The sequence below is a fragment of the Rhipicephalus microplus genome, chromosome X (assembly GCF_043290135.1).
Source record: "Rhipicephalus microplus isolate Deutch F79 chromosome X, USDA_Rmic, whole genome shotgun sequence".
NCBI lineage: Eukaryota > Metazoa > Arthropoda > Arachnida > Ixodida > Ixodidae > Rhipicephalus > Rhipicephalus microplus.
This window is the reverse complement of record NC_134710.1, coordinates 49,815,906-49,887,994: the sequence shown is the minus strand read 5'-3', so window position 1 is coordinate 49,887,994 and position 72,089 is coordinate 49,815,906. Positions and strand designations below refer to the sequence as shown.

At 42.5% G+C, this 72,089-nt stretch overlaps 1 protein-coding gene across 6 annotated transcripts; it reads left to right on the top strand.

Moving 5' to 3' along the window:
- Nucleotides 1–13,152: 13,152 nt before the first annotated feature.
- LOC119176022 (sister chromatid cohesion protein PDS5 homolog B) lies at nucleotides 13,153–68,644 on the top strand. Of its 6 annotated transcripts, none has more exons than XR_012886683.1 (17): nucleotides 13,153–13,316; nucleotides 22,165–22,259; nucleotides 23,161–23,367; nucleotides 25,458–25,544; nucleotides 26,834–26,934; nucleotides 28,109–28,226; nucleotides 30,568–30,648; nucleotides 41,133–41,279; nucleotides 48,414–48,529; nucleotides 50,437–50,528; nucleotides 52,276–52,424; nucleotides 59,410–59,552; nucleotides 59,824–60,050; nucleotides 61,474–61,574; nucleotides 62,708–62,884; nucleotides 67,218–67,365; nucleotides 68,105–68,644. XR_012886683.1 is itself a non-coding variant. In XM_075876532.1 (17 exons), the coding sequence occupies exons 2-16, from the start codon at nucleotides 22,188–22,190 to the stop codon at nucleotides 67,311–67,313; spliced, it is 1,914 nt and encodes a 637-aa protein (XP_075732647.1). In that variant the 5' UTR covers nucleotides 13,324–13,553; nucleotides 22,165–22,187; the 3' UTR covers nucleotides 67,314–67,336; nucleotides 68,105–68,644. The 6 variants fall into 6 exon arrangements, 1 of the variants encoding a protein (XP_075732647.1); XR_012886684.1 differs by lacking the exon at nucleotides 13,153–13,316 and adding an exon at nucleotides 13,324–13,553 and having other exon boundaries at nucleotides 25,461–25,544; XR_012886682.1 differs by lacking the exon at nucleotides 13,153–13,316 and adding an exon at nucleotides 13,324–13,553.
- Nucleotides 68,645–72,089: the final 3,445 nt, after the last annotated feature.

The window sequence follows — 72,089 nt, the reverse complement described above, 5'->3', positions numbered from 1 at the left end:
GTAGTGCGTGTGGAGAGGAGGAGGAAATGACTGACCATTTGATAATGTTCTGTAAAGGCTTTACCCTACAGTCGAAGATAATGGCGCCAAAATTTTCAAAGCATTGGGGTTTAGGGACATTGAAGGCAAAATAGACTTTAAATGGGTGGAAATGACCAAGAGGAGGCTAATTGATTCGTTGCTACAATCGAGGAGCGAGTGAAATTCAATCGTTAAACACACAGCTAGTACTTAACTTTATCACTAGGCGGCGTGAGCCACCACCCGATCTAAAGGGCACAGCCGGATACATCCAATAAAGCCCTGCTTTGAGGGCTTTATCTGCCATCATATACATGGGTGTCTAGAATAACGACACATAAAAATCGTGATAGCACCTCGACACTGCAACATTTTCAGATTTTCATGCGTAGCCTGAGTGACTAGATGTAGCACATATTTCAGCGGCAGTTACTAATTGATACTGCCAGAATAAAGTCACAAAGCGCTTGAAACGAGCTGCTAGTAATGACCCAGGAGCAGACGACTTCTGTCGCATGCACGCGCCTTTCTCTTCTCGCTCACATGTTGTGGGCGCGCGTGCGTGGATGACCTTGGGAGGGAAAGTTACCTACAAGCGGTGGCGAATCTCTTCGCAATATGCAGGCTGTTTCTTTGACTGGTTGATATATTAACGCGACAGCGTTAGAGAGCTCGTGTCGCAGAAATTCCGCCGTTGGCGTCGGCCCCGCTGGTTGTGAGCGAGAAATCGTCCGTGAGCGAACATGTCATCCGAGATTGCAGGCGCGCGGCGGGTTTCGCACCCGCGATTTCGGAGGCCATGGATCGAAAAAAGCTCGTTACAGAGAACGCCGTGGGAGGCTGCTACTTGTCCACGCGTGTGCACGTGATGACACAGAAAAAGCCGCGCATTCGAAGAAAAAAAAGTACTCAAGGTCACGATGCGCGGATGACGTGTTTCTTTGCCCCTGCCACCCCTCCCTGCTTTGCTCTTCCAGCGCTTTCGTCGGGAGGAGACAAGAGAGAATGACATTGCAGGATGCGACAAACCACAAACCTTTGTACCTCCACTCGCACTGGACGGATTCTTAAAAATTTTGCGGCGTTGAATTCATCAGGCAATAAGCTTCTCTATTGAATTCATTCCATGGGTACTTGAAAAAGTGTTTCAGGGCCCCTTTAACAAATTTTTTTTGACAGGTGTCACGACGAAAACGAGCCCATTCGGCGATTTGTAGGCGCATTTGGGACGCCTCAAACTACATCGAAAAAGGTCGGGATAGTGCAACCATACCCGCTAAAAACACGTAGGAACATTCAAACAGCTCTAAAGATAGACAAGTATGTCCGTGTAGTGGAAACCATATCATGACTTTCCAGAGGCGTTGATCAAGCAAACAGCAAGCGCTAGATAATGAGCTGCCATCTGTGAGGCATTGTGGGAGAGAGAGAGAGAGAAGGAATGTAGGAAAGGTAGGGAGGTTAACTAGACTATGCGTCCAGTTTGCTACCCTACACATTGGAAGGGGGAGAGGGGAGTAAAAAAAAGAGAGAAGGATAGACACATGTCACATCACATACACAATGCCGAGTTTCACAGGCGGTCCCTCAATGAAGTTGCTGTCAAGTATCTCAGGAGGGCCCGTGTGGATTTCTGTACTGATGTGCTGCGCGACCAGGCTCCTAATATCGTTGCTTCATCAAATGGCCGGTCATCGAGTCTATTCAAGGCACACTGGAGAGTCCGGCGATCTTCATCAAATTGGGCACAGTGGCACAAGAGATGTTCAATAGTCTCTATACAGTTGCAGCTTTCACACATGCATGAATCTGCCATGCCAATGCGATGGCTGAATGACTTAGTGAACGCTACCCCAGTCCACAGCCGGCACAGCATTGTAGCGTCACGTCGAGAAATCCTGCATGGCAGTTGTTTCTGGAGTAATGACTAATTAAGATTCTTAGGGTGATGATTGGAGTTAAGCGGAGAATTCCAGTGCGCAAGCGTGGCATTATGCGCGATGTGACGAAGCACCGGCAATAGCTGCATTTATGGGACTTTGAATTTCTTATATTTGGATGAGCACTACGTTCCATATGGCAAAATTTCTGATGTTGCAATATGCCTCTCTTTATGTCGGAGAAAAAGGAAACGAGCTTTTATGAAAACTATACAGTTTCTCCTACAGCGCCCTTCATTGATGGAGCTGTCAAAATACCGCCAGGCCAAAAGTTTACCCACAAAAAGTAGTGCAGCCAAAAAAAACTGAATTAATCATGAACGAGGTAAATTAACAGCTGACAAAGAAAGGTAAGGCATCGTTGCAGTACCAACGGGGCATTTGATAATATGTTAGGGCTTCTCGGTATTTTATTGACCAGATAATAGAACAGAAAAAATGATCAAATGGAGAGTTAAGTTTTCCTTTTCGTTCGTTGATCTCCTTGATATGGATTGAAGTCCCGTCAAGGAGATGATCGGCGTCGATGAAGCAGGAGGCAGGTTAGAGGTAATGAAAAGTTGAAGGTATACTACAGCGAAATATTTACAGTCATATGTACATCTTGCCGAAGCACACTCATGATAACACAGACATCAACAGCGTCTTACTCTTCTACTTAACTTTTCTTAAGTTAGAGCCTAGAACACTGTTACTACATACGACGTACTTAGTCTCACTGTTCGACCACCAAGTGGTTACGGCCCAGACAAAAGTTGCATCGTACGGAGTCGTACTGATCTATCAGTTCAGTGATTGCAGCCTCGACTGAAGAGAAACGGATTCCCCCCAGTCTTAAGCATCTTGCGGTAACAAAGAAAAGGGGAGGCGGCCACTGCTGGTCCGCCTCAACATTCTCTCATCCAATCTGTTTCCACTAAGATTAAGTCACTCTCTACTGAGCTGACCTTACTCTCGACAGCAGCGCTTCTACAGTTTAAACAGGCGTATGGTACTCTTTCCCATCATGTCTCTCTCTCTCTCCACCTCCCACGCGCTCAGGAATTCTAACGCTCGGGAGATATCGGCATTGTAGACCCGGTACATTCATGCCCTTTCCCACACCCAGCGAGCCGAGACGAACCTCCAAAGCCGGAAATTGAATGATTGCGCGCGGAACGTGATTGCCCCCGCAGGTAGCAAGCGGCCTTTGACTTTCTCCGCTTACCTTGTGCTCGGGTCGTGCATCGCTGCGAATTTGAGCCGATCACCAGAACAGAGCGTGTCGCCTACTCCCACTGAGCTCGCGCCCGGCAGTGGAGGCAGGACGGGGTCGCTTAATCCCATTGTGCGTTTGCCCCCGGCAGGGGCGACTTGTCTCTAAACCACAAACATTCCAAGCCGGTTGGCAGAGCGGGTTCATTTCACATTGTGTGTTTGTCCCCGGCAGCGGAGGGGACGGACGTAGTTTGCATTCCAGAGGATAAGTGGTGTATAGTTACATGGGCATACCGAGAGAGAGTCGAGAAAGAAGCTTTGTATAACGTAGCTTCCCGTGCTGTCGTCCCATGCTCAAAGGAAGCAATTTGCGACCTTGCCAAGAGAGATCCGAGAAAGAGGCTTTGAATAACGTAGCTTCTGGTGCTGTCCCATCCCCACGATCAACTTATGAGCGGCAAAACACAACATGGAGGATTGGAAGTTTTCCAAGCATCGCTTTCTCCGGATATCCAGGAGCTTCACAAACGAGTTAGGGAACAGGCAAATCCCCCCCCCCCTATAATAAAAAGAGTTTGCACACTTGCTGCATTGTTATTCGTCCAGGGCTTATGGTTGTGTGCGAGTGAAACATTTATTTTCGTTGCAGCTCCTCACTAGTTTCTTCTGCTGTGAGGCAACTGTGTAAACATATGCTGATGCTGATGACCTCAGACGAATGGCGCTCAATCACAGAGGGGGATGGGCCAAGAACCGGGCGGCAGGATACTGAAATGAAACTAAAACGAAATTAAAGCCAATCTGAAAAATAAGTTTACAGATAATACTGCCAATAAACAAAAATGTTTGCTGAGCAAGCGGTCAAACCATCTCTTGTTTCTGACAGGCATCGCTACAAATTATAAACTAAAGATCTGAAAAAAGTTAGGGTTCACTAGCACGGTAATCTTTTAGTTGCATTGATGTAAACACAGTGGAGCATATATTCCTGTGGCAGTGGCCCAGTGAAGTGCCGCCATGTCATAAAAGTAAGATTTACTTGTATTCCTACCTTTAGTAATGGGGCTATTAAAGATCTTTTCTCTGATAAGAGTGATGACGACAGAATAAGAAGAAATGTTCAATTGTTTCAATTTCGTTGCAAAAAATGCACAGCGGTGATGCGTTGAGCCGAGCTTTGTTAAGGTAATAATTTAGTTGTGGAACTGTACAGCGCAATCTGGTATAAGTGACCTCTGACTGGCGAGATACACACCACTGTTTATTCCAGCAATGCCTTAGATGCTCGAAATCTTTATATTTATCCAAATTACCGATTCCCCATTGCAAACAAGCATTTCGGAACCTTAGCACTGTCACGTAAGTCGTATCTGGCAAAACTGCGATGGTGGGCCCACTCAGGGATAGTGCTACTAAAGAGTCCGCCATTTCGTTCAAATATGATCCGCGGCGGCCTGGTACCAATAGCAAATGCAGTTTTTTTACGTTTTTCAGTACTAAATGCCAAACCGTATTCATCAGCTTGGCATTTGCTGCCGCAGAAAGTGCATTACATACTGATAATGAATCTGTAATGACAACTGCTGATGATTCGCTTGCGGACAATTTGTGTAAGGCAAGAGCAATAGTCAATAATTCTGCAATGAATACAGGGGTATAACCTGGGAGTCGAATCGAAAAGGAGTCAAAAGAAGGAGAGAAGATGCCAACCCCAGCCTTTTCTTTTGACACAGATGCATCAGTCACAATGATATCGCTTATCTCTAGGTAAGCTAGATAATCTGCTAACTGGTCATTTAAGTACCTATGTGCCAATTGTTTCGCGTTATGAAAAAATATAATGTGAATTGATATCTATGAGTCGTTTTTTTTACTGCGAAAGCTGTTATGAGAGCAGAACACGGGTCACGCGCGTGGCTTTAGTTGTCCGCCGCCGCCGCCCGTAACCAGTATCGAACAAAGAAAAAAAAAAACTCGGTAAATAAAACACCAATGGCACAATTGGATCCCAACCTGGGTCCAATGCATGCCTACCCAGTATTCTACCACTGAGTCACGCTAGTCTTATAAACTAAAGGTACGCCAATGACACAATAGTATTCGAACCCGGGTCCGCTGCGCGTGCCAGCCCAGTATTCTACCACTGAGGCCCGCCAGTGCTTGAAACTTGTTTCTAAACTGGCCTTAGGTAGGCTTGATGTCGGGAAAAGAATCGCGTTAATATTAGTAATAAAGTATTTTAAGAACATCAAAGGAACAGCCAGGCGTCACACAATGCGAATTCCGTAACGACTGGGTCGACCAATGCTCCAACCCATTAGAAAACTTGTTGCTGATCACTTTATAGCTGTGGGGCATACCCACATCACGCATTTCGAATTGTCGTCAGCCACTGCATGGAAAAAAATGCACAAAATTCAAACAAGTGTACCGCGTATGCTTCTCCAAAGAATGACGAAGTATAGCATAGTGAATGCTGGCCTACTACACAATATTTGATTATTTATGGCGCTGTGGGTACCCATCAGTGTGCTTCAAGGTATGTCTTCTGGAGTGGAGATGCGCCCTGATAAGTCACGCCGGTGGCCGCCATATTCGAAAAGGAAAGGCTCGGAAGCAGACGACCGTGAGTCGGCATGCAGAATACCAGAGAATATATGCGGAAGTTGAAATATTACAGCTAAAGTTAGAAAAGATAGGTAATTAAGTAAACTCACCAGTCATTTTTCTAGAGTTATCAGACGTACCCCAAACGAACCGTTTATAAGAACGATTGCAGTGGCTCTAGTTATGCTTAATATGTATCAACTTCCGTTGGCGACGTGTGTTGTCATGGCAAGCGCAGCCTGCAGAGCCTAGAAACGAGGTAGCTCGATGTTTCATATAACGCCAATCACTCATTCTGATAACTTCGTCTATCGGTGTTTCGGTTTCGTCGGCAAGATAGAACGAATTTCAAAGGTGTCTCATCATGTTTTAGACGCAATCGCTTATTTTCGTGACTACATTCTACTGAAGCGACGTATAGGAGGTAGAAACTAACAGGTTTTTGCAGATGCGCTCGGAAAGCAGGAAAAATAGAATGTGCACTGCCAGGCCATAGTCTAGGATCTGCCCTGTTCTGTCGAAGCAGCATTCTTCGAATTGAATGAACAGAGGTGGTCACCGTCCGATAGCCCTCCAACTATTTTTTTTTTTGTACAGCACGTTCCCAGGCAGAACGCAGCACACTGTCTTTGATAATCACGGCATGGAATTGTTCTCTACGTTTGCGAAATAGCTCAAACCCTTCCTTCCTCTGTGGCTCAAACGAACGCCTCCTTTATTTAGATGCCTGCCGCGTGAGAACTAAAACAGCTGTCACACCCTTTTCCTCCTTCATTTTCGATTTTTGGGACGTTAAACCCCACATATCAATCAATCAATTCATTTTCGATTACTCTCGGTTTTTAGCGTCACCTGTAGCAAACGGTGCAACAACTCGACATTTTGCATAGCCTCTGAAATAGTCATGTATAATTGCGCATCTCGAATAACTCTCCAGTGAAGCGCCCTTAGGGCCTTCTAGCCACCATACTTAGGGACCACAAGTAAAAAAACACTGTGACAATGGATGGATGGATGGATGGATGTGGTTGTACCCTTTACATCAGGCGGCGGCTTACGCCACCTAGCCGTAGTACTTAGTGAACTAACCACTGATTTATCTTTTTTTTTCTTTTAAATAGTGAAGTAGAGGATTCGTACTTTGCAGTGAAGGGTTTAATTTTCACTCGTGCCTTGACTTTAGCCACCAATCAGATAACGTCTTTCTAGTTAAGGCTACCGGCTTAAAGTTTATTTTGCCCTCTTTGTCCCTAAACCCCAGTGCTTTGAAAAACTCTGCGCCATCATCTTAAACTATAGGGTGAAGCCATTTACAGAACACTATCAAGTGCTCGGCCGTTTCCTCTTCCTCTCCACACGCACCGCACACTGTGCCTACCCCTTCGTGTTTGGCCCGATATGTCTTGGTTCGCAATACTCCCGTCCTGGCCTCAAACAGTAGAGAACTACCCCGAGTATTATCATAGATCCTTTCCTTGGCAATTTTCTGTTTAAAAGTTCGATAGATCTCAAGTGCGGACTTCTTAATCATGCCAATTCTGCGTGCCCCGCAGGGGCGCCTGCGCAAGTAGGCGTTTGGTGTGTAGCGACACCACGGACCCGAGCTAACGGGGGAGTTTTGACTCTCTCCCGCGCCTAGCCGTGCGTGGCTTTGCCGTGTCCGGGGAAAAGGGGATCCTGGGGGTTGAGCTGACGCTGGGTGATTGGACCTTCAAGGCCCCCCGGCAGAGGCAACACACCCCTTTGGCCCCGGCTTCACGTAGACGGCACCCCCGGATTGACCCGCCCGGGGGGAATCGGCAGTTGCCTTTTCCTGTCTCCACCTCACATCTTCGTCTTTCCTCTCACTTTAAATCTTTCCTGTCCTCTACCCACTTCCATTGACTTCCGTGTTTCCTGGCGGCAAGGGTTAACCCTGTGTGGCTATCCTACCTTGGATACACCATATTCGGTTATAGTGGTGGCGTACAGCTGGCGTCTGCGGGGCCTGTACTTACAGACCCTGCAGCGTCCTCTTGTAGGACTCCATGGTGGGTGGCTGGCGCCGCTGCCGAAAGTAAGCATTTACATATGGCTTGTTCCTTCCCCCCACTCCCTGATCGCCCTCAGAAAAGAGGGCGCACCGATGAAGTTTTCAAGTTTTTTGGTAACCAGAAAGTATCTTTTCCCCGAATTCGTGTTATTCACGCTGACACACCCGGCAAATCTGTGCGAACACTTTCACCTTTTCTAGTATCAAAGTCTTTGACGGAAATCTTTGGCCCAGGATATAAAGCTTCGAGAATGGCAAGTAGTGACCTCCTGTTGGAGCTCCGCGACCATAAACAATATGAAAAATTGCCTAACCTTGTGAAATTTGGAGACACCAAATTAATAGTAACCCCACACAGAACCATGAACACCACCCGTGGCGTTGTCTCAGATGATGACCTGTTAGGGCTGACGGAGGCTGAACTCCTGGAGGGTTTCAGCGAACAGAATGTCATAAACGTAAAACGAATCAGCATGAGGCGTGATGGCAAAGAAGTCCACACTAAACACCTGATACTTACCTTCAATTCAAGTGTACTGCCCGACTCCGTTGAGGCTGGGTATATCAAGCTTCGAGTTAGGCCATATATACCAAACCCCTTCCGATGTTTTAAATGCCAACGATTCGGCCACAGTTCACAGAAATGCCGAGGCCGCCTAACTTGCGCAAAATGCAGTGCTGAAGAGCACACATCAGATGCCTGTGAAAACTCTCTTCACTGTGCGAACTGTAATGGGGAACATGCCGCATACTCGCGGTCATGCCCGTGCTGGAAAAAGGAAAAGGAAATTGTCACAATTAAGGTAAAACAAAACATGTCATTTAAGGAGGCACGAAGGCAGGTGTCCTGCCTACCAGAAACTAGCTTTGCCGAAGTGGCGCGTCAGGGGGCAGCGCCACGACGGCCCCTGGCGCCCGTCTGGCACACGCGTAGTGAGCCAGCGGTGACGCCATCCGCCCCCTCGGCGGCTGCAGCCAGTGCTGCTCCGCCATCCAAGAAAGACCCACCAACCTCCGGACTGGGGGCCGCAAAGGCCTTGTCTTTAGAGGCGAGGCCCTCAAAACAAATGCAGCGCTCGCAAGAGGCAATGGACACAACACCGAGCATGAGGGTGCAGCCAGCGCCTAAGGATCGGCGCGACTCCGTCGACCGATCCAAAAAAGAAAAATCTCGTGTCATGGCCCCTGGAAAGGGTCCGTGAGCTAACTTTTCATCCTTAAGCCCACAGCACAAAACACATCTAAACTGGATACACAGATCTTACAGTGGAATGTGAGAGGACTTCTCCATAACCTCGATGATATTAGAGAACTTCTTAATAAACATACTCCAAAGGTGCTGTGTGTTCAGGAAACACATCTCAAGTCCACACAAAAAAACTTTCTAAAGCATTATGCCATCTTCCGCAAAGACCGTGACGACGCTGCCGCTTCGTCGGGCGGTGTCGCTATAATAGTTGATAAAGGTGTTGCCTGTAAGCAATTAAACCTCCGAACTTCTCTTGAGGCAGTTGCTGTTCAGGCAGTTGAGGCAGTTGCTGCAGTGCTGTTCGGGAAGCTACTAACAATTACCTCTATTTACATTCCCCCGTGTTATCAACTCTCAAAGACACAATTTCAAAGCTTCATTGATGAACTTCCTCCGCCATATATAGTCGTTGGTGATCTAAATGCACATAATCCTCTATGGGGTGACTCTCGTTTAGATGCGCGATGACGCCTAATAGAACACTTTCTGTTTTCGTCAGGTGCATGTCTACTAAACAAAAAAGAACCAACGTATTATAGCACTACACACAACACATACTCTTCTATAGACCTGAGTATTGTCTCGAGTGCTATAATTCCATATCTGGAGTGGTTCGTTCTCAAGAACCCTTTTGGGAGTGACCACTTCCCGATTTTGTCAAAGTTAACAAAAGAAGATACATGCTCGCCTGACTTTCCTCGCTGGAACACCAAGTCCGCCAACTGGGAACTGTTTCGAGAAATTACATTTTTAGACGGAGATGAGATTGCTGATTTTAATATAGACGATGCTGTAGCATACCTAACAGGTTTTATTATTGACGTTGCAGTGAAATGTATCAAGCAAACCAACGGAATGACCAATAAACGTCGCATCCCATGGTGGAACGACGATTGTCGGAAAGCGCGCAATAGACAAAATAAAGCTTGGAGACTACTCCGAAATTACCCAACGGCTGAAAACCTCAACAATTTCAAACAGGTCAAGTCCCAAGCCAGAAGAACGTGTCGTCTTGCAAAGAAAGAAAGTTGGAATAGGTACATCTCCGGTATAAATTCTTACACTGACGAAACGAAGGTTTGGAATAGGGTAAACAAGTTAATGGGTCGGGAGTCACACCCCCTACCTTTGGTAAGTAGCCGAGGGGAGAGCTTGGAGGAGCAAGCGGACTGCCTAGGCGAACACTTTGAATACGTCTCAAGTGCATCGCACTACACAGAAACGTTCTTAAGATTCAAAGAACGCGAAGAGCGGCAACCCCTTAAATCTAAACGTACATCCAGGGAAGCTTACAACTGTCCATTTTCATTAGCTGAATTTAAGGCATCTCTTGTGTACTGCAACAACTCGGCGCCAGGTGGCGATCGTATAACGTACGAAATGATCAAGTATCTTCACCCAGAAGCACTAAAAACACTCCTAACCCTCTTCAATACCATGTGGGAAGCTGGATATATTCCATTCTCATGGAAAGAAGCGATAGTCATCCCGGTACTTAAACAAGGCAAAGACCCGTCCTTGGCCGCCAGCTACAGGCCAATAGCGTTAACAAGCTGTTTATGCAAACTATATGAGAAAATGTTAAAGCGGCGCTTAACCCACTTCCTAGAAAGTAACAGTATACTAGACCCCCTTCAGTGTGGTTTCAGAGAGGGGAGGTCGACAATAGACCACCTTGTTCGCATAGAGACATACATCAGAGATGCATTTATTCATAGGCAGTTTGTACTTTCGGTATTCTTAGACCTGGAGAAAGCGTACGATACCACATGGCGATTCGGGATCCTACGCGATCTTGCCGCCATGGGCATCCATGGGAACATGCTAAACACAATTAAAAGTTATCTGTCTAACCGAACCTTTCGCGTAAAAGTGGGAAATGCTCTCTCTAGATCATTTACCCAAGAGACTGGTGTTCCGCAAGGGGGCGTGCTTAGTTGCACACTCTTTCTTGTAAAAATGAACTCCCTGCAGTCAGTCATTCCAAGCGCGATGTTTTATTCTGTGTATGTTGATGATGTGCAGATGAGTTTCAAATCATGCAATATGTCTATCTGCAAACGACAAGTGCAGCTTGGAATGAATAAATTTTCTAAATGGGCGGATGAGAATGGTTTTAAAATAAACACCCAGAAAAGTACTTGCGTACTCTTTTCCAACAAACGAGGGGTAATACCACTACCAAACATTATGATCAAGGGAGACCAACTCTCTGTGAGCAGCGAGCATAAATTCCTAGGAACCACTTTAGATTCTAAGCTCACGTTTATTCTCCATATTAAACATGTAAAATTGAAATGTCTGAAAGCGATGAACCTCCTAAAGCTCCTATCACGTACGACATGGGGTAGTGATCGGAAGTGTCTCTTGAACTTGTACAAAAGCCTTGTGTTGTCGCGTCTTGATTACGCCTCTATAATTTATTAATCCGCAACGCCAAGTGCTTTGAAAATCTTAGACCCCATTCAGCATCTGGGTATCCGACTGGCAACCGGTGCTTTCAGGACAAGTCCGATCCAGAGTCTCTATGTAGAGTCCAATCAGTGGTCACTTCACCTGCTGCGATCCTATAGCAGTTTCACTTATTTTATAAAGGTACGCGCAAACATAAAGCATCCTTCTTATCCAGCTATAAACGATATGACCGCTGCCACCCTCTACCATAATCGACCCACAGCGAGAAAGCCGTTCTCTTTGCGTGTGAGAAGCTTAAGTGAGGAAATGGGTGTTCCGCTGCTAGAGCTTTGTCCTATGCCCACAACAAAACATTTACCGCCGTGGCAGTGGCAGCTCATACATTGTGACACTTCCTTTGCCGAGATCACTAAACATCCACCAGAAGCACATATTAAAATGCATTTAACAACTCCAGTCCAACTACTCATGCGTAGAGTTTTATACTGACGCTTCTAAGTCGCATGCAGGGGTGGCTTATGCAGCCGTCGGACCATCCTTCTCGGAATTCGGTGTGTTGCACCCGGAAACAAGTATATTTACGGCTGAGGGTTATGCACTATTGTCGGCTGTGAAACATATACGGAAATCAAACATACAAAAATCAATTATATTCACAGACTCGTTAAGCGTCGTAAATGCATTAAGATCCCATTTCAGATTCAGAAATCCGGTAATAATTGAGCTGTATTCCGTTCTGTGTACAGCATATATGTCCAACCAGCATGTTACTATTTGCTGGGTTCCTGGCCATAGAAGCATCCAGGGCAATGTGTTAGCTGACCAAATGGCCACGTCAATTATATTGCCCACTATTAACCCCACAGCTACTGTCCCTGCAACAGATTTGAAACCCTTCCTACGTAAGAAACTGCGAACCACTGGCAACGCTTGTGGGACACAGAAATAAATAATAAGCTTCACTTGATTAAGCCGCGGTTGGGTTACTGGCCCTCCGCTACAAGAACACGGCGAACTGATGTCCTATTCTGTCGCCTCAGAATAGGACACACTTATGGCACCCATAGCTTTCTGCTGACTGGCGATGAACCTCCTACTTGTGGTAGATGTGGTGAGAGGCTAACCGTCCTCCACGTCCTCCTGGAGTGTCCGGAAGCTGAAAGTGAGAGAAAGAAATATTTTGCTTTAGCATACCGCTATAATCTTCCTTTACATCCGATGATGTTTCTCGGTGAAGAACCGCTTTTTGATGCAAAATCAGTTTTAAGTTTTTTAAAGGATGTAGTATTGAATGTTTTTAGCCCAACAGGTTCATAGCGCATCCTCTGTTCAGAGGATGCCGCTGTGATAGCAGCTTTCAATAAGCCCAGGCCTCCATGCTCTTGTTTTAAGCGCTCTGTCGAGGCATTGGTGCTCCATGCCACGTTTTTATTTCACATACATATCACTTATAAACCATTTTATGTCTCCATAGCACACATCATTTGTGATTGCCGTAATTTTACTATGCATATATTTTTACGCACCTATAGCGACTGTTTTTTAGGCCCATTTACAGCCACGTCACATCTGTTTTATCTACGTTGCACATTGCACAGTTCATTATCATCGCTCTGGCGCTCTTTGGCCACATCTGGCCCTTGCGCCAATAAACTCCACTAATCATCATCATCAATTCTGCGTGGCGCTTGCTTAAAACTGAAGGCAGGAGGATAGGGTGGCTAGAAGGGACCCTAAGGAGGACTCCGCTGGCAACACGAGCCATTTCTCAGGCGTCTATGCTCAAACCGTGACCGAAATATACGTAAAATACCGAAACTGAACCGATACTACACTAAGGCGTGGCCTGCTACACGTATGCTACCACATTTTTTTCTTCCTCCATGCATGCTACATACCTCTACCAACGCTGCCTTTATTTCTATGCCTCTACTCTAAACGAGCCTCTAAAGACAATCTATAGAGGAGGTCGTGCTAAAGACTAGCCAGCTTCGGATGGTTTTAGGACCACATGGAGGAAGGTAGGACCGAGACGTTTTAGTGTCAATTTACGCGTGTCAAGCCTACAGCCGTGCTGGTAAGATTGATCCAGGTAAGGTTTCTAGATAGTCTCGGCGGTGACTGGCAACGCAAAATGAAAACAAATATACCTGTATTTATGCCCGTCTGACCCGAGTCTTCAGCACAGTTGGCGACCGCTTTCGCATGCTCTGCGTAATGACACCGATAAGTTCGCTGCATCAGTAGAACCAGAGCAACCACATCAGAATAGGGCCGCGGACGCCGTACTGGCGTTGCGGCAGAAGCGACGAATAGTTGTTGTTGTTCTCCTATTGTTAGTGGCGCATACCCACTATGGGGGATTGGCCAAGAATCGAGTGGTTTTAAAATTTACTGTTCAGATTTGGAATGATGTAGGTATAACAAAGATTACCGATAGCCTAGAAAAGTGTGGTGCTTAATGTAATGCATACAAATATTTACATAAACGAATTTATTTTTAGAATAGAGCAATAATCTGATTTTATGCGTATATAATTATGTGGACATGTTAGGATAATGAAACTGGTTAATTAGTCAACCTATTAGTTTCATCAATATAGTCCCGGACGGCCGCGCATACTGTCGCATCAGAGAAACCACAAATGGAAGCTCCAAAAGACAAAATGACAGGCAGAGATACGTCCATACCAATACAACGTAAAGGTGTTTCTAATAGGGTTTTTCGTAATGTGTTAAACCGCCTGCAGGTAAAAAAAAATGGTCTATTGTTTCCAGTTCATCACAGAATGCGCACAGTGGCGAAGGTGCCTGAGCAGACCTGCGTTTATAGAAATTTAGATTTGGTACCCGGCAACGCAGCCTTGTGATAGCTACTTCTTGTTTTCGAGTGCAGCAAAAGTCTCTTCGCCAGGGATATAATAAATGGCGATATTCTGTAGAGTTTGTTAGTGTTGAACCTATAAAAACTTGCAGAAGCGTACGTCTGCGGAATCTAGCAGCAGTCACATAAGCGGATGATGGACAGAGCGGTAGAATTGGTTCGCTGATTGACGACTTAGCTAAGAAATCGGCTATTTCATTTAGAAACAAACCTTTATGTCCAGGCATCCAAATTAATCGTACTTTTCTCAAATGCGCAGGTGCTAGTGCACGGAACACCTTTGTTACGTGATTATCAGCACCAACAGAAAGTGCCGCACAGAGAGATAGGGAATCTGTTATTATGACAGCTGATGTAATTGCTGTATATAACTTGCATAAGGCGAGCACTACTGCCAGAAACTCGGCCACAAAAACGGGTATGAAATGGGGTAGTCGAAGAGAATAAATCTAATTTAAAATCGGGCTGAAAATACCAACCCCTGACTTTTCGTCGTATTGCGATGTGTCTGTAGCAATAATAAGTTCGATGTAATACGGCGCAGGTGATCTTGTAGTTGTTGTTGTTGTTCTCCTATCGTTAGTGGCGCATACCCATTGTGGGGGATTGGCCAAATAGTGCTCACAGCAGTGCGAGAGCATGTGTTACGTGCTTTCCTTTCAAAATATGTTAATACATAGTGTTCATGTGATGTCACTTCCGCCGTTGCTGCCCTCTTCCGCCATGCCCGGGTACCTCCCTGGGTACCTACGACAGTCCACGTGCTGCAGCGCGGTTTGTTGGGAGCTCGTCATCTATTGCTGTGTACGATGTTGAAAGGGAAACATTGTGGTTTTTTTGTTATCGTACTTTAACGAGCTCATCGGATCAGGAAGGCCTCGTTTGTTCACTCAATACAAGACCAGAAAATCAAGATGTGCAACACGTATACCAGTCACCGCGTACACCGGCTGCCCGCCACGACCTACGATGGCCCAGTATCCCGCTTTCACTACAAACACTACAAATTGCAAGCCGCAAGAACAAGTGAAAGCCCAAAGTCTCTTGAGCCGCAGTTTTAAGAGTGGATGAGCGAAGTGCAGCAGCTCCCATCGAAAACGAGTCATGCAGAGCTAGGCAAGTTTACAAGAGATATAATATTAATATATTGCTGCGGCTCACGCTACCAAAGTAGCAGTGCCTCCCACCCTCCAAGTATTTTAAACAGTGCTAATGTTAAGCCTCTTTGATTGAAATTTGTGGAAACAGCCGAGGAAAATATTATGCGAGGCCGATAGAGACTTTGCGTGGTGCGTGCCGCGGTAATGCTGGTCATCACTTTTTTTTTCGCGTATGTTTTGACATCTTTTTCACCTTGTATTTTACTTTTTTGTACGCTAATATACAGTGGAGTCCTTGAAAATGATGGAGACTGTGTTAGGGAACTAATTGACCAATTTTTCAAAATCCTGACAACCCACCCCCCCCCCCCCAATTTGAACTGATTGGCTATACTTCAAAGTGAAGTAATATTGTTTCGCATTCATTTTCACAGTTTTTTTTAATGCAATACCTGAATTTATGCGATCGCCATCATGATTTTAACCGCCTCCCTGACACGCTGATTGTGCACGCAGTGGTCACGGAAAAATTTTTATGTGCTGTATCTTGGTAAGCTATCTCTGTTTGCTGGTAAGTGCTTGGCTATGGCACTTACCCGGAATGAAGTTGTACCTGAAGACGCAAACAATCACCAAGTTTTTCCAACTAGTTTTTTTTTTTTTTTTGTTAATCCGCGCCAGCCGAACACGCCGGTACTTTTCGGAAAATCAACATGTGTGTTCTCAATTTTAGGTAATAACTTTCGGCGAAGAAACACCCCCAAGCTCTGCTCCGTCTTCGGGGACTACTAAATCAACTTGCCTCACTAAGAGCCCTCAAACTTGCATCTTGAGGCAAAACTAAACGAGCACAACACGAGGAGACAACACGGCAGTGGAAGGTGATAGAGTCTGTAGGTACCCGGGCATGTCAGTGGCACATTTCGTAAGTGAGGAAGGGGCTCTGCGTGACGCACGTGCACACTATGTGTAATTGTGGTTAGAAGAAGGTGCCTATTTTCTGCAGCCCAGAAGGGAAGTTTTTCACCCTCACTGTCCTTTTAATGCGGTCACTTGCAGTTAATACTTTTTTTCTACTTGTTTCTTTCCTACAACAAACAGTAAATAATTTTGGTGCGTTAGACTTATCCAGAAAGTGTCGGAGTGTACGACTTGGAGGTTTGTTGTTGTTGTTGTTGTTTTGTGGATGAGGTAGGCGGGGAGAGGATTGGGCGTAAGCAGGGAAGTTTTTCACCTTCACTGTCCTTTTAATGCAGTCACCTGCAGTTAATACTTTTTTTCTACTTGTTTCTTTCCTACGACAAACAGTAAATAATTTTGGCGCGTTAGACTTATCCAGAAAGTGTTGGAGTGTACGACTTGGAGGTTTGTTGTTGTTGTTGTTTTGTGGATGAGGTAGGTGGGGAGAGGATTGGGCGTAAGCAGCTGGCGCCAAACTCAGTGGTTGCGCGCAGAGGCCGCGTACGCTCTCGTCACCGTGTTTTACAGCATTGCATAAGCTTAATTTTACGAGAGTTGTTATACAGATATGCAAGTGTCGCACAGTTGACTCAATTTAGGTCGCAATCACGCCCGAGATCTGGATTCTTGGTTGTGATTGCCTTCGTTGAGGAAGTTGCGTAAAGGAGCGAATTGATCATTGTTGGATAGATGTATCCGGCTGTGCCCTTATAGCTGGTGGAGGCTCACGCCACCTAGCCATGAATTTAAATACTATCCTTGTGTGTTTTAAGGATAAATTTAACTCGCGCCTTGATTGTAGCCACCATTCAGTTAATTTCCTGCTGGTTATTTCTACCCGTTTAAAATCTATTTTGCCAGTACTGTCCCTAAAGCCCAATGCTTTGGAAAATTCCACGTCATTATCTTAATCTTAGACTATAAGGTGGAGCCCTTTACAGAACATTATCAAATGTTCAGCCGTTTTCTCCTCCTCTGCACACGCACTACATACCGTGCCTGCGCCTTCTTATTTGGCTCGGTACGTCTTGGTCTGCAATACTCCTATTCCGGCCTCAAACAGCAGAAAACTACCCCGAGAATTATCGTAGACTTTTTCTTTTGCAATTTCCTGCTTGTAGTTCGGTAGGTCTCCAGTTATGATTTTGCAGGCATTCCAATTTTCCACATGTCCCTCTCTGTTTCCTTCACCTTCTTCTTAACCGATGTTTCCTTTTGGCTTGGTATTTTGCTGTTGTCTAAATACTTGCTTGACAATTTTCGAGCTCGTTTCCTTCATTTACTACCAACATTCTTCATGTACAAGTAGCTGAATACTTTCCTAGCCCAACGCTCTTCTCCAATTTCGCTCAATTGCTCCTCAAAATTTATTTTGCTGCTAGCTTCCCTGCACTCAAAAGATGTCCATCTCATGTCACCCTGTACCCCCTGATTTGGTGTATTCCTGTGTGCTCCGAAAGTAAGTCTACCTATGCCACGTTTTTAATTTTCAATCTTGCTTCAACGTCTGATTTCATGCACAAGACCGCATTGCCTAGCATCAAACCCAGGACTATGACATTTTTCCAAATCGCTCTCACAACGCCATACCCATTGTAGTTCCGCAGTGCCCTATTTTTCATTACAGCTGCATTCCTGGTGCCCTTAGTCATTACGTATCTTTCGTGCTCCCTTAGATACTCAGCCCCATTATTTATCCATACGCCCATATATTTGTATTTATCCACTATTTTTAGCGTGACTTCCTGTATCTTATGCTCAACGCCTTTGTTATCATTAAAAAATCATGATTGACGGTTTTTCCCAGCTGAACTTCAAATTTAATCTATCTCCCTCATCACCTCTATGTCCCTTATTAACGAAGATGTCTATCAATCCCTGCAGATTTTCCTTGTCGTTGGCTAATGATACTATATCATCTGTATACATCAATGCTGGTAATGACGGTTCAATGTGTTTTCCTCGCTTGGCAAAAGAGAGGCTAAAGCAGAGTCGACTCCCCTCTAATTTGGCGTCTAGTCCCTGTAGATATAGCATAAATAACAAAGGTGACAAGGGACATCCCTGTCAATGCCCGCGTTGTATCTCTATAGGTTCAGATACCTGTTCTTTCCATATTGAAACTACGTTGTTATATTATAGATATCCTTTAAAAGATTAGTTATTTCATATTCCACATCTAGTGTGTCCAGTATTCTCCGCAAGTCTTCTTTAATCACACTATCATAAGCTCCCTTGATATCTAGAAATGCCAGCCACAAGGGCCTGTGTTCGTTTTCCACTAGTTCAATACACCGCATCATTGAAAACAGATTGTCCTCCAACCTTTTACGTTTACGAAACCCATTTTGTACTTTTCTCAGCACCCCCTCACTCTCCACCCATGTCCGTATTCTTACCTTTACTATCTACATCACCATCCTGTAAACTACTGATGTCACTGTTATATGACGGTGGTTGTTTTGCCCCCAGCTTTGCCCCCTTTTCTTTGTAGATCATGTTCATCTTGCGTAGTTTCCACTCATTGGGAGCTTCACCATCCATTATTGCTTTGCTCGCTGTCTCTCCTAATGTTTGCTTAGAGTTTGGTCCTAGTTTATTTATTAGCATAATAAAGATGCTGTCAGGGCCTGTTGATGTGTTATTAGGAATCCTTTTCTCTGCCCTTTCCCATGCTTGTTGTCCCAGTGCAGCCATTGCGCTAATTGGTCCATCCTCATCTGTTACAGTGCATGCAGTGCTTTGTTGGTGTTCAAATTTTTCTGTCATTATTGTTTTTATATATTCCATTGCCTCATCCTCTTCTAGTCTGACCCTTTGAACTGTAGTTATGAACCTCTGTTCCATGATTATCTTATTAGCCCCGCCACGGTGGTCTAGTGGCTAAGGTACTCGGCTGCTGACCCGCAGGTCGCGGGATCAAATCTCGGCTGTGGCGGCTGCATTTCGGATGGAGGCGGAAATGTTGTAGGCCCGTGTACTCAGATTTGGGTGCACGTTAAAGAACCCCAGGTGGTCAAAATTTCCGGAGCCCTCCACTACGGCGTCTCTCATAATCATATGGTGGTTTTTGGACGTTAAACCGCACAAATGAAAGAAGGAATGAATGATGATTATCTTATTACTCAGAGAATTGACATGGTTCCAAAACTTTGCAGCTGCCTTTCTATCCTTTTTGTTTACTTCCGCCATCCATTGGGCCCCCTTTCTTCTAATCTCTTCTCTGGTCAGATTGGATGCTTCCCTTCTAAAACTCAAAAAGTTACCCCATTTTCTTTTGACATGACCTTCCGGTTCATCCCTCTGTTTAGCATACCTGTGTTCCCTGGAGGCTTCCTGATGTCTTACTATGGCTCCCTTAACTTCCTCATCCCACCAGCTCTTGGGTTTGTGCCTGTTTTCCCCGGTTGATTTGACTCGTACCTTAGCAAGCTCTAACTCAAACAATCGAGTTAGATTTGTGTACATTCACTCTACTTTAGTATCCTCGGTGATTTTTTCTGAATGTTTTTTGTTGCTATTTTTGTTGGCTTTTCTGAATAAACATTACCATGTGGTTGCCTATAATGCCTCCTTTCCATTTTCATTTCTCTTCCAAAACTCGGCTTGATATGTTGGTGTTCACTACCTAAGTTTCTGGACCCATAGTCATCTATGTTCATCACCCTTAGCAGATCATACATCCTATGTGACATCATTGCGTAATCTACCGTCAACTGCAGGCTTCCCACTTCCCATGTTATCTGCCCTTCGCATTTCTCGGTACTTTTGGAAGTAATAATTCATGCTTTTCACACATATCCATCAGCATTCTCCTGTTCGGTCAGTGTATCCATCCATATCTTCTATGTGCACATTCATATCTCCTAATGTAATTACCTCACACACTTCTCCTAGTTCGTCAATGTCATTTCCTATGCACTGCACCGTTTGTTGATTTTTCTCGCTGGCTTTGGCCCCTGTCCACAAGTATACAAAACCCAGAAGCGTCATCTGCCCTGCCATTTTACCTTTTAGCCATAAAGGTTCCCTGCAATCCTGCTTGACCCTTTGCCAGTCTGTACTTTTATGAATACCACCCCCCTTTCTCCTGCCTTCTGTTCTATTACAATATTTCCATTGCATAGTGCGGGTTGCTAGGTGGTTATTCCATGCCCTTAAGATGGGTTTCTACAAACCCATATACTATCAGCTTTTCTTCCCTTAGCTGTTTTTCTATCTCTCCCCACTTCATCCTATTCTTTCCGCACTGCATATTAATATACCCTACATCTATATTGGCTCGGTCCTCGTGCCTACGTCGATTGCTCCTTCGGACTCTACGTGCCTATCATTTGCAGGAAAGTGAGCGCCTCCTGTCGCGTAAACAGGAGAGCTTCACTTGTGCTTTTGGTTGGAAAACATCTTTGCCGACAAACATGTCCAAGGCAGTGTTTAGTGGTTCAAATGCGCTTGTTTTGTTGCTTTAGGGCTAAAAACGCCGCCCATTATTGTTAAGAGGCTAAAAGAGGAAAACATTTCGTTTACATTTGTATACACGGTGTAAAACAAGGATTTATGAGCAACAACCAAGTGAGGGTATACCTGCACTCTGCCACCTCGACCATTCGCCAGGCTCATCAAGCCTGCTCCTTCAGGAAGAACATTATGTTATACTCTTAAAGCTGACGCTTGAAATATCTGATGATGAACCAGGTTCGGTGATGGCAGCTTACGCACTCTCTGCGAGGTGCCGTGTTTGCGTGATAACGGCAGTGTTTGCCATTACTGCAGGTCGCATCGTTAGAACGCACTGCGATTGTGTTATCTGGAGATATTCTAATATATATATATATATATATATATATATATATATATATATATATATATATATATATATATATATATATATATATATATATATATATATATATATAGGTAGAGTGTACTATAGTCGTGTCTAGGACACTCTAATATAAGTGCCTCTAGTTGAAATTGCCAAAGTGTCAAATGAAGATGTAATAATGAATATGCACTTTTGTAATACACTACAGTTGTTTTCTTTACGTAACAGGATTTTCTCCTGCTATACATAAAAGGGCTATAGATGCAGTTGCCACTATTGTGGTTATTGAACTAAATTACTTGTGCTTCTATGAATAATGGTTTGCGCAGATACGTGAGAGTGCATCCTCACGTATTAACAGAAGTATTGTGCCTAGACTTGGTTTCACCCACCATGCGATCTGAGGCTTCGTACAAGGCAGGACAACCCCATAGGTATTGTTTAGGGAAAAAGTAGTTTTGTTGTACTTGCGTGCCTTCACTGGAATAGGAGCGGTGAAAACAGTGAGCGGAAAAAGCAGTCTGAGCATGAGAGTTTTTGGTTCAAAAATAACCTTGCAAAAAGCTGCCCTGCGGATTTTTGCAAATGGTCACTTGGTGTTCCACGAAATTCACAATGAAACAACTAACACTACGTAAATACTTTGACTGCATCAGATGTTTACTATCATGCTCATCATTTCTTTATAAAGTGACTGCTTTTTTTTAAGGGTAAATTAGGTAAATTATCATTCATGTTTCCTGCACAATTTATTTGTTTTTCTTTTCAACATTGTCTTAGTCGTGTATGGCTCCAAAGCTGTATGCAAATGAAAACATTGCCTCATTTCTTTATGACATCAGTAATAGCTGCTTTTATGTTAAATTGGATGTGATGCCTGATAATTTCAGATGGATATTCAGATCATTGATCCCATATCACTTCCTTGTTTCAGGTTAAGGTTGGGCTAGCATAAAGATGATTTTCCCACCTCATGTACAGCCCTTCGACAGCACTTCGGACACGGAATTCATTGAAAGACAGCTGAGGGTTCGTAATGTTATATCTTTATATTTATCCCTAGGGCCTTTGCATAGTGCCTGCATCTGCAAGTACAGACCTCATAATAGGTTTCACTTGCTTATAGTATGAAGTCATATTCCTATCGTAATCACTGTTTTTAAACTGAGTGCACCAGTGTAAAGTGGATTATATCTTGGAAACCTTTCATTGAATGTTAGCTTACAGTGAATACTAAATTATGTAATGAATTGCATGTCGTTCACACCTCTAATGTGTGCATTGCCAAAAACTGTACAAAATGGCTACTCAATCTATTGTACTAATATTTATTGCCATTTATATGTGTTGCACCATCACGTCAGCACTAACTGAAAAGAAAAAAAAAATGTTTTTGCGAACTGTAAACAAGAATGTTGGGAACTGTATGCTGGAATACCAGTGTATTTATCTTTCTTGAATGACTTATTTAGTGATGCATATCTTGAATATCATTCAAAGATTACAATAGAAATGGAAGACACACAAGCATATCTATGTACCTATTCAGCTACAGGACCTAAACTTCCAATTCCTCAATTACCACTTGCCAGCTATGCATAGCCAGCTATGCATCAACTGGATTTATGTATAGCCATTTTCTTACAAATATAGATTTATCACTGCCTCTTCTTGGCTTTGTCACTCTTGCTTGAAGTAAAGAACATTAAGCAAAGGGTAGCAGCCCCACAATGGTATGTGTCACATTCTTGAGATCAAACTTCAATCAAGGGTGATTTTTTTTTAATTTGTATAGTGCAAGCTTTGCTTCTGCAACAGTGCTGTATGTTGCCCAATGATAGTCTTTTGAGGCATTGTCGTGCTTCTTAGCACGCATGCATGTGTTTTTAAAACACTGAATTTATGCCTATGCTTTTGTGTTCTTTTCTAGGCATGCTTGTACCAGTGCAAGCAGCTTAAATGGGATGGCAATGCTTATGGAGAGCATTCCTGGGTCAAGGAACTGGCACAGTTGCTCAGCCACCGTGGTTTTTTATCACACAAGAGCCAGGCAGTGCGACAGTTGACAGCACACTGCCATACCTATTTGATGGTGTTAACAATCAATGATGTGCCATACAGCTGCACCAGTCTCATGGCAAGTTACTGGTGCAATTCTTACTACTAATTATTTGAGACTTTTCATTTTGCCTGCAACTTGGAAATTGCTGTTGTCATGCTGATGTGTTGTTACTGAAGAGACAGAAACATGGAAGTGAAGACTGAAAATCAAACATGCAAATTCTGAGTTCTGGCTAAGATTAAAATGACTTATATTGGTTAGGTTCTGTGGCCCGTGCCTGCTTGTGATGTCACTTGCCATTAGACAGCACTTGTAGGCAGGTGCGTGCATGTATGTGCAATGCCATACAAGAATGCGGATTGCCGATTCAGAACCTGTCTTGACAGCCGAAGAAATGCTACACATAGCCAAAATTGTAGAGGTTTAAACCCCACTTTCATCTCTCCATAGCCATGCAAATGGCCTTCTTCATAACGTCAACTTAATTGAAGTTTCACAGAAGCATTAGTAGCACACAGTAGATTTTATAGAAAATACAGATAGTTCTCGTTAAGTTGATTGACACTGCCCTTAGCCCTCGCAGCAATTCATGGAGTTGTATTGATTCTTACAAACCACGGTTTTATTTGTTTATGTGATTTGCATACACGAATACACAAGGACAGAGAGAAAAGAAAGAGAAAGCAAGCTGGCAACTGCCACCTGAAGGGGCACACTACTCTTTTGGAAGGAGGGCAGAGACACAGGGAAGGAAGATAGGAGGTAGGAAAAAAAAGAGGGAAGTAAAGAAAAAAAAGTCTATAAATTGGTGGCCATAAAAGTCGGTAGAGCGCGATGGGCTTCAGATTGCATCCCATCTCTGTAATTATATCCATGTAAATTCTTTGACCCTAATGTTTCAGAGCTCTCCTGCACTGAGTTTCATCGATGTTGGCTGGCAGCAACCTAACTAATAGAAAAAATGAGGTCAAAAGAGAACGTATGCAGCGTCTGTCGATGTCGTGAGTCACTGGCCTCTAACCTCTCTTTTTTCCTGTGTCATGTGTGCTGGCCCCTTTGTTGGTGCTCGTGTTCATACAGGGCTAGCGTTTGCACTGCGGCTGACTTCGCTTGCCGAAACAGGGCTGCCGGCGTTTCACTTGGTTCACAATACCTGCAATGCGTGGAGTGATTTACGCAGCACACAAGCACTGTCAGTTTCTTTGGCAATATATAACGAATGCTGCATTTCCGCATGTGCAGATAGCCTAAGATTCAAACACAGACAGTTGGTGTTATCCCGACATGAAGGTGAACTTGTGATTCACGTTAGGCAGTACAGTAATCATGGGTAAATTTTTTTTTTCATTTTGTTATTCTTCATCTTGTTTCACTCAGTGAGCTGTTTTACAGATGAACCCCTTTATAAAAGACATGCTCCGGGCAGCAATTTCTGTCTTTCATATGAGAGGTCTCTTATGACCAGATTAACGTGTATGCATTTCCTTATCAACCTGTATTTTGATTGATTGATTGATATGTGGGGTTTAACGTCCCAAAACCACCATATGGTTATGAGAGACGCCGTAATGAAGGGCTTCGGAAAGTTTGACCACCTGGGGTTCTTTAACGTGCACCCAAATCTGAGCACACGGGCCTACAACATTTCCAACTCCATCGGAAACGCAGCCGCCGCAGCCGGGATTCAAACCAGCGACCTGTGGATCAGCAGCCGAGTACCTTAGCCACTAGACCACCGCGGCGGGGCTCTCCTGCTGACTTCGGCACCTGACTTCTGACTTTTGTATTTCTGTATTTTGCTGTTGGCACAATGGTACGCCTACATATACCGATTTGTCTCTTATATTATTGTCCTTTTCAATGGGTTCAACTGTATCTGATCGTATCCCGGCTGTGGCGGCTGCATTTCCGATGGAGGCGGAAATGTTGTAGGTCCGTGTACTCAGATTTGGGTGCACGTTGAAGAATCCCAGGTGGTCAAAATTTCCGGAGCCCTCTACTACGGCGTCTCTAATAATCATATGGTGGTTTTGGGACGTTAAACCCCACAAATCAATCAATCAATCAATCAACTGTATCTGATGACTACAGTGGTGCGACACTGTGCTTTACACAGTTCTTTCCTGCACATTTCTTGTGCTTACTCCAAATTTTTCACATTTCAGCAGGTGTTGCGGTTGCTAGTGGATGAGCTAGCGTTGCTACATGACCACACTAGTCCAGCACATGACGAGCGCCGCAGTATGTTTGAGGCACGTAAATTTTGATGCATTTCATTGTTCTTGCAGACATCTCTAGAAGCATTTGAGTCTCAATGCGTGTTCTATAACAAGTAGTGGACATTTATGAAGAGACGTGAGGTCATACACACTGCACACAAATGCATACTGCAATGAGTGAGCAGGGCTTGTTATGAACGATTTCAGAGGTCATTGCTTCACACTATCTCAAATGAGGAATACCGTAAAGCATCATTAGAAACTGCCAGTACCTTATATTTTTCTTTTATCTGTAGCTATAATGCAGTTTTACCATTCCTAAAGGCATAAGCAATGTGTGAGAGTATAAGTATATCATGTGTTTTTGTGATATGGAGATGTCTAATTTTCATAATAGACCCTTTTCAGAAATACGCCACCTGACGGTGAGCTTTTCGTCAGTTTTGCTTTGCAAAGGAGCGTGGTATAGCTAGTGCCATCATGAGGGCATGGAAAGCGAGTCGTCAAATCCGTGAGCGCTGTAATTTTTGTGTTGGTGGCTAGTTCTTCGTATCATTCGCTGCAATCGCACCGCTTTCCAGCTTGAACGAGCTCCGATAAGTTTTCTGAACTGCTTCCGCTGCACAATGAGCAATATTTTGTACCAACGGGTTGGACGGGCAGTTTGGCTCATTATCACTGGCAATGCATGGATCCCGCCTTCAAGAGACTCTTGTTGGCGTGCCCTCCCGATGCAGTCCGCGTCCTGCGGGAATGCAAAAGGTGTCTGTGTGCGCTGTGAGAAATGTGCATCAGCGTCGCTGGGACACACATCCTGCGTCATCTGCTGTGTTGCCCTCACAATGGCGGCAGAATGTAGTTCGCGTTATCGGTGCTAGGGGCGCCCTTTTTCGAAAAGGGTCTATTATGCAAGGAAAGAAAAAACAATCCAGTGTATGCAATGCACTCCTGAATGATTTCAGGATGGCTCACAGAGACAATATGTATGTCTAAATATTTTTGAAAGTGTAGATTAGAGAAGTGAACTGAAAATTTTGCCTTTACTAGTAGATTCTTCAGGTATCAGTTTTTAATGTTCATTTTGGTAGTCAATAAGCCACCACCTTTTCACAGCTTTTGCATTCCTGAACATTGTTTACACATGAATAAATAAACATCTGCATACCTTCTGTAACAAGCAATATATATGTTATTGCATAATTTGATATTTTCTATATTCTAATAAAAAATCAATAAACTTTATATATTCTCATAATTTTAAGGCTTAAATGCTTTGTGTTTATGTTTTCTCATCTTTTTCTTTCTGTTTTTTCTTTCTGCAGACATTAGGTCGTGAGAAACTATTTATTCTTATGCATCCGAAAGGGCGGAAGTTTGGTGCCATCGTTCACAACTTGGTCATTGCCCTTTATGACGCTGTCAGGTGAATAACATAAAAAATGTATCTTGACGACTCCAAAAGAAACAAGACACTAGCTTCACTTGGTCAAGCCTTGTACAGCATCTTGGCCAACGTATAAATGTGGATGCACAACCTTCTAAGCTATGTTAGTTGAGTGGGCTCCCAATAAAACAAACTCGGTTAAGCCAATATTTTATATTTAAGGAGCAATTTGTGAGCATTTAATTAGTTGACTCATAGATCCAGTAGGTACAAGCCCCTAATTCAGCTAAGCCAGACTTGTGCATTTCTCAACATTTATACCGGTCTTGCCAAGCACAACATCGATTGATAACCAATTCAACCAGCATAAAATTTTCTAGCAGTTGGAGATTGACGCTTGCCAGCTTCTGGATTGCTGCATCAAAAGGGAAAAGGATGGGAAACAAGTATGACTTATGAAATAAAAATACCCGAGTTTTGAATTAAGAGGAGAGTGGTCCTTAAATGAGCTGTGACAGGCTTGGTACAGTTACGTCTTGTAGCACACAATTTTTTTCTTCTTTTCCTTCATACTGAATTTTGTCGCAGTTTGTTTACCTAAATAAAGCGACAAGAAATTGATAAAAAGTAATGTCCCAAGGATCAGCAACAGAACTTACACCTTAGCTACATTTTATATATGGCCTAGCTACTCTTCCCACCGCGATTGGAGGTAAAAAAAATGAAATTTTTTTGCACTACAAAAGAACCATTTTCTGCTCTGGTAAAATCGAGTTCTCTTGTGGAAATATTGGCTTCTAAGATGTTTTTTATTCAGCGACTTCTAATCACTTCATTCCTCCAATTTTCTTTATGTCCCTCTTGTAAGCATTTCAGCAGCAAGTTTTTTCAATTACTTTTGACAGAGTGAAATCAAAAAGTTTATGACATGAGAAGGGTAGTTACACAAAATTATTATAGTAATACTGTAGCTTATTAGCTTTTTATTACTCTGGGTGATTTGGTGCATAGCGTAATGAAAGAATAACGAATCAAGATGAAATAACAAGAAAAAACAGCACGACAGTATTCTTTTGTCAAGTTATACTATAACATTCCAAATTGATTGGCAAGAATGGTTTGTCAAGTAATAATTGACGCTGTAATCTAATCATGTATGATGTGTGCATCCATGGGCACTTCATGAAATCCACCATGTGCTCTTCCTCTGCAGCCAAAGCCTCCACCTCATTTCCGCAGTTGGGGAGTTTCTCTCACCAATACTAAATAACCTCGAGTTACCAAATGAGACACTGGAATATGTCTTTCAACACCTAATTCTACCTTTAAAGGTAGGAGGTGCATTTAGTCTTTTTAATTTTTTAGTGCAACTACATAATTTCATGCATAATTGAAAAAATAAAACTGTGCTAAAAACAAAACACTAGAAACGAACAACATATACTTAGAAATTTGGCGCAACCTCGACTCACGCAAACACTCACACAAGCACACACACTTACACCAGAGCAACACACACAACACGAGCGCTGCGTGTTGTGTGTGTTGCTCTGGTGTAAGTGTGTGTGCTTGTGTGAGTGTTTGCGTGAGTCGAGGTTGCGCCAAATTTCTAAGTATATGATGTATAACCAACTAGCCCAACAACAAGTTTTAGAAACGAACAAGACAGGACAATCGCAAACTAACAACTGGTATATTGAAAGATTCACCATCCTTATAAAACTAAACTAAGCACGCACGCAATGACAGTTATGACCACGTAATAAGTTGCACCACTCCCAAGACTACCATCTACTAAGAAGGAAATCGCACTCTTTCTTGAAAGGATACACGGATTTGTCGCTGATGCACTTATCAGACCCGTCCCTAGCTATCCAAGAGGTCTTCAAAATTTCTCTTGCTCTTTGGCTCGCCCTATCACCTTGGTGCTACTGAAGATGGGCTTGCATCCCTGCGTGCATGTGCCACGATGAACTGGTAGGTGCTCCCCACTTCAGTCTCTTATTGAATTAGCATGCTCGATGAAACGCTTGTTAATACACTTTCCGGTATGCCCCACATAAGATGTACCCTGTACATAAAAAGAGGTTTACAAGTTCCCCCTGGCCTGTGTAATGGTTGATGTGGGGCAGACCAGATGGTGTATTAACAAGTGTTTGATGGAGCATGCTAATTCAAAAGGAGACGAAAATTGGGAGCACTTCGAGTTCATATTGGTGCATGCACGCAGGGATGCAAGCTCATCTTTTGTAGTACAAAGGTGACAGGGCAAGCCAAAGAGGAAGAAAAATCTTGGAGGCCTCTTGGATAGCTAGGCATAGGCCTGATAAGTGCATCAGCGACAAATCCATGTATCTTTCCAGGAAAGAGCGCGATTTTCTTCTTAGATGGGAGTCTTGGGGGTGGTGCAGCTTGTCCCGTGGTTGTGACTGTCACTGCGTGCGTGCTTAGTTTGTTTCATAAGGGTGGTTTCAATAAACCAGTTGTTAGTCTGTGATCGCCCTGTCTCCTTCGTTTCTAGTGTCATGTCTTTAGCATAGTTATATTTTTTCAATTATGTCTTGCCAACTAGCTTCCCAACATACCCTTCTCGAGTTCATTCTGTCCAGTTATCGTGAGGCCTTTTTGTACTTTTCATCCAAAATATTTTTTTTTGTAGCTCAGAAATTGCATAGTTTTAGTGATTATGGCAGTAATTGACTGTACTACGTATGGTGCTATTTTGTAGAGATTCATTTCCTTTCTCACTCTTTTCTGCCTTCGTAATCATTACCGACACTTCTGTTGTCACCGAGATTAGCACAATGGCATTATAATAACAAGAACAAAAAGATCAAATAAATGTTATAAAGCACTGACTCTGGGATTTTTATCATCTTAGCTTCTTTTTTTTCGGTGTATGCAGCTACATCTATGTGGGTGTACTATCAGCGTGAAATGAAAACCGAACAGCGGCAAGCCTTCGTGATGGTATAGTGCACGCTGCCCACTTATCACTACGAAGAGGCGCGCATATAGGCGCAAAGCCGCTGAACAAGATGCACGAACCTGTCAATGATAACTGGATGGCTCGCACTACACTATGGCAAAGGCTTGCCACTGTTTGGGTTTTATTTAATGCTGATAGTACAGTGGGGATGATAAAAAATTGCAAACAGTGTGTCATCTGCATTCTCTGCTGTTTCAAGCAGTTGTAGCCTGGATGGTGATAAAAAGCCACTAGTCATTTGTGATATAATCAAAAACCATTCTAGCATCTTTTTATAGCCACTGAGGTCTGAGCACGACACAAACAGCATGTTGCACTGTTTGCAGTTTTTTTTTCTTTCATTTATTCTGTGTATATACCTTGATGCTTATCCTTATAGCCTATTTTTATATTTCTCTGTATTAGTTAAAAAGCTGCCTATGCATTTAGCAGCAGTGTTGAGCTTGTTCTGTCATCCATTAGTCAACATAACGTGGCAGGACGTTCAATGTGGAATTACTACATGCTGACTCACTGATGTCAAAGAAGCTAGCATTTCAAAAGCAGCTTTTGATGTTTACTACATAGTTTATGTGTCACTTTTCACTTATGGCCTAGGAATGCTCAGTGAAGTGCTTTGAATTACTGCTGCTAATGTATTATTCTTTCTTTTTTTTGTTCATGAATATTTGGTGGCTCTGCAGGAAAAAAAGCCTTACTGCTATTCGCTTTCAAAAGACCTTGTAGAGAATGCATCTTTATCCCTGCAAGCGACAATAGAAAAGGTGGGTAGTCAATAGGCCAAGTTTTTTTTTTTTTCATATGAAATGGTTTTTCTTAAAAGATAACTCTCATATGCATGACAGTTCACCATTTTTACTGATGAGCTAAGAGGCAGGGCTGACACGAGCAATGACACGAGCAATTGAAATGAATTGCACGAATGAACTTTTTAGTTGCTAACTTCATGACACATTAAATTTCAAAATTGAAGCCTTGGAGTCGTAAATTTATCTATTTAGCAGAAATCGTTCTTGTTTTTCCTGCTAAAATATGGCACATCTGAATTTCTTTGGCTATTGTTTGTTGCCTATACTCTGTTTCACCATTTTGGTTCAACACTACCAAAGCTACAGGGTGTAAGAAAACTGCACGCTTGCGCAGCAAAACGTAGTTGACGGGGTTGACAGGAATTGGAGTTCTTTTGGTGTGTTTTACGCCACATCGCTACAGGATGTGTTGATTGTTCTTCGCATTTATTTCCTATGCATTTTATTATTTATGTCAGTTACCGCCGATAACTTTGTTTACAAATCAACATGGCAGCACCCATGCAGAAGTTACTTTCTGCTTCCACGTGCGCTGGATGAAAAAGCGCACGGGTACGGCCCGCCGCGTGCTCCGAAACCGGCGTGACAGGTCTAGTTACCCGGATTGAGTGCGTGCACCTTTGTGTGACTCACGAAATCTTCTTTTAATATCTGTCTTGCTTGTTCCCATCTGGTAATTACTGATCTTGCTTTTACATGCCTTCAGCCTTTGCAAATTTTCGGTATTGTCTTGCCCGAGATGCAACCTTGCGCACTGATCAGTTTTCACGGAAGTAAGATGAGCAAATTTTACTGGGATAGTACTACAACATCACAACTAACCGATCTGGAAGAGTTACACCTTTCCAAATGCATTGAAATTCATTATAGTAATTGTGTGTATGTCACTTCAGAAAACGTTGCTTTAGATTTAATAATGTCATTTAGAATAATTAGGTAACCTCAGCAGTTGCAGTTGTCATTTTTTATGGACCTTTCCGGAAATCGCAGCACCACGCCTTCCCCTGGCGGATCAGGGCTGGAGCATTATAGGAAAGCGGAGCGCCGGGCGGGCAGAGCAGACGTTTTCCCGTTTTCGCTTGCGTTCTGGGGCTGGCGTAAGCTGCTGCTCTTGTGAATCTACTTCTGAGTGCTCTGATTTTCATGCTCACCAACTAGCTTGTAGTGCTCGCCACAAATAGTCAGAATCATCACAGAACATGTCGAAGAAGAAGAAAAGCGGTGGATAAACCTGCTCTGTTTGTGGCTGTCATAAGACTTGAAAGACATCGGACGTCTCGTTTCATAGCTCAGTGCTACTCCAGGACTTGAATTCTTGTGATGCTGCAGCTAAGTTTGACCTTTGTTAAGACATTTGAGTTCTCATTTACTGTGATTAAGGGGCTGGGGTTGTACCATTGAAGCATACCACGTAATACACAAAGTTATAGGGGTGACACCGTTAGATGCCTCATTTAAAAAAATCACACGGTCCCTTGCGCATTCGCCTAAGGAGACACGAAGGTGAACACCATCTTGTTTTTATTGTCAGTCGATGTGCAAATTTTACCCCGCCAGTCCAAGAGTGTGAGCAAGATGATCCCATGAGTGTGAACCTGTCTTGCATCGGGGCTGGGGGAAAGCACTGGTGTAGCTTGAGCCTGGGCAAGTGCTGGTGTGCCTTGGGGTACTAAATGTTTGGAACTCCTTCGCTCATAGAACCAGTGCAAAGCCACTTTAGGTGCAGAAAACCTTCGCATGGGTGTGGGAAAGACCAATAAACCAACTGAATAAAAAAAAAAAAAAAGACTGCTTTCGCCTTTAAGTCGTCTTGGGTGAATTCATCAAAAACACTGCAAGTTTTTTTATTGCATTCTTACTTGGTGTTTATTTTGCTGTTTACTGCTTGGTCATGTTCAATCGTATTTGCTGGTTATTCACCATAAACCTAGAGGCCTCACTCATTGTGGCTTTGCGCACCTCTTTTTTTTTTTTGTTCTCTGTGTCAAGGCAAAGAGTGTTTGTTGTAGTTTCATCATTATAGATACAAAAGCGACACTCGCAGCCAGGTATCGTTGCCAACTGATGCAAGCGATGCTGCGGTATTCTATACATTTCCCACGCTGGAATAAGGCAATTGCTTTCAAAGTCAGTCTCACCATTAGTAGCCTTGAACAGCATTACTTATCAACGTTTTCTGGCTTGAGCATACTGTGCCCAGACACAGAGTGCTTATTACTATCATGAGAATGCTCTATTTTGCGGAATTTTTCGTTCTGAATACGGCTGAGGCGAGTCCTTCAGATATTTTGCCCATAGCCATTTTGGCAAAGGTGATAGGAATGGCTGTATGATTTCTACAGCTTTGAGAGCCATCTTCATAGAAACTACAAATTACTAAATTAGCATAAGCACAAACTGTAATGAAACAAGGAATCACGGAAGCTCAAGCAGTAAAATGGAATATTGTGCAAATTGTGCACACTAATGCCCATTATGTTATATATTTCTTCCCATTGTTACCCTTTGTGAAGTAGGGTCGAAAATTCTTAAGTTCTTATCAGGGACCACACAGAGACAGTATGTTTTACGCTGTTTTGAAAAAAAAAAATGCTGCACAGGTAAATGTGCAGAATATTCTCGCTTCATGAAGTGCGACACTGCACTGTAACTAAGTAATCTCTGCACCCGACAATACTCACTTGATGTCCACTCCCTGGGCATGCTGGTAGCTGGTTTTTGCTATACTCTCAGTGTTCCAAGTGCGATGTTTGTCAGGCACAACATTTGAAACAGGCAATTAGAATTCGAATCTACCAGCATAGTGGGGCTCGAACCAATTTATAAGGGTCAAATTTTGATATTGATTATCATGCACGAAGTGCCGCGGTCTTGCACCGCATATTGTGCAGAAGCATATCACAAGTGATAGTGCCTAACATAATGTACTAATAGTAAAGCTGTATAGTCATGCTGAATATAAAACAAAAGAGAAAAGCGTCCTCTACCTACTAATAGTAAAGCTGTATAGTCATGCTGAAAATAAAACAAAAGAGAAAAGCGTCCTCTACATGAAAATATGACCAATGAAGCGCACAGGCCCGCCGCAAAAGCCCGGTGCATGTTAAAAAACCCCAGGTGGTCAAAATTTCTGGAGCCCTCCTCTACGGCGTCTTTGATAATCATGTGGTGGTTTTGGGACGTTAAACCCCACATATCAATCAGTCGCTGCAAAAGTCAAGTCATGTTTCCAATTCAATGGGCTCTTTCGCGGGTATGTTAGCATTTTCCCGGGTTTCAAATAAGTCAAGCATACTTTGACTTTATGTTGCTCTCTGTTGTGCCTCTTCTGTGAGTGCAGATTGAAGCAGGATTGTCATACGTGATGGTCCTGCAAGGATGCGTTTGTACGGCCACGCACTGCGGAAAACAAGGTTAGCCAACGCTTCCGCGAGCAGACCACACTCCGCCAGCGCTCTGGCTTCCCATAATGCTTTGCGGCCAGCCTAGGTGGCACGCGCCAATTTCTGGAAAGGTCCATTTAAGACAAGATAAAATAGACTTTTTACTTCCTCCAAGCGCATCTATATATTCATACTATACAGTATCGGGTACAACAGGAACGAAATAATATTCAGCATGTGTGCAATCTCATATAAGTAAACTCAAGCCGCCTTAAAATTTTTGTGACTGTAACTTCAATGATGACAATTGAGCGAGCTGTTATGCAGTGAATAATATGAAACTTGTGAGATGAAAAGAGCGACGAAAGGCTGAAATATGTGAACACAACAGCCTGCGTTTCTCCGTTTTTAAATGGTTTCATCTCTTTTTGTCACGACGCTCTTACCATAATGCAACTAATTCAACCTTGCATTTTACAGTGAACACATATTCGAAACAAAATGCGCGAAAATATTTTATTTATGCTCAATTTAGGGCTGACTCTGGCATTTTTTTTTAACTTTCTTTACACCTTTGCATAATAAAAGGAATTGACCATTGCTTCACAGCTTCACCGGCAATATTTTTCAAGGCAAATTCATTCATTCATTCACAAAACTTTATTAGTGTCCTGAAGCCCACTCTTTTGAGACCGAGGCGGGCCGCTTTCACGTCGGTACCGTCCGGCCGAGCCTTGTGGCGTCATCGTGGACCTTCTGGACTGCCCGTAGTTGATCTTGATAAGACGCACTTTGCGCCATCTTCTGCCAGTAAAGCCATCATTCTTCGGGGTCGGCGAGTTGTGGGACAGCCCGCCAGGATGTGTCTGATCTTAATGATGCCATCACCCGCGTAATATTTGTCTTGAATTTCACTGTCGGGGCGAATTTTATTTAGAAAATACAGAGAGGGGTAAGTTCCTGTTTGCAGTAAACATAGCATGACTGCCTGAGCCCTCTTCAATTTTGCGTGTGGCAGTGGGAATTGCCTACGCCCCAAGTAGTAATATTTTGGGATGTTGTTGTATGGGAATAAATGATCTTCATAGTCCCCGAAATGGTAGTGGGAATCAGGTCGGGTCTGACCGGCACGACAAGCGAGTCCTCGTGCGAAGTCATTCGTAACCTCGTTGAGGTTGACACGAGTTTCGCCCATTTGTCCCATATGCGCAGGAAACCATCTGATTTCAATATTGATAATACTGACCTTGTTCATAAGTTTAACCACAGACCCAGCGACATAGCCCTTGTCGAAGTTTGTAATTGCTGTTTTTGGAATCACTATAGATGTATGACCATTTTCTGTTCCTGATAGCTAAAGCAATCGTGGCTTGCTCCGGCACTGTGGAGTCCTTAGTGAGTATAGTCAGGGTGTCCCGTACCTCTCCCTGGCTGTCGACCACCACAGCCATGTAGGCCTCTTTGCCATTCACCCAGGCTGAGTACACGATGGCCGCCTGTTGTCCTACCTGTTCGATTTCTTTCAATAAAGCTTTCGCTCTCGCTTTTCGCCTGCTGACATTGTGTTCCAGATGCATGTTTCTTGGCAGGGTAGTGGTTCTGATTACGTCTCCTAGCTCCGCGTTCAGTTCGACCTATACCTCCTTCGGGTTGTTAGATCTGTTGGGGACTAGCCCGATCGCTTTGAGTATCAGCCTACCCTCACGTGTCCTCGTTAGTCTTTCCTGCTGTGCCATCTGTTGCGCTTCAGCCATCTCTTCCATAGTATTACGCACGTCTAAGCTCATGAGTTTCTCGTTCGACGCACTGTTGGGTATACCTAGGCCAGCCTCTACTAACTTTCTGATAATGGTGATGAGCTTGTTCAGTTCTGACTGCGACCATTGGAGGAGACCTGCCACGTAGGTGAAGTGGCATAGAGCGAATATGTGTAGTAGCTTTACAGTGCTGTCTTCACTAAGGCCCCTGTGTCGATTGGTGATTCTCTGTAGTAGCCTGAGGACTTGGTTGGTTTTTTGAAAATATGCTGAATGGCAGTGAGGTTGCTACATGCAGCTTCTATGTAGAAGCCTAGAACTTTAATTTCTTTGACGTGCTTGATCGCGGATTCGTCCTTTTAGCACAAGATAATCTTGGGTTCCTCACCTGGGACATAGCCCTTGGGTCTTCGAACCCTACCTCAATATTTTAGAACCAAAAGTTCCGACTTCACCGCCAAACAATTTAGCCCCATTTCACCAAGAGTGCTTTCCACGATGTCTGCACTCTCCTGAAGTCTAGTCTCCGTTTGGCCTATGTTGCCATTGGCGCTCCATATGGTTATATCGGCGGCATATATTGCGAAGCGTATACCTTCTATCTGCTCCGAATTCCTCGCAACTTTGGTGATTGCTAAATTATATAACATGGGTGAAAGCACAACTCCTTGTGGGGTGCCTCTTTTCCCTGTGTCCTCACCTTAGATTTTAGTTCTCCTAGTGTGAGGCTCGCTTGTCTACCGCCAAGAAACGAGTTGACTATGCGGAGAAGCCTCTTGCCCAGACCCAGGATGGCCTTGTGCTCTATGAGATCAAAAGCTTTTTCGACGTCGAGACCAAGGAGCGCTCTCGTATGCACTAGGCTAACCTGTATGAGCTGGTGCTTGATCAGGAGCATGGCGTCCCGAGTCGACAGCCTGGGACAGAAGCCGATTATGTTATATAGGAGTATGTCATGTTGTTCGACGTAGCACGCAAGTCTGTTGAGAATGACTTGTTCCATAGCTTTACCTAGGCATGACGTAAGTGAGATTGGACGGAAGTTATCTAGGCTGAGTGGTTTACCTGGTTAGGGTATGAGAATAGTATTGGCTCGCTTCCATTCCTCCGGAGATTCTCCTTTTTTTCCATAAGTCAGTGAAGTGATCCGTCAAAAAAGTGATAGTCATCGTCTAGATTAATTAATAGTTTGTTAGTAATGCCTTCGGGCCCGGCTTCCGATCTGCTAAAAAGACCGTGGAGGGCAGCTCGTTCCTCAACTTCAGTGAAATCACGGTCAATTTCCTCGCACGATGGCCCAGAGTACTCTGTGTTCGTCGCTATGCCCAATTGTTTCAGCGGGAGCTTTGATTTATTTAATTACCTCTTAAAGTTCAGTAAGCACGGAGAAAACCGAATGACTTTCAGGGCGAACTGCTCTCTTCTTAGGAGCGGTGGAGCTGTCCCCCCTCGCATAAATCATTATTTTGACTTCTTTTGTTCAAATAAATGTATATTACTGGCCTTTTTTTAATTTAAAATCTATATTACTGGCCTGACTGTTACTACGCTCGCAGGGCATGGCTGCGTCTTCTTTTTGAGTTCGATTGCCTGTTTGGTCAGTTCTTCGTTAGCCTTCTGCAAACAGTTTACCTTCCTAATCAATTGATCTATTCTGTTATCATTGCTGTCAGTCACCACTGGTGCAGTAGTGCTACCAGCGACTCTCACGGTACCTTTTACTTTATTGGCCCAGGTGGTCCTAGTAGCCGGCGTGGCACCAGGTGCTCCGACTTCTTAGCTCTCCGGCACTCCTCTCGACTTGGAGCGGCTGTTATTCCTATGTAGTGAGCGATGTCTAGATCTCAAGCATCCCCGAGAGCGTGAGTGCTTTCTGGGGCTCTTGTGTAGGCTTGGCGTCTCCATGGGTGCCTTCATGGCCGATCGGGACCAGTCGCGTTCCCTTCGGCGGGCCCGCATCACATAGGGTACTTGAAACCGCTTCCTGCCCGCTTTGTCTCTGGTAGGGTGGCTTCCTTCGCAGAACTTGCACGTGGGTGTGCAGATGTGGTTCTCTGGCGGGTTCAGGGCTCCACACCCTTGACACTAAACATATCCCCGTATTCTAGAATGCCCCTTCACTCAATGCTCCACCTTCACTTGAGAAATCCGATGGGAGTGCCATCTTTAGGCAGGGCAAGTCACAGCATATCAGTGATAATTTGCTGCTATTCTTAAGTAGCGCAGCGTCATTTTCAGCCGAGCAGCGGCGCAGTGCTCAACTCTGTCAAGTGAAGGGTGAAAGTTGAGTCGAGGAGCGTTTGGGAATACGGGTTTAAGTCTGGTGTTGGGCAACGTTCGAACGGTGTCCTACCCTACGACAAGTGAAACACACATCAAATTGTTTCCTGTGCAGGTAACATCTCACCAAGGTCGGTCCGTAGCCTACAAACTTGGGCACGCGCAGTCCGTCGAAGAGGATGATGACTAAGCCGACGTCTTGATGCTCTTTGCAGCCAAAGCAAGCGGATTGCGCTCATGCACGATATTTGTTGTTACACCGGACTGGGAGTCCCGCATGTCTACTCGTCTAATCACACCTTTGCAAGTGGCGTGTGGGGCTGTTTCGTACGCATTGACTTTATATTCCGTTTTCACGATCTTTAAGGACTTGATTCTCATATACCTTGCTGCATTATCTGTTTCAGGCTTGCTAACTCCGACGATATTTTGTGTGAAGTTGGGGTACACCACGTCTTCATTTGCTTGCTCTTCCATCAGGCCAGAAGCCTCAATCACTGCAGTTCCAATAGCCTTGGTGCCCACTTTGCTCAAATTCAGTCAACAAAGGCACGTGTACTCGACTGCCCTAAAGCAGCCATGGATGTTTCTTTACCCGGCCGTATATAAATAAACTGGGGAATTGCATGTCACAGACAAATATAGCTTGTGTTTATCTCTGCGAATTCATGATTTTTTTTTCGGAGTTGAAGCCTACGTATTATTGTCAGTGTCATTGCTCAAGATATAAGCCACTTCATGCCAGTGTGTGTGTGTGTGTGTGTGTGTGTGTGTTTATATATATATATATATATATATATATATATATATATATATATATATATATATATTGTCCTGCCTAGTAAGAACTATCAAGAAATTTGACTGCCACTTCTAATGATGCATACTTTCACAACCTCTTCAATAAAGCTACGAGGAGCGTGTCACCATGTTTGTAGAAACAACTTTTATCCAGCGTTTAAAGATTTAAAGTTGAATTACTTTTCAGCGCACTATCACATACTGGATAACATGAAAAAGATTTAAATTAGGTTTTTTTTTATACACTTTCAGCATAAAGAATCTATGAACGTCTATTGCCAAGTGTCTAAAAAGATAGTTGTCAAGCATTCCGGCTGAGAAACCACGAAGGTGCTGAATAAACGTCATAGAAATCTAAATACGTAAGTTTAAGAAATGATGCGTTGCATCTTCATAAATAGAACAACCACTCTGTCACACATTCAGTGCCATATAATGCTGCTACGTGCATTGTGGATTTTTCTTTCAGCCTCAAAGCAAGAAGCTGGGTCTGGAAAAGAGAAACTTCGGGTGCTCGGCACGCACACGAAACTTCAATTGGCTTTTTAACTAGATAGTGCCTACGTACTCTACTAAATACATGATATGTGAGATTAAATCATTCTGATAACTGAGGTTAAAAAAAAAACACTGATAACAACTGAATGGGTCCGTGTTGTGACAACCACCAGCTAATTTGCTGCGGCTGTGGCCCCAGAAGTGCCGCCACCACCCGTTTCCCCGTCCATCCCGTCCCCGCCCTGTCGCGCTGCAGCAGCCGCAACTGCAACTACGGCTGACACGTGCTCTCCCATAGAAAGCCGCTGGACGTGGCAGGCCGTACCGTGCGCTTTTTCATCCAGCGGCCACGCCGCTTCGAATCAGTATTGCTCTTGCTACACCCCCACTGCGCTGACAGAAGTGAACAAATGTTGAAATTACTCATTGATTTATTTCATCTCCTTCTGAGACTTAAGCATCAGGTACGGTTTTTTGATATTAGCAAGATATGCTACTTGCTTAGCCGCACCTGCTGAGCCTCATGCGCCGAGGCAGTGTTTGGACTGCATCGTCAGACCAAGAACGCTGTATCTCCAAATATCGGACATGCAATCTCGCACAGCGTTCTGTGCTCGTCGGATCCTACTTCAGTAAAAACAAAAAAGAGAAGAAAGAAGTGTTGCAGCGGGAGATGCGAAGAAACGCGGCGATGGAAAAACAGACATAAGAGAGCCACGAAGAGCATCGAAAAGCAACAGCCACAAAGTGGCCGGCATGAGATCCTACCGATCTTCAGCAGCGCATCAAATTCACGCTTCTTCATGTTCCCGGTGTAGTTGCTTGTTTAATAGCTTTACTGCATTTTTAAGTCAAGAAACCAGCCATAATAACTACAATTTATTGAGGAGACGCCTTAAATACGGTAAGCAGACGACATGGCACGGATGAATACATGTGGCTGAGGGGCCTGCAGCCTCCACAGTGCTGAATGGAAACTTTGAAACAGAGTATAAGCAAAAATTTGTTTCAATTAAGATAGGTAGTAAACTGTAGCTATTGCAGACAGATTTTTTTCGTTTAGACCATCAGTTCGAGTATGTTTGCACAAAATTTCAAAAATTTTGGATATATTTTGGGACCCAAACTACCGAGTTTACAGTGCTGCACCTGTGCTCCAAACTTGGATATAAATGTTTTGTGAACGACATATTGCGACATCCAAGGCAGCTAAAATGAATTTCATTTTCTTCCCACTGAAATTCACACAGAAACAGTGTAAACTCTAGCTCAGCTGGAGTTAATAGCGTAACAACTTCACTCTACAATGAATTAATAAACCTGCCTGCTTTTTGTGTAGGCATGTGAGGTTGCTGCTGGAAGAAGCACTTGTAGGGTTTTGCGTTTTTCATGGTACACAAAGAAAGTGCTTAAAAGCGCAAACGACAGGAGGTGATGTATGTCCGATTTTGCTGATGTTGCGTGGTTATGCATAGATACTGTTTTCCTATATATTGCAGTTGGATTGCAATAAACTTTGGTTGTTAGTTTAGCGCTCTGTTCTCGTCTCTTCTATCCCCTCTTGTCATTTGCGCTGTTAAGCACTTTCTTCGTCTACCATGCAGCACCAACCAGCCCAATCAAGCACCCTGTTAGTGTTTTTCATGTTTTTCAAGATACAGTAATTAAAATAAATGAATACTCTACACATGTGTGACCGTTGTATGCCATGATTGTGCAGTTGCTACATGGCCTGGTGTGCAAGCACATTAAAAAAAATGTGGGTCACGTGCATTTGGTGAGAACAATGTACCTCCTTCATGAAGTCATTTTCATTTGTCCCATGGCTGCACCACTTGCCTTCTCCGAACTGGCAGAGATGATTCAGGTGACTGAGCGATTGTTTTATATCTGTTGCATACTTGTTGCAATATCAGCATCGAGATGGACAGTTAAAACTAGGATAGCTTTCATTCAGGATTCTTATATTTTGGTGAGGTATGTGCGAATATGACAGCACACTGCATCAATAAAGTCTTTAAATATGTGCATGTTGCAGTACATTGTCACAGCTTGATATGCATATATCGTACATTTTAACTCTTTGGTAACCATGATTATTCATATCGATCACTGGTGACGCTTTCAGATCGTTGATTTTGGCATGTTTGATTTGTTTGTTTTGCACCCAACACATCCTAGTAGTTACTCTAGGCAACCAACTTTCAGAATCAATTTGAATTTGCCTGTTTTGGCAACATAGTAATGTTTGACATGCCTTTGTGCGAGCCAATGTGCGTGTGTTGTTGGAAAAGTGCACTAGGCTGGCGAACTTGACAGAAGTGCATGCTCCTCGTGATTATGCTACAGTAACATCAAAGTTCTGTAATGAAAAGAATTTTTGCAAGCCAAGTACCAAATTGAACTGTCAGCTTCACAATTTAACAATATTGAGCGATAGTAATTGCCAGAAATTTATGCCCCTATTCAGTAGAGAGCTGTTTTTAGGGGTCAGAAAAAATTTGTTCAACAAAAAAAAAAATTATGAAGGTCCGCCGTGTGTGTAAAGTGCAAGGGGGCCTTCCCCGACCGTTTCCAGCAGCTTTGGTTTTGCTTGCATCGTTGTATCAGACGCAGGGTCTCATTTAGTGCCACTAGTCACTCTTATGACATCGTCGCGCGCATGGGTGCGCACCAGCGCTGCAAAACACATATGCTGCTCGAAACTGTCTTGCAAACCCATGAATTGAGTGAAGACGAGCTTAGAGTTCGAGGGTTACAGCACTTCAGCTTTTAGTTTTATGGCGACAATGTTTTGCGTCAGCCTGAGACATCTGCCGTGGTGTATGGGTTTGTCTTGTTTACATCCTCAAGTTGTCACCTCCCCTGCAAGTGCGTGTAGCTTGTGACCTTTGTGCACAATCTTATAGCTACTCTGGTTACGTGTGTGGTCCACACTTCACTGGGGCGCTGTGCGCTGGCGCTGGCTGTAGAGCTTCTAACGGCAAGAAGACCTAAGAGCACACCATGACACTGACTACGGAGTAGTGCAAAATATTTCAGAAAAGCACGTGATATTGTCCTTTTTTAATACGATATGCGCAAAAATGCAAAGAAATATGCTTGGATGCATACATTGAAATGCCAGCCTATGTGGAGCGAGGTGGCTAAAGGAAAGAGATGACACTAGATGAAATAGCAAAGTTTATTGGACATCTCATTTATAGAGAGATTATTCACAACACAGATATTGGAACACCTGGAGAGACTTATCACAAGACAACCAAAATTTACTGAGAAACGTTTATGAGTACACTTGTGTCTAATGAAAAACCCTGCAATGCTTCACCGTATGGCACGAGCAATGAAGCAGCGCTTCAGCTCGGATTTTCTCTTTCCATGTGAAGAGAAGAATTTCGTACAAAATTCATTATTCTGTATACTGTTCCTGGGCCATTTATCTACAAAATATATATTCTGAAACTTCTTTGTTTTGAATATTTCTGTATTTATAGTGTTTTTTATTGTACTGTTTACCAGCTGGCAACAAATGATTCCCATATTTTGCTCTTTTTTTAATTCAAAAATATTTTTTTTTCTCTAGAACATATATTTTTTTGAAAGAGCATTTCATTGTGCAAAGTTTGGTATGCTGCAATATATGCTGAAGTACTTTTCAAACTGCCAAAAACGGTCTTCCCGAGACATATGAAAAACAACCATTTTCGCACGGTAACGAAAGAGTTAAGAGAGGTATATACAGTATATCACATGACTATATTATCATAGTCGACATCAGTCAACTCCTGTTTGAGGCAAGTATGAATAGTTCTGTATTTACTTTAATGTAATGTGAGCTTTTTCTTTTGCAAATTTTTTCTACCTAAACTCAACGCTCACATTACAATCGAATGCCAAAAACTTGAACGCAATGAACAGTCTCGCCTCTCTTCTCAATTGGGATTGCATTGTAATTGATGAAATACCGTATTGTGTTTAAGAACTTCTAACAAACGATAAGTATCAGTGCCACTTGTACTTGCTGCTGATATAATGACCACGTGTCGCGGCAGTATCGAGTTCATTATAAACACATCAACTGTAATTGAAATGAATGTAATTAAGAATGTGTGTTGCGAATATTCTTTTATGTATATTTTTTCGTTCACGATAATTGGCAGGCATTTCAGGCAGGTACGCCTATAGGTCATTTAAGACCACATTATTTTCATGTATGTTACAAGCGTGCTGTACAACTGTCTTGTAGATGAGGCCAGTACACTTCTGTTAAAGTGCGCAGCATAAAAAGTCATTAGCTTTTTAAGTTATGTCAAGTTATGGGCATGTCAAGCGTTTTATTTTATCTGTTAATACTGATGTCATCATGATGGCTGCAATCAGGTTAAATTCAAAAGTTTTCAGGTGTAACAGGCTTTGTTCTGAGTACATAGGCCATCCATCTCTCCTTCCGCTGAAGCTGGCTGGTCTCTCGACTAATAATTGTGCACACTAATCTGTCTTTATGCACTTATGAACTGAGAGGAGTTAATCCAGAGTATTTTAAGGTCAGTACTAACTTGATGCTTTGCCAAAAAAAAAAAAAATAGAGAGGAAAAACTTGGTGAAACATTGTTCAGTTCCTGCACTCATTAATTGTGATGGAGTTCTTGGTGTCAGTCTATATTCGCATATTTTTCTTCTGAAAGCACATATGCATAGCAGACATTGCAGAAAAAGAGGTATTAGGACCGCTTCCTTAAAGGCAAACAAATCATTTATCATGAATTATGACATTCACACTATACGTTAATGTTAAGCTTCTGCGAATATTCAAACGAATAGTTGAGTATGCAAATTCCGTTCGATTCGATTTTAAATTATTGAATATTTTCCAAGTATTCGCAATCAACGAATAGATGTATAATAATCCGCATGTCACCGCTTGTACAAATGGTTTCACTGCAATGTAGGAATGCTAAGCCGTGAAAACGTGTATCCAGGGGAAATTTGCTTTGCTGCGAAGCCCCCCCCTCCCTTCAAATTTAAAGGGGCTCTGCAACACTTATTGAACATGGTCAGAAAACACTGCCGATCGGTAGCCGAGGCTACTGAAAATACGCGAGGCAAACATTATAGTGCAGCACGCGGCCTGTAATTCACAATAAATTTTCATAGCTAAAAGTTGCTTTTTTCCCTCAGCAAATGATACTACAAGCTCAAAAATCACTTGTCGCAGCCATTTATTCATAATACCTCAAAGGTCATTACATGGGACATTACATGAGGGTTGGACAGAAAAAAAAAAAAACTAGCTGGTCAGGTGATATTTTATGACTTGAAAGATAGTCTTCGACGGCAGCCTTGTATTGAGCAATGTCAGTGATGAGGGCGATATGTTAAGGGAGGGCATTCCATTCTCCGGCAGTATGCAGAAAAAATGAATGTTGAATGTTGATTGATACACAGCTTTTTCGTGAGAGTGACGAGAGGAATGATGTTACAGAAATGATGATTTGGTTTCCTGGAGGCATTGAATGGAAAAACCTAAAGAATAAGATTAGACGAGCAGCCTTACAACGAGAAGAATGTGAGGGGATGCATAGGTGGGATTTTAGGGCGAATACACTTGTCTTGTAGTAGTAATCAGAGAGAATAAACCTCGCAGCACAGCTTTATACCGATTCAAGAGAATCGGCTATGTTAACTTGGTGGTTGTCATAGATAGTAGAGGCATATTTTAGTTTTGATCGTATGAACGCTTTATGTGCAAGCAATTTGTAGGGGATGCTGATGATAAGTTACGGCATAGATAACCTAATAAGCGATTGCACACATTGGTTAGTTGGTGTATATGATGGGTCCAGGACAATGTGCTAGATATATGTACTCCTAGGTATTTAAATGTCTGGCATTGAGTCAAGGTGTTGTTGTTGAGGGAGTACGAAGATGCTACATAGTTACGACGGCGATGAAAAGATACGTGAGAGCACTTACATTGAAAGACATGTATCATCGGCTGCACCATGTTTGCATTTTGAGGAGATCATGCTGGAGAGAGGAAGAGTCTGTGGAGTTTTTATTTGACGATACAGAACAGTCATCTGCTAAGAGGTATATATTGAATGATACATCACCTAGAAGGTCATAAATATATATAAGAAAGATAAGTTGTCCAAGTACGGAGCCTTGTGGCACACTAGTTAAAATAAGATGGAAAGGAGGAAGATGAGCTGGTAGAAACAAATTGAAGGCGATCGTTCAAAAATTCACCTATCCAGTTAACTGTGTTGGGGTGCAGATTTAGGTTCGAAACTTTATGCATGAGAAGAATGTGCGATACTTCATCGAATGCTTTCTCGAAGTCCAAGAAGAGAGTGTCAGTCACAATATTGTGATCCAGGTTGGTATGTAAATGATGCATGAATAGAGCGAGCTGAGTGGTGCAAGAGTGAGCTTTGCGGAATCTGTGCTGGTTAGGATGAAAAAAGCTGATAGATGACAGAAAATTGGCAATGTGTGAGTGTAAAATATGCTCCATTAGTTTCAAACAGACGCTGGTGAAGAAACGGGACGGTAGCTACTAGGATTTGTACGGTCGCCTTTTTTAAAAATGGTAATTATCTTACTGACTTTACAATAAAAGGGTATTGATTTAGTGAAGAGAGATTGCTGAAATATTAGCGTCAGAAAAAAACTGGTGATGTGCTGGTATGTGCTTGGTGTTTTTTAATACTTCAGCGTTTACGCCATCAACGCCACACAAAGACGAATTTTTTAATGACTCAATGATTTTAACAATTTTTCTGCATTGTCATGCAGACACTGCGGAATCAGGGCATCGATGAAGTATATATGAACATCCTGGAAGAAATCTACAGGGGATCAACTGCTACCATAGTGCTTCATAAAGAAAGCAACAGAATACCAATCAAGAAGGGTGTAAGGCAGGGGGACACAATCTCCCCAATGCTATTTACCACGTGCTTACAGGAGGTTTTCAGAAGCCTAGAATGGGAACAATTAGGGATAAAAGTTAATGGAGAGTACCTTAGTAACCTGCGCTTCGCCGATGACATTGCATTGCTGAGTAACTCAGGAGACGAATTGCAACTCATGATTACGGAGTTAGACAAGGAAAGGAGAAAGGTGGGTCTTAAAATGAATCTGCAGAAAACGAAAGTAACGTACAACAACCTCGGAAAAGAGCAGCTCTTCGAAATGGGTAATAGTGCACTTCAAGTTGTAAATGACTATGTCTACTTAGGGCAGGTAATAACCGCGGAGCCAAACCACGAGATTGAAGTAACTAGAAGAATAAGAATGGGGTGGAGCACATTTGGCAAGCACTCTCAAATTATGACAAGTAGATTGCCACTATCCCTCAAGAGAAAGGTATATAACAGCTGTATCTTGCCGGTACTTAGCTACGGAGCAGAAACGTGGAGACTTACAAAGAGGGTTCAGCTTAAATTGAGGACGACGCAGCGAGCAATGGAAAGAAAAATGGTAGGTGTAACCTTAAGAGACAAGGAGAGAGCAGAGTGGATTAGAGAACAAACGGGGGTTAAGGATATCATAGCTGAAATCAAGAAGAAGAAATGGACATGGGCCGGGCATGCAGCGCGTAGACAGGATAACCACTGGTCGTTAAGGGTAACTAACTGGATTCCCAGAGAAGGCAAGCGGGTTAAGGGGAGACAGAAGGTTAGGTGGGGAGATGAGATTAAGAAGTTTGCGGGTATAAATTGGCAGCAGCAAGCACAGGACCGGGTTAACTGGCGGAACATGGAAGAGGCCTTTGTCCTGCAGTGGACGTAGTCAGGCTGATGATGATGATGATGATTTTAACAATGCTGTTTGCATTGATAGTTATGTTTTCCATTGGGGGGTAATTACATTGGCTGATTTGAGCATGGTGCGCTCGTCGTTACCGGGGCCGCCGCGGGAGACCGCCGCTTGTCAACGAGTACGTGCGCAATCACACTAAAAAGCCGCGTATTTTAAGAAGAAAAAAACAAGAAGAGGTGCTCAAGGTCACGAGGTGTGTGTTACGTATTTTCTTTCGCCGTGACATTCTTCTCTGCTTAACTTCCAGCTATTTTGTCGGGATGAGAAGAAAATGCAATTGTAGCGTGCGACAAATTTTTGGAACTCTGCTTGTACCGGACTAATTCTAGAAACTTTGCGGCGGTAAATTTGTGAGGCAACAAGTATGTTTACTAACCCCATGGCTACTTGAAAAAGTGTTGCAGGGCCCCTTTAAAGGAACATGTTACACTCAAATAAATTCTTCATTTTATTCAGCTTGTTATGAGTGGCTTCATGAAAAGAGTTTATTGCTTCACGAATCGAGTACCGCAAAATTTTTAGAATTCCTCAAGTACGAGCAAACTTACAGGGGTTTGTCAAATGCTCCAAGTGCATTCTCTCTCTTTTTGTCCCAGTAGGCTCACTAGAGGTTACGTCTGTTTGTCGGTATACATCCTTGACCTTGAGCACTTTTTTAATTTTTTTCTTTGAATGCAAAGCTTATTTTCACCTTGATAACGTTTGAACACACAGGCATGTCGGAGCATCACATTGCAGGCACAATAACTACGCAACAAACGTATTTATCACATGGTCATTTCGGATTGTGGCATCGTCTGCCAAGAGAACAAGCGATTTCCAGCAGACTTTGAAAAATAATTTGCAAATTCCAGGTCTTGTGTTGTGCTATAATGTTCGGCTTACATGTTTTCATCCGGAGCCTCAACTACTGAATGGCAGTGTTTTCTGCCCATGCTGAAAACTTTTGCAGGGCCATTGTTAGTTGTCTATTGCGTGATGGTACTAATTGAGTGAAGTACTTGCCTAAGACAAATGCAAATCAAATGTTGCTGATGTAACGATGGCAGTAGGGATTTAAACGTAACATCATCTCATGAGACGCTTGCCCATCCGCTTCTGTGTCAGTTCATGAGTACTACACAAAGCTTTGAAACTTTCTTTCTTCTCTTTGTTTTTGTGTTCTTACATTTAGTCTCAGCACCCTTCTGAACGGCTTGCAGCGGTGCAGTCACTGAGTTATTTGGCATCAAATAAATCGCTTGGCACGGCTCCTTGCAGCAGGTATATGTGCCAGCTATACTTAGAAAGGTAAGGATGCATGCATTAATTGATACCATAAGTGCTGCATGGTTCGATATGCGATGGCATTCTTATGGCTCACTCAGTTTTAAAGAATTGAGAACTTTGCGACTAGTATAATGTGGAAACCTTGATAAACCAATAGGCATTGCATATGTGTTTTACATTAAAAGTTACCAGTCCAGTGCATTCGTGGTATGTTAAAAAGTATCCGAACTTTGGTAGAAGAAAAGAAACTGGCATAATTGGAGTGTTAAAGAACTAATCCCCCTGAAGTAATCCCCTTTGGACTCCACACATTTCTCCCAGTGGTGCTGCCATTTTTGGAAGCATTCTGAGAAGGCCTCATTTGAAATTGAGTTTAGCTGAGCTGTCGTTACAGCCATAATGTCCTTACTTGTCTGCAGTCGCTCTCCTTTCAATGTCCTCTTGAGTTTGGGAAACATCCAGAAATCACAGAGGGCCATATCAGGAGAGTAAGGAGCCTGTTCAACTACAGGAGTGACTTTTCGCCAAAAAAGTCTGAACCAAGTGTGAGGAATGTGCAGGAGCATTGTCATGATCGATGCGCCAGTTTTCTATTGACCAAAACTGAGGTCTCTTGCGCCACACAGCATCACGCAGGAGACTGAGGATATCCCTGTAGTAATATTTGGCGATTGTTTGACTCTGTGGTGCGTACTCGTGGTGTACCACACCGCAGGAGTCAAAGAAAGCACTCGGCATCACTTTGACGTTTCTGCGCTCTTGGCAGGCCTTCTTTGGTCTTGATGACGTGGAATGCTTCCACTGTAGTGATTGGCGTTTGATTTCCGGGTCGTACCCGTACACCCAAGACTCGTCACCAGTGATAATGGTGTTCATAAAGTTAGGGCCTCTACTTGTGAAATCCAGCATATCCTGTGAGACTTCAAAGTTGCTTTTGATTCACCGTGAGCAGTTTCGGCCCGAATTTTGCCGCAACTCTCTTCATGGCCTAATCTTCAGTCATAATGGAATGTGCAGAGAAAGTGCTGATGCTCACCTCTTCTGCAACTTCCCAGATAGTCACACGACGGTCCTGCATCTTTATAGCGTTCACTTTGACAATGACCTGGTCATTTCAGCATGTTGATAGCCGACCGGAGCATGGTTCACTCTCCACCGCTGTACGCTGGACTTTAAACCGGTTGTACGACTCCTTAATCTGTGTGCAGCTCATAGCGTCGTCACCGGAAGCGGTCTTGATCTTCCGAATGGTTTCCACTTGGCTGTCACCCAGTTTCTGGCAAAATTTCTTGCAGTAGCGCTGCTCCAATCGCTCCTCATTTTCCTTGCAATGAAAAACCAACGAGAGTACTGTGCACTACCTCACTAAAACGCTGCGTCCCAGCGACTGACGCTATTGGTAGGCGAGAAAGAATTCGCGCGATCGAATGAATATTCAAGCTCGGCCTATGCAAGCGCGCTTGTTTCAAATTCATCAGGTGCTCGCCAAGAAAAAAAAAACTAAGGTCGGATACTTTTCTAACAGACCTCGTATATAAAATTGTTGGTCCAGTGCATTTGAGTTTCAATAACCAAATAATTTTGAAATGCAGCCATGAGAATGTGAACAATGTTTTCTTATAAAAGACAAGCCCACCATGCTGAGAAACTCAGCCAGACCGAAAAATCTACATTCAGAAAATAAAAAAATTAGTTCAGTGCAATATGTAGTTGTTATAAAAAAAGGCAATAAAGCATTTGCTCGTGACTTGGCACTTCAGTGCATGGAAATGCACAGAGTTAGTAGTACCACAAGAGTTGTAAATACAACACCATCGTCACCACGGTATAGTATCAAGGTATTGCCAAGCTTGCTTGGCTAAATTTTATTTAGTTTAAAATAGGGGGGTTATCATTCACATTCATTACAATGCATTTATTTATTTCAGATTCAACGACTGTGTTTCTGGCATCAGGGAAGCATGTTTGAAATTTTCGTCAAGCTTTCTATGTTGTCCTGAATTTGCTGACAGTGTGCTCGGTATGTGCAGTCATAGAGGTCCCGTTATTATGGGCATAAAACAGATGTGCAACAAGTGATACTTTGGCATCATTATTATATAAATTACTATCATAAAATTTCAAGTTGTCATGTTTGTAAAGCAGATTAGCTGCTCGCATTTCTGTTCACCATATATTTTTGAAAGGTATTTCATGTCATGGTTAATAAAGCAAATCTTTTTGGTCAGCAGCCTCGCATGAAGTACATGCAAATTAGACATCAGTTTTAACAAAAGAGATTATATTTAAATGCGGAAAATTACATACTAAAGTGGGTAAAATATTTTATCAACTGTTTACTGTATATCAAGAGACAGTCTAATTTTCCTAGCGTTTATCCCGGCACCCCCTCCACAGCAGTGGCTTAAATTATTAAGCAATAGTGTGCATTGTTAAATAGCATATTTAAACAGGCATGCATGTGTAATGAATACTAATGTAATCACATTAGCCTTGCAGAAATACTATGTCACTGAATGTTTTGTATATTTCACTCATAAACAGTGCATAGTTAAACTAAGAAGTTAGCTTTGTCAGCTCATTGACAGAGGAGAGCGGTGTAAGATGCGCAAACTAATTTCAAACATGTCTGCTGAAGTAGAAAGGATTGATGGCTGTGATTGAAGTTCACCACACTGTTGCACAGTGTCCTCTCACATTTTTAACATCATACCTACTCAATAATTCAAGCCCTAATAAGCAGTGATTATTGTGCATTCGGGCACAAAGATATGGAATGATAAATTGGCATGTAGAATAACGTTTTTGCACTATACCTTGATGTATGGAGCTAAAAAGTACCTTCGTCTTAAAAAGTTGAACGCGATAGCAATATCCTGTCCCTAATCGTCAACCACTTAGTGCCTACTTTTTATTGCATAATGTTACTTGGGATGTTTAAATCGTGGATTACTACACTGCAATTGATAAAATTTCAAGAGGCTTTTGTCAGTGAAGCTTTCACATTTGACTGCGTTCTGTGCAATGAGTAGCATGCTTTAAACCATGAGCAATTAAGCACGTGAAATTTTTCAGGCTTGCTATGCACCCGCTAGTCTTAAGGGGAAAATATGCACAGTAACATGTGTACCTTTGTAATGGGTGGCCGACATTAATCTAAGAATTTGCGATGAGAGTCATATCTTCTGATGCTTAATGGCACCATACACTTGTACCATGTGATATTACTGTGGCAATATACTGTGATATTATAGATTGTATTGTAACACTTGTGTACTAGGATGCGTGTGTTAGTAAAGCATGAGTTATTTTCACTGTATTTCCAAGCAGACGCATGGCTGTGTGGTAGAACACCTGCTTGCCATTCAAAGGCCTAGGTTAGATCCTCACTGAAATCCAGGTGTTTGTATCATTTATTTTTTTTGCGTCTTCTCAGTTTCTCGGTCACTGACAAAATGACGATTTTTCATTCACAACCAACGACACCGGCGCCAATGCTACAATTTCTGCAAAATGAGCTTTTTAACGCCATCACATTAAAAACATCACCTCGCAATTCACTGTTGGTTACAATATTTCTTGCTGTTATTTGAAAATGCATTGCTGAAAAAAAAGACAAAATATGATTATGCAGACTTTTCATAGTTAAAACACAAATAAATGATATTTTTAATAGGGGGGCTGGAGTGTTTCCATGCTAGTATACATATGCTTTGTATTACTATTACAGTACCATAACAGTTTTATGTAACTTGTGCATGTTTCAGAGACTTTAGCAAAAACACAGGCAAGCTGCAGCGGAAGTGTAAGGCATATGGTTATCGAATCAGTCACAAGGGCGGCTCTGGAGGACTCCACTATCATCACAGACAAGCTGATTGTCCTCCTTGCAACTAATACACAATACAATGCCTCTGTGAGTAATCGTTATTCCAGCCTTTCATCACTGTTCCCTCAGGAGGTGTGCAAATAGCAAAATTTTAGGTGCAAAGCGAATTCGTATATTGAAGTGCAAGTGCAAATTCAATGAAATATTTTGATAATATTTCAACAATATTTTTTAATAGTTTAAAGCAAATTAGGGGTAAAAAGGTTTGAGCATATTTTTAGGCATACTCTTATGAGATATAGCAACATGAAAGAGTTTCTCTTCGCTAGGTTCATGAAGCGCTGGTAGAGTGGTATTTTATAGTTGTCTTATCAAGAATGAGGCAATGCAGGACCGAATTGTGTTAGTACATTATTTGGTGCCATCAAAGTGTTGCCAACAACACTTTACACATAAAAGGCACAGATGCCATTTCCTCCTTTTTTAACTTCTGTGGGAGCCCAACAGTTGTGGGGTACAAGTGTTAAGAGTTACAAAACAGTTAAGAGTAACAAAAACATTGAAAATTTTGGATGCTAAACATATTCAGTGTCCAATTTTTCGGACTTTCTGCCCAACTTTTAGCACCAATACAGCATTGAGCTCCCACGTCTGCCACATCTATCATCTCTATCATCACCAGCATAAACGTGCGCAGGGTTCCCTTTCACAGGAGGGGCCCCTCTTCCTATCATAACAGTGTATGGAACAGACTTTGCACCCCCCCCCTCCCCCTCTCGCCACCCACCCTTAATGTCACTGTATGGGGCTGGCATTGCGCCCCCCCCTTCCTTCCCCCTCCTGTGCATATATCTGTGATCACCAGTGTTCCTTTTTTTTTTTTAGAGTCTGAGCGGACCTAAAAAAACAGCTTTTTTTAGGGTGCAAAGTATACTTTTAACTGGGCGTTGACGGGTTTCAAAAGGTTCAGCCGTAGTGGAGCCTGAAAGCAGCTTCGCCACAATGATAGAGGGTGATGAAATGGAGCATATTAAATCTCTGAAAGAGTCACTTTCAGTCGGACGGTGAATGCATTTGTCTTTGGGAAGCTTGAATTGTTCGAATAGCAAAAAGTCCTGTGCATATCGAATCGAATAGCAAGTGCTATTTTAAAACATACTCGAAATTCTGAATATTTGCACACTCCTACTATGTACATGTAATAACAGATTGTGCAAAGCTAATGGAGGTCTAGTTAATCTTGCCGGCCGCATGTTCATTTTGTCATTTTCAGTCACTCTCCATGTGATCGGCAACAGTGATGTTAACTCCCGCTGTAGTAGAATTAGTACAGTAGACACCCATTAAACGAAACATGAAGGAACCTGAAGAATATGTTTGATTTTGCAGAAGCTACATTCAGTGAGAGGTGAACAGAAGAGCATATTTTTCAAGTCATAAACCAATAATATTATAGGCAGTTATTCCATTTAACTAGCAATTCAATTTAAGAGATTACTATTTACAGCATATGCTGCATTCAGATTGAGATCAAGGTTAAAAATCATCTACCAGAACAGTATTTTTAGTGCCCGCTTACAATGTGCATAGTTTGGGCACATTGTAATGTCAGTCACGTCTATGTCTGGACATTGCGATCAAATTTTTTGTAATTCGTATCTGCAGAAGAACATGTAAATGGTGGGAACACGTTGACACTCTTCCTCTAATAAACTTTATGTATGGATCAGCATACAGAAGACCTTTTCCTTATAATACTGTGACAATAAAAGCCCCTTTGGAACTCGAGTTTGCTTGGGTCCGAATTGAAAATTATCGTGTGCTTTCTTTTTATATGTCATCTCATTTATAAAAGCATGCCTCCTGGTCGGAGCAACCGCAATTCAGTTTTAATATGTACAGCTATAGTGAGGCCATCACTGGCGGTTCTGGTGTCGAAGGCCTGTGAGGCGACTATGCCTTGTTACATGTCCGCTTCACGCTTTCCAGGTTCAATAGCTGACGCTTACAAAAAAAATTGAACATCACGGCATCCTATTTATTGCTTTGTTTTGAACGGAGGGGCGGAGGGGAGACTGCTGCATCGCTTGAAGTAGCTGGCGCGCGCTGTCTCGAGGCATAATGAGACTGCTCGTTAACTTTCTGTGCTACTGACATCTGCTTCGCCTTTAGATAACTGACAGCATGAAAGCTTCAGCAACTAGAGTGGTCATTGTTCCTTTATCCAGGGTTCTTTTGAGTTACACGATATCGGATCTAAAATAAGATACAATTTGTTTGTTTCCCTTACGCTCTTAGGTGTGAATGCGATACCAATAAATTCTGTTGTTATACAGTGAAAGCTCGTTAATTCACACCTCATTAATTTGAAATTTTGTATAATTCGAAGTGGTCGCCGCAGTCCGGTCCGCAGTGCATAGGAGACCATGTGTAAAACGATTCGTTAATTTGAACAGAAATTGCTGCCTTTACGGATAATTCGAAGCGCGCGCCGCCGAGCGTCATCATCGTCAAACACTAGTGAAAGCTTTTACGGTCGAACGATAGGTGGCACGACCAGTTTTTGCGAGCTTCAAGTGGCCTCCGAGCAAAGGGCGAGCAAAGTATGGCCTCCAAAATCCAGGGAGAAATTTTTTTTTCGTAGCCCTCCCGCGATCTCAGCGCCTGGCGCCACTTGTACGCGGGACCCACGGGACGCTGAGGAGCCGGCATTCTAGTAACGTTGGAGCCGGCGAAGTAGTCCTAGCAGTCCTAGGTCGCTCCCGGCAGCGTCACTTTGTTCCTCGAGCACGTTGTTCGTTCACGCCGTCAAGCCGTCTTATTCCGTACTTGGGTTTTAGCAGCGCGAAAAATGCACAAAAGACAAGAAAGGGACGAGACAAGCACTGAGACAGTGCTTGTCTCGTCCCTTTCTTGTCTTTTGTGCATTTTTCGCGCTGCTAAAACCCAAGTATGCCATACCAACTAGCCCAGTCAACCGCTCTATTATGTCTTATTCCGCATCGAAGTTGCAAGATGCCGCGGGGAAACTACTGCGCGAAGACTGTCAAGGAGAAGGTGGAGATTTTGCGAGAGGTTGACCAAGGGAACTCGAGCGAATACGAAATTGCGAGGAAGCACGGCATACCTCCGAGCACGTTGTCAACCTACATACGCAACAGGACGGCCATTGAAAACGCCTATGAAGCCGAGGATTTTGGCGCCAGTCGAAAAAGGCTAAGGACAGCGAAGTTCCCGGAACTGGAGTCAGCTTTGATTATCTGCGTTAAAGAAATGAGAGCCCAGAGTATCGCATTGAGCGGCCCTATCATCATGGCCAAGGCAGCCGATTTCGCCCTGCGCTTGGACATTGAAGACTTCGTCGCCTCCGAGGAATGGTTTCATCGTTTCAGGGAGCGGCACAATCTCGTATTCCGCACGTTATCCGGCGAGGCAAAGGAAGTGGACGCCGAAACATGCGCTACTTGGAGAAGCGACACCCTGCAGCAGTACTTGGAGAACTACTCACCACAGGATGTGTTTAACGCTGACGAGACAGCGTTATTTTTCAAGTTGCAGCCAGACGAGACGATCACCTACAAGGGAGACAGCTGTGCCGGCGGCAAGCGCAGCAAAGAGCGTGTCACTGTTCTGGTCGCCGCTAATATGACCAGTACGGAAAAGGTCCCCCCTTTTGTGATTGGCAAAGCACTCAAGCCACGGTGCTTCAAAAACATTCGCTCACTGCCGACGGAGTACGCCGCAAACAAGAAAGCCTGGATGACAGGTGACCTATTCAGGAAGTGGCTACTGAAATTCGACAGGCGAATGGAACTGGGCGGCAGACGCGTTCTTCTTGTCGTCGACAACTGTTCGGCGCACAAAGTCGACGTTGAGCTGAGAGCAACTAAGTTGGTGTTCCTTCCGGCAAATACGACTGCGGCCCTATAGCCAATGGACCCCGGTGTGATAAGGAACATTCAATGCTTTTATAGGCGTCACGTGCTGGAGAGAATGATTTTGTGCGCGGGCGACAGGAAGGACTTCGGCATTACGCTGCTCACTGCCATGCACATGTTGGTGCGCGCATGGGAACAGGTGACCGCGACCACAATCGCAAACTGTTTCCGCCACAGTGGATTTGCAGCTGTAAGTGCGCAGGATAGTTGTGACGTCGACGTGGATGGGGCTGAGGAGCTCATGCCAGTGGCATTGCGCGACACTCTTCGGGGCGTACGTTTTGCCGATTATGTTGAAGTTGACATTGGTGCATCGGTGTGTGGTGCCCTGACTGATGAGGACATTATCGCTCAAGTAGCCGGTGCACAGCTCGATGCTGAAGAGCCAGAAGGTGAGGAAGACGAAAATGACGAAGCGCCTGTGCGCCCGTCAGCTTCTGCGGTGATGGAGGCACTTAACGTGGCGCGTCTCTTCTTCAGCTTTGAAGAGGGTGAAGAGGATTCCCTGCGCCGCGTCCGCGCGCTGGAACAGAGAGCCGCAGCTGTGGCATTCAGAGAAAAGAGGCAGATGGTCATCACAGACTTCTTTAGCCAATAAATATTTTTCGTGGCCCCACCCCCGAAATCCACCCATTTTTGCTCACTTCCATTATTTCGAATTTTGTTTAATTCGAAATTGCTCAGCGTTCCCGTGGAATTCGAATTAACGAGCTTTTACTGTACCAAATAATAAGGCTTGATGTCTTCCGGGAGATGTGCTAGCGGTAGAGTTGCCATCTGCAAGGTCTGTGCACTCGCAAAAACTTGCTGCATGCACGGTGTTCAATATCCACGACTTGGGTGACTAGAGACCCCCGAAACATCTCTTGTACGCCAATGCACATACAGATGGAATCAGACTTGTCTAGAGGGCCCATCCAGCCACTCCAGCTGGTGTTTTCTTAAGAAATATGTGAAGAGAGACGCCGTAATGCTACCAAATATGGTCGTACTGTGTGTTAGGCCCTTGTGCTATAATGTAAGCATCAACAGAAGCTTGTAGCTAACGTCAGAAGCCACAGCTAACAACAGTGTCGACAGGCACGCACTCCGCTGCTCTAGGCCAGTTTGATTCTATCTGTGCAGCACGAACGACACGTACCAATGAACCTTCGAAATGGCACGACGATGGTGTGACCGCCTTGCGATCAAGGCTCAGTGCATACCCTTATATGGCCGCTCGAGAAAGCGAAGCATTTTTTGCACAGTCTGTTCGTGTTGAGATTACAAGGTAGAAGGATACACCAGTCACAAATAGCGCTTGCGTCAGCAATCACAACTTTAAAGTCAAAGCTCATAACAACGCCTCCCCCCCCCCCCCTTGCTTTCTTTGCTCGATCTTTCCTGTCTTTTGGACACGGGCGACGCGTTTCTCTCTGCTTGAGTAACTATCGATGGATGCCTGGAACGCAGGGCGATGTTATTGCATCTACCCTCAGTGCAAAGGAAATAGGTGTGCTCTTCTCATCTCTGCTTTAGCCGCGTTCATCGCCACTGCTCGCGCGCCTTTACCCACGTGTAAAACACAATGCACCGGGGGATGTTATTGATTGGGACATTACACAAAACATGACAGCCAGTGGTGTAGCCAGGCGGGGGATTGGGGGCACATCGGGAACGTGCGTCCCCCCCACATCCGAAATATTTTTTTTAGCCATGGCATATATAGCGCGAAATGACCTTTTGCCTACCCCCCCCCCTTCAGATTAGGGTTCACCCCCCCATTTTTTGAATTTCTGGCTACACCCTTGGCAACGGCAAAAACCAGTCGAGAATGCTTGTATAATTGCTATCCTTTTAAAAACAATATGAATCTTCCTTCGAGGAGTTGTTGGTGTATGCATAAGGTACCGTGAGACGATTGTTACAGCGCGAGAACAGAACGACGACAGAGGGACAAGAAGAAGACGAGCGCTAAGATGGAGGGACAAGAAGAAGACGAGCGCTAATCTTAGCGCTCGTCTTCTTTTTGTCCCTTTCTCGTTGTTCTGTTTTCGTGTTATAACAATTGTCATGTCATACCAACTAGCCCAAACCGCCACGCTTCTAGGGTACCCTGCGAGATATTTTTTTTATGCACTGCTTTCTAGAGGACACGGTAGTAGTGTGTTTTGGGGGTATAGACAGAGCGCCCTAACCACATGAAATATTTCTGCAAAAGGAAAATGAAGTTTGTTAACTTGTGTAGTTTCAGCAAAGAAATGAATGGCGGAGGACATTGGCTTTCTGAGACTAGCTGAATAACGTCATAATATGCCCAACAGTCTAATCAGTCATGAAGAAAAGAAACCTTTTTTTATTCTTGAAGTCATCTTGGGTAAATGCCCTTGGGACTGTGTGAGTCTCTGGCGTTGTACGTCATGACCACATAGGTGTATATATATTCTTATTTCATGAATTACAATTTTATTCAACTAGTATTCTGTTTATTTTCTACAGAAATAATCACTGAACAAGTTTTTCCAGAATGCTCAACAGCATGACGCCATCATTTTTGCATCATCAACTTAAATAAGGAGTGCTTCTAAGATGATTGGCTCCATGAAATTCGCAATGAATGCAAATATTTCCAGCTCTTCACAAGCGCCTCAGAATAATTTTTTATGTCCTTGAATGTACATGCACCTTGCTTCGCCTCCAGGATTTGAAGTTAGCTGCTCTACATTACTTCAAAATGGAAAATTTTGCTGCTCTAAAGTGCTCCAAATGAAAAATATCTCTGCTCCAAAGTGCTCAAAAATGAAAATTTTGCTGCTCGAAAATTTGCTCTAAATTGTAAGACCTCGGTGGCATCACTGAGTATGAGTAAACTCGATATCCACTACGGCACGTATAGAATACCTAGCACCCATAAAAGAGTGACAAGGTGTTAAAACAAAATTAGCACATCTCTGGCTGTATTTCTGATCTATTTCCAGTGCACTCTGCATGGCTTCTCATAACTTCTCTTCAAGCTTTTCTTCATTGCTCCATGTAGCAGTGTACCACGATTTTCTGTAAAAGCTCTGTACTATTTGGTGAAGTGATTGCCACAACTTTATTTACAACCCACATGATTTCGCTACATGGTTATACGAACTGTTTTTCTCTTTCAGTCTAAAATTCGCCAAAAAGCTATTTATAGCCTTGGAAAACTTTACAGAAGCATTTCCTTGGATCGATTGTGCCCCCCAAAGTTTATTTCTAAAATTTCCAATATCATCATGGAGGCATATCAGACTGCAAATGCCAGTGACCGGTGAGTGAATGCTTCTATACTAAAAAAGACTGTGTTTACCATTGCAATAACAAAAAAAACTACAGAAGTGACCTGTATAGTGAAATTATTACAGTGAAATTCGGACCACATACGAAGCCAACAGATAACGAAAGTGTAATCATTAAGCAAATGAATTTCATTGTATACATCACTAACATGCAGAAAATAGCTTAAATGTACTCATGTTTCACACGAAGATCCCTTTGTCTGGTTTCTGAACAAAAACGGTTCTTTTTTTTGTTTGTTTCAGCATGGCTGTAGTAAGGTCATACTCTCGGCATCTCGTGCCGTTGTCACTGTCTGGGTCATACCGCATGGAGCTTCTGCACAAACTCTATTGTGACCTTGATGTGAAAGCACTGAAGTCATTTATACTGCTGCATAAAAATATGCTAACAGCACAGCTACATCTGGAAGACATTTTAGAGAAAGTGTTGACAGCAAATACAAGAACTCCCTGGCACTCAGGTTATAGAGGTAAGGAACTCTTTCCGCTTAGCAAACATGATTTTATTGTTTGTACGGCAATTGAATGAACAAACAAACGGTTAAATTCTCACCTATACTTGCAACTTGTGCGTTTATGTATTCGTACCTATTTCTTGAATATCAATGATTTAGTGTCTGCCATATACTGCTCAGTGTGCTGGAAAATGAAAGAAACCTGAAAACCAGTTATAAATCAAACCAGTACATAGAGAGTGGATAAATGCAGTGCTACGTACATAATAATTGTGGCTACATTTTTTAAATTTTAAATTGCAATGTACACAGCAAGTGACTAAATTCAGTGCTAAGTAATAATAATGGCTGGATTTTTCTTTGAACTTGAATTGCGATTCTGCACTTTTATAGCACTACATTGGTGCATTGGAATCACATTCACATATTAGACATAGTGCAAGTGTTCCTGAGTGTTCCTGAAGAGAGCAGTCTCGCTCCTAATCTAGTCTTTCGACTGAGTAAGGGCCTGTTTGGCCATTTTTAAAACAATTCATAATCATGTACCTCTGTTCATGGCCTTCTGTCTTAAATTTCTACTTTTAAAGGACAGTGTTTAGACTCTGTTTTTTTTTAATACTAACTCACAATGCAGCTCACAATGCTCGAGTGGCCGTGGACTTTGACTTTAGCGCATCATTTGTCAGGAGACGAATGAGCGATTTCTCGCTGGCTTTGAGAATTAATTGTGAATGGCATGCTGCGTTGTAATGTTTGGCTCACATCCTCTAAGGAGCCTCAACTACCGACCAGCAGCATTTTATGACCATGCTGAAAAAGGTTGCAGAGCCTCTTTATATAGCTCACCAGATTTAGCACGGTTTCGTTATGTTGAAAACTCAGCAACTCGTCAAAGTTTTCTTGTACTTGAAATAATTATGATAAATGACCATGCTGAAAAGGGTTGTGAAGCCTCTTTAATGCTTGCTATATTTCGCACCGTTTCGTCACATATGAGAGCTCAGCAACCTGTCAATGTTTCCTCGTAACCGAAGTAACTTTGATAAATGCTGGTAAATCAATGTTTTCATTGAGTTATAAAGCTTTTATTTTAGCTTCCTGGCCCTGCACACGAATAGTATTGTGAAATAAAATAACAAGAATATACTCTGCTTACTTGAGGATATTTTTTTGTGATAGATAGAAATCTGAACTGCATTATAGTGTATGCCGGTCTTAATGCACATAGTTGCTTATTTCTTAGCCTGATGACTATTTATCTTTCTTTTCATTCTCTCCCCAAGTGGAAGTTGATCGAAGTGAAGGTTTTTGTGTTAAAATGCAGGAGCACACTACCTTAGTCAGGACTTAAAAAAAGCTTTAATTTTTCAGCAACTACAAACATGCTGGTAAGGAAGAGTATGAAACACCATTTTCCTTTTTGCTCTTGCTCTAACAGGCGCACGGCTCGCGGAGGAGCTAACGAGAGACAGTGTTGAATGTGGCAACTTGCTCGACGCACTACGTCTCCAGAAATCATCGGAGATTGCTTCTAGTCGGGTAAAAGCATATTCCTATGAGTATCTTTGTACGAGAGCAAACTGTGCGCTTGACTCCATGCAAGCTATGAAAAAAAGAAAAACGTACTTATTTATTTTACTAAATTTTTTTTATTAAGCAACTTGCTCGACACACTACGTCTTCATAAATCATCACAGATAGCTTCTAGTCAGGTAAAAGCATGTTCCTATGAGTTTCTTTGTACGAGAGCAAACTGTGCGCTTGACTCCATGCAAGCTATGAAAAAAAGAAAAACGTACTTATCTATTTTACTAAATTTTTTATTACATTGCATCATCATTTAGGCCTAATGGAAAGAATGGTGAACCATAAAAATGTACTGGAAATATATAGAAAAAACATGAAGAAACAAAATGTACTAATAGCATTGAAGTTCAAGTAAGTTGTTTAACAACTGAGAACAAATGGTTCCAGACAGCAAAGTTTAATGTTCAAGTCTTAAGATTAAAGATACCATTAAATGTGTCAGTTGTGGCAGATTGCATACAAGAGCTTATTATACTTTTTAAATGAGAAAGGCATGACGAATTCCATGTAGAACAGTTCGGTTAATTATTTGGTGTGTGAAAAAAAAATTGAGTTTCAGGAATTTTGTGTAGCAAAGGTGTCTGAAAACAGTTCGGTTTAATGTAGAAAATCTGAAATGTGGAGAAAAGCTGTTATCAAAATGATAAATGAAACTCTCGGTAGTCAATTGCTCATGTTTGTTGCATTTAGCACACTGGCATAGAGAAGTCACCAGATAATTGAGTGTTGTGCACCAATTGCTATAGTGTCTTGCAGTTTCATTCCTGTAGAAAATATTATTAAATGCTAAAAAGGACTGATGTATTATTTATGATAATGAAGCTGCTGTAATCCTATTATGGTGTTCACAATTTGTCATTTGTACTTCACCATAATTAAGCCTACTAGGCTCACGCACGGTGCCTTGCATTGACAATCAACTTTAGTGTAAAACAAGATTTAATGCTTTATTCTTCCTCATTCTCAGTTTAACAATGAAATTGCCTGTTTTTGCGATATGCAGAAGGTAACATCGAGCTTATTTAAAGGTTTATTCATGCATCTTTGAAAGCTCATCATCTTTTTTTTTCACTGTTGTCATTCAGGATGCAATATTGAAGAGCCTCGAGGACAGAGGAAGCAGAGTTTTGGCTGAGGCAAAGGAGCTTTTCTGGACAGCCACTTTAGCCGCACTGAGTGAAGATGAGTTCAGACAGCTTTTGGCTTTTGTTTCAGAGCAGAAACCTGCACCTTATACACACAAGGAGCTGCAGCTATTCAAGGTTTGGAGTTCCCCGTTATGACTACCTAAATGTACACCTAGCTTTTTAAGCGAAATTGTTTCACCAACTTTCTTGAGTGCAATTCATTTCCCGAGCAAAACAAGATGCACAGGAAGACATGGCACAGCTCATACAGCAAGGCAGCATTTTGTTCAAACTAACTCATTACATGAAAAAAAAAAACCATGTCATGTGTAGGGCCAGTAGCTTTTAGATGCACTAATGCATGGTCTGAATGAGTTTAACCCTAGTTTGTACAAAATATTGTACATTTGTTAGTTATATTGACTAGTGGTGAAGAAAAAGCAAGACACTTTGAGGTTTAGATGAATTGAAACTTCTGCATAATAGATGTCTTTAACTACATTGTCACATAGGTGTATCAGCTGGGAGGGCAAGGGGAGCGCTAGCCCCCCACTGAAAAAAGTTGGGGGGGGGGGGGGGGGGCTGAGCCTCCCCACTTTCGACAGTGGTTACTGTCGGCTGCAGGCTGGGGAAAACAACAACTAAGGCACAATCTTCCTTCACCACTGTAGTCACTCAAATATGTTGTTACGAAAAAAAAATATTTCGATGCAAACGTACGTTATAGTGATAATTTTCCAATATTTCAGCAGTGACGATTTTTCTTGAAGGCACTTTGCGACGCGTTCCGCCCTGTGCAGTAGAACTGTAGAGCAGGCTAGCGCTGAACAGTGGTCCTATATATTACATCACTTGTTCATGTTTTTGTTCTGCTGCGGCTGGCCGATGCAGTTATAGATCGGAACGAACATATTTTTTGTGGATTGGTCAAAGCATATGCTGCTTCAGGAAAATCTTTTTTTTTCATTAAAAAGGATTACCATGACCGCTGCTCTGTCGAAGCTGCTGTGAGCTCATGATTGCGACTAATCTTTCTAAATATTTTTGTTTTGTCATACTGGAAGTGCCAAGAAAGGTTTCCGCTTGAATCTCTGATGAATGTGATCATCCTTGCTTATGGCAACTTGGAGTGATGGAGGCAGCTTGTAAAGAGGCGACGAATAAATCAGTAGACTCGATCTCGGTGGGAAGCTAAAATAAGTAGATAAAAATACTCAAAATACCTTTGGTTCCTCAAGGAGTGCTTTACATTTCAAAGCTGAATTTTTTGTGAGCTGTTTTTAGTAATTCAAAGTTTGATTCAATCACAAAATATTTACTGTTGAGGAGGCCACCATCAGCATAATTGTATTCATGTGGAAAGTTGTGAGATAATGCATAAAAAGCATCGTCTGTAGTAATATTACATGCATCATGCATGAAAAACATATATGTGTTGTCCCAGTGCATGCTGCTTGAAACTGACTATTTTTTTTCGCTATTAAACAAGTGCTGTGTGTATGAAAAACCACATGAGAGTGCGGGTGCATCAAATGTGTTCTCTGGGTCTTAATATATATATATATATATACCGGCTGTCGAGTGCGGTGGGTTAGCCCCCCCACTCGTGAAAGAGTTGGTACGCCACTGCGTTGTCAAGTTTGCTGTTGCATGTGATCACTTCTCTGAAGGTACTGCCATGTTTGAAAGAGCCAGTAAACAGGCTCTGACTTTATTTTTCTCCCACATCTACCAAACAAGCTTGCCAGTTCATGCAATCACATTTTATGAACAGCGCAGCGCTGCACAGACGGGCCATTTAAAAAAAACATTCTGAAGTCCCTTACCAGCACCCGTACAATCCCCTCATACGAGAAGTGATGTAATCTTGCCGCCAACTTCAATGATTGGTCCTCTGCACTATGAAATGGCGCCTTCGCCCTGCAGAGATGCAGTTTCTGCCCCACATTTACCGAGCTTCACCGCACCTCTAGGGTGATCCACTCAGACGAGAGCGTCATATGGAGGTAGCCTTGCTTTGTTGTGAGCTGATGGTAACGTCTTGTTGCAGTGCTGGCTGTGGTGGGCTTAATCACCACAGTCAGCTACGCCTCTTGGCTGCCGAGAAAAAAAACGAAAACCAACTGAAGCGGGTTGTCTTCTACCCTTTTTTATTATAGCACTTATTCGCAAAATTCCAGCAGCAAGATGTTCACATCGTACAAGTGCGCAGTTATTACTCCATCACACATTTTATACTGCGGGGTTGTTTACTAGCCCTCTAAAGAGTTGTTCGAAGCGCCACTTTCTCCAAGCTCCATCAGAACTATCATTTTTCCTCACTCGAAATCAACAAATGTGAAAAAAGTTTGCACTTTATGTTCAACTTCAGATTCGATTCTTTTTATGGAAAAACGGCACATATTACGTTAGCATGAATAGATATTTTATTATAACTTAATTAAGATTATTATTATATAAAATATAAATCAACACTTTATGACAACATTTTTATTGCAATAGAATATAGAGTGTCTTGAAACAAAGTTGTATAAGTCTGACGCATTTATAGACATTTCTTTATAAGTTGCGTTCGGAAGGTTTAAAGCTTATCTGCTAGAGTGAATTTTTTAGAACAAAACTCATATGCAGTATCCTGGCAGAAAATTAGGCTGATATCACAGCAAGCAAACTCGGCACTGACATATAGTAACATTGTGAATGACAGTTGTAATGCTTGTAGAATGCCTTCCAGATTAAGTTATGTTCACAGCCCTGACAGGTTTAGTGCATGAAAACAGTTATCAAAATGCTAGCGATAATCCATATGAGTGAGGGCTTTTAATTACATGCATCAAAGCATGCCTCTGCACTATTTGTGGTTGTGCTTCCCGTTCCCCTAGTTGAAAAAAGAATCGCTAAGATGACCTAGCACTTTCGCACCTGTACACACGCCCAGCACATCCAACCATTTTGTATGGCTATTACTGTGGGGGCTAATTGAGGCTGTCCTTGGCCAAAAATTACTTTCTCTAACCAAAGATTACCTGAGCAAGCGCATGGGTAGTTTTTTTCTTTGATTTTTATATACACTGTAGTCCTTTATAAAAGGGAACACGCGAGCATATGGCCAGCGTTGTGTGGCGGCTGCCTATAGTAGCACCGTCAACCAACAACTGAAGAAAGCATGTCCACTTTTGGCGATATGTATTTGCAAACAAAATGAGTCTTGGCCGTGGAACAAGCACTGCTAGATTACGCTTCCGCTCCAGTCTCGCCACGGATGAGGCCGCTAAAGCGCACATGATTTCTTTATCTGTCGGTTGATAGTGCTGTAGGCAGCCGCATCAGAGGGCAAACCACGTGCTTGCGTGTTCCCATTCATAAAGGACGACAGTGTACACATTGTGGTGCCATATCTTAGTACTGTTCTCTCCAACAACACTGCTGAAAAAAAAAAAGAATTGCAAGCCATGCAGAGATGCCAACTTTCTTGTAATTCAGTTATATTTTTTCTGTAGTTTCTTCGTTAAAAAATATTGTTTGGAGCACATAAAAAAACAAAAAAAAAAACACTTAATGAAACAGTTGAAAATGGATAAGAGGATGTATATATTAAATCCTCGAAGAAGAAAAAGAAGTGCTTGCTCGAGATTTAAAGGTATTTTGACTGTTTCACTTTGGGAAAAATTTTTCAAGGCTTGCATGTGTGGTTTCACTTGCATAACGGTCAAATCTTCAGTTACAAATAACGAAATTTTGTATTATCTTACCAATTAAAACACTGATTTTTCATTTAAGCAATTTTCATAGTACTTACACTCAATGCTACAGTGAAAAAAATTATTTTTTTACAAACATAGCAGCATTTCTTTCGTTAAAGAGTTGAAGCATGAGTACTCAATCAACTAACATTATTATCTAATTCCTCAACAACAAAATTAGCAATATAACAAATTATTATTTATATCCAGACTACATTGTTATTCATTATGGTGCACACTTGATATAAAGTGACCTATATTAGTATTTTAAAGATCATAAGCACTTTTTACTCTTTTAATACGCTATTAATAAGGAGTTTTTTTGTAAATATTTTCATCAATTACGAGTCAAGCAAATAAAGGCCCAACGTTTTGCCCTTATGAATATCCAAGTATTCAAAATACACTCATATTTTTTACGCAATTTTAACATTGTGGTTCTACAGTTTTGATGTCAAATATAAAATAAAAAAAGTGGGTGTACTTTTGCACCACTGAGAAAGCTTTTTTTTGTTTTTCAAGAACATCAATACTAAAAGTAAGAGAGAAAATTATGCAATCATTAAATAAACATAAAAAGTAATATATTGATTTAGTATTCCATGTGAGCATCCTTCTAGATTTATTCATAGTAAGACGGCAGCACGAGAATAAGCACACTGCAAAAAAAAAAACACTTGCATATCAGGCTGTTTTTTTCTGTCTTCTACATGATCCTCCTTCAGATTTTATCGCTAGTCTTCCCGTTGTCCTGTGGCCAATGTGACTACCTGTCGGCAACGCCTAATGAGCAGAGTGACATGAATGAAGAAGATGCATAAAGTTGCTGACAGCCTTCAAAGATGTGAGTGCAGCCACTGCAGATCTTTTTTGGTAAGTTTACTATGCGTCATAGTGCTAAAATGTTCACATTATGAATTCCCAGTTTTTCCAGAGAAAAAGAGGGTCGTACCCGACTATGATAATTGCACAAAGATGTCGCCATCATTTCTCTGTATTACAAGTGAATAGGCTTTGCAAATAGTTGATTTTACGTTCAAAGCAAATAGTGATTTGGTCTAATAATTTTAAACAGTACTGGAATGACGCATATCACATATTATAAAGAGAGTTGAGCATTTTTTTAAATTGAAGTAAGGCCTGTGCAAATGTCATTACTATTGGTCTTAAGAAAGTGGGAGCAACTGAATAGTAGCAGAAAGTGACTTTCAGTAGAATGCAAGTGACAATTTATGTAAAATTTGTCAAGTTTCAAGATTTCTTATACTTGAAGCATACACAGAGCTTAGAGCAACTTCAAAATTGAGGAATCAAAGTGAGGGGTTCGAAGTGGGGGTTCGCATTAGTGCAGATTTCCCCTGAATAGGTGTATTCACGGCGTAGAACCCTTCTACTGCACATTTACAGGCAGATTACATGCATGTCAATATACAGTTAATCATTCATTTCTAATGCTTTCAAATTTACAAAAATTAAAACTCGATTCAAATTGCTCTAATATTCACACAAGCTTTCGAGTAGATTGATAGATATGTGGGGTTTAACTTCCCACGAGTAGTCGCACGAGCTTACGAGTAGAAGCTTTTTTTTTTTTACTCTTATTTTGTTACAGTTTCAAGACTTCCATGACAAAGAGTGTGTGTTGTGTGAGCGCAACTGGTCAACATCAAGGTACGAAAGATAACATCAATGGCCTTCAATTTTTTCTAAAAACATGCACAACAAACAGAAGAGCCAATGGATATGCCACCTGGAAAGCACAATCAAATCAACACTTTCTGCAAGAACTAAATGCTCTCCACAAGGTACAGGCGCTACCAATGGTCAGCAAAATTTCCAGAAGTGCCATTTGTCAAGCTCAAAGCAAGAAAATTCCAGTCGTCTCTAATCGCACCACCAGTTTCAAACTCTGAGCAAAAGTGACTATATTTCTTTTCCTAACATCTATGTGTATATGAAATGTCCAGATTCAGTTGTGTACAAAATAGTAATGTTGTTGATTATGCGGGGGAAGGAAATATGCCTTGCCCATGCTTTTTTTTTCTGTTTAACAGTCAATTAAGGTATTGCCGACATCAATGTACTAAGCATTCAATGCACTTTTTTTTTATTTCTTTATCAGAAAAGATTGCAATAAAGTTTGTGCAATACAGCTAGTGGCTCCAATAATTTCATTATTTTATTAAATGTTTTATGTGCCATGACTACAATGCTTACTCTTAATTTGCAAGAGCATGTGCACATTTATTATGCAGCATCTCACACCATACATAAAACAGATAATGCAGAAGAGAAAGGGAGGACAAAAGCATTAAGGTGCAAAAATAGTGTGTCACGCATGTCTAATGTCCGGCTGCGGGCCCTCGGCCTTCCGTCTACCGAGCCTGCAGTAGCTTCTGTTGCGGAAATCGTGCGCCAAGAACTACGGCAAGCCTTTCCATCACCGGCGCCACCACCCAAACCACGTCCACTAACCTATGCTGATGCCGTCCGCTGTCATCCGCCTGCCCCAGAAGAAGCACCCTTTCAGCCACAGCCCGTTACCTTGCCGTGGTGGCAGCGGGAACCTGTGCGGGGACCACCAGTACGTCGGACCGACTTGTGGCGCACTGCCGACCGTCGACCCCTTTGTTTCCACTGTGGCGAACCAGGCCACATCTCGCGCTACTGCCGTCATCAAGAAGCCCTGTTTGGAAACTTTTCTCGGCCCGCTTCATTTTATTTTGAAGACCCTAACAGTAATACTAGACAATGTATCGGCGTTTCATTTGAAACTTGCTGCTTCAGACATCTCAGAAGTCTTAAGCAATATAATTAATGTCATTTTTAAACATGGTATATTTCCGAGCTCACTGAAAAAAGCCAAGGTAATACCAGTACACAGAAAAGGTGATACGACAGATGATGTAACTACCGCTCTATTTCTATTTTGTCCTCCATCAGCAAACTTATTGAAAAATTATTTGTGAAACGTATTAACAAGTACCTCAATAAATTTAAGCAGCCAAAGCCTTGTCAATTCGGTTTCAGGGCTGGTAGTTCTACGAATTTAGCATTGCTATCATTAACCGATTTCTTGAAAACGTCCATCGACAACGGTAATTTCACAGGGTCTATATTTCTTGATTTCACGAAAGCCTTTGATACCATTAGTCATAATATTTTATTTAGCAAATTAGAGTCCTTGGGTATCACTGGCCCATCCTCGACCTTCATAAAAAACTACCTTCTTGATCGTGAACAATCAGTCTGCATTGGGGGTGTTAATTCTAATGTTAAGATAATTAATCAAGGGGTCCCACGGGGTTCTATTCTTGGACCCTTACTGTTTTGTATCTATATTAATGATTTGCCTGACTGCCTTGGAGATTCTAAAGTTATTCTTTACGCTGATGATACGACCATTTCCATCTCGCATAAATCATTACCTACTCTGATCAATATGTTGGACAAAGAACAGACTAATGTCATTGAATGGTGTTGCTTAAACATTTTAAACCCGCTCAAAACTCAGTTCATGGTTTTTAAAACATCACAAAAAATGCTACCTTTCATTCCACAAGTGTTCATTGACAATCATTTCATTCCTGCGTCTAACTGTGTGTGTTTTCTGGGCGTAAAATTAGACCCTCATTTAAAGTTCACCAATCATATTTTTTACGTCAAACAAAAAACAGCATTTGGTATAAGATCACTCATCAAATCTCGTCCTTTTTTTTCACTTGAAGTCTTATTGTCTTTATACTTTGCCTTCATACATAGTAACACTATGGCATTACATCATGGGGAAATACATATAACATTCATATTTCGTCTGTACAGCACATTCAGAATCAGGCCATTCCCATTATTACCAACAATTCATCTTATTCTAATGCTACCCCACTCCTTCAGGCTAACTGTATTCTTACTGTGTCTGGCTTATTTAATTTTCACTTAATAATATTGTTATATAGACAACTTAACAAATAGCTTGTGTTTGATTTAATCGATGCTAGTTTACTCACTAACTCCAATAGCACTAGATTCGCCCACAGTCACAACTTCCTTTTATCTAAATGTAACACCAATTATGGCAAAATCACGTCCGCCTTCGCGGTCATTAAATTGTGAAATAACCTGCCCTATACACTAAAATCATCGTCATCTTTTCATGCATTCAAACGTGATCTTAAAAACTTCATCTTGCATAACTAGGTTGACAACGATGATTACTTAACGATTCTTATGTATCCGGGCATGAAATTAGAAAGACTTTGCAAATTTAGATTATTGCTTTATGGCGTGATTATGTTTTACTTGTATAACTATTACTATGGTTCTTGTGTCGCATTCTGACTGCCTTTTTGTTTCCTTGATGTTATTTTATGTAAGTTCGCTGTTTACTTTTCACATGTGTTGCATATTTTACGTGCTGTTATAATTAATAATTTTATTGTTATTGTTAACCGAGGGTCCCACTTCAGTCGCTTGATTTTGGGACCCTCGTCTGCATACTACATTCTACGAATTTTGTATTTTGAATGAATGAATAAACTGAAAACCCTCCTGACCATGGTGCTGATCACCTGCCGACCAACCAAGCGTCTTCACCAAGTTGTCGCTGGCGGTCTCCCTCACCTGCACATGGTCAGAATTCTCCGAATCGCCAAAGATACGCTGATTCCATCAGAAACCGCTCCCCAAGCCCGTGCCAGGGAAACTAACTGCCGCGACCTCCGGGGACAAGGCTGTCAATCGACGAGACGCCAAAAAGACCCCCTTGCCTCTACACAAAAACGACATGAAGACGATGATGACGAATACGACGACAACCACGAGTACTAATGCCAATGAATTTGTACGTGCCGACCTTAGCGTTATTATAGACGGACACTACGTAACAGCACTAGTTGACACTGGTGCTGACTTCTCTATTATGAGACAAGAGCTCGCCGACCGCCTTAAGAAGGTCGATACGCCGTTTAGTGGGCCGAGCATGAGGAGTGGCTGGTGGACAGCTAATGACGCCAACCGGTAAATGCACCGCTCGGGTCGTAATCGGTGATTCGAGCTTCGTGGCCACTCTTGTCATTTTACCACACTGTTGTAAAGAGTTGATTTTGGGCATGAATTTTCTGCGAGAGTACGATGCTGTCATCAACATTCCAGAACGTAGCGTCATCTTTTCCGCCTATCCTTACGTCGATGCCACCACTGAAGAACAACTGCAACGTTTACGTTGCAGTTGTTCTCCATGGTATTGGTTAAAAATCCTCCGTGGCATCCTCCGTGGTATTGGTTAAAAAGAAAGACGGCAGCTTGCGTTTCTGTATAGATTACCGCAAGTTAAACCAAGTAATGAAGAAAGACGTCTACCCACTGCCACGCATAAATGACTCTCTTGATCGGCTGCGGCATGCACGCTATTTCTCAGCTACCTTCGAGGAACACGTAAGTCGATTATTCGCAGTTCTACAAGCTATACGTTCGGCTGGCCTGACTTTAAAACCAGAGAAGTGCCATTTCGGTTTCAGCAAACTTTATTTCTTAGGCCACTAGGTCAGCCACGAAGGTTTTCGACATGACCCAGGCAAAATCGACGCTGTCGCAAAGTT

What these genes read in the sequence shown, in the direction of transcription:
- LOC119176022 (XM_075876532.1), top strand. Translation starts at nt 22,188, where the DNA reads ATGATTTTCCCACCTCATGTACAGCCCTTCGACAGCACTTCGGACACG. An exon ending in TCATTGAAAGACAGCTGAGG is followed by an intron (nt 22,260 to 23,160) that starts GTTCGTAATGTT and finishes GTTCTTTTCTAG; the next exon opens with GCATGCTTGTACCAGTGCAA. An exon ending in ATTTGCTGACAGTGTGCTCG is followed by an intron (nt 50,529 to 52,275) that starts GTATGTGCAGTC and finishes TGCATGTTTCAG; the next exon opens with AGACTTTAGCAAAAACACAG.